Raw genomic sequence first — 63,758 nt, 5'->3', positions numbered from 1 at the left:
TTTGTTTTACTATGGTTGCAAATATCAAAAAATTTCTATATGTGACACGGCACCAGAGTTAAGTTAGGGTTTTTCAAAATGCTGACATGCCGAGCTCAAAAGGTTCGCCATCCCTGCAGGCTAGGTCATCCCCTGGGGCTGGGGCTGGGGCTGGGGCTGGTAAAAGCCTGCCTGGTGCACAGCCCCGGCCCTTCCTGTGCACACCCATGTCCAGGAGAGGCAACCACAAACTCTGGATCTCTTGCAGCTCCAACCAGATTGCCCAGGGGCACTCACGGGTGGTGTCTGACATTGGCCTGCACCAGAGTCCCTCCCAAGGGGCCCCAGAAACACCTAGGATAGTTTCAGGGACCTTTCAAACAAAATGAAGCACAACATCTGCCATCATGGCGGTGGGAGAAGAAGAGGGAGAACTAGGGATGAAGAACCTATCTGAAGAAATAACAACAACAAAAGTCCACAATGTGGTGAAGAAAAAAGACACACAAGGCCAGGAAGAAATTCCCAAACAAGATGAACACAGAGGCCCACATCAAGACACATCATAATAAGACAAAGAGGCAAGTGTGTGTGTGTGTGTAATTGATTGATTGATTTCATGGAGAGAGAGAAACATCATTGCTGAGAATCATTGATTGGCTGCCTCCTGCACGCCCCACCCTGGGAATGGAGACTGAAACCCAAGCATGTGCCCTGACCGGGAACCTAACTGTGATCTCCTTGTTCATAGACAGACACTTAACCACTGAGCCACTCTGGCTGGGCAAGAGGCAATCTTTTTTTTTTTTTTTTAAATATATTTTATTGATTTTTTACAGAGAGGAAGGGAGAGAGATAGAGAGCTAGAAACATCGATGAGAGAGAAACATCAATCAGCTGCCTCCTGCACATCTCCCACTGGGGATGTGCCCGCAACCCAGGTACATGCCCTTGACCGGAATCGAACCCGGGACCCTTCAGTCCCCAGGCCGACGCTCTATCCACTGAGCCAAACCGGTTTCGGCGGCAAGAGGCAATCTTAACAGCCAGAGGAAGACAGTTACCTACAAAGGAGCTCCAATAAGACTGTCAGGTGATGTCTATCTCCACAGAAATATTTCAGGCCAGAAGGGATTAGTTTGAAATATTCAAAGTCATGAAAAGTGAGGACCTAGAACCAAGATTACTTTACCCAATGATGCTATCATTTTAAAATTGAAGAAGCTTTGCGCAGTGGCAGTATCTTAGCCAATGAGGTTTATTCAAGGCATGATTATTGCTAATTGAAAAAATAATAATTAAAATAAAATCGAGACATAAAGATCTTGCCAGACAAGTGAAAGCTAAAGGATTTCATTACCACTAAGGTAGTACTACAAGAACTGTTATAAGATCTTCTTGAAGATGCAAGAGGAGAAAAGAAGAAAGAGAAGAGGAAAAGAAGGTAAAGAAAGCAGGTGGAAAAATAAAATGGCAAAATATATGTACCTATCAGTAATCACTTTAAATGTAAATGGCTTAAATGCACCAATCAAAAAAACATATATATATAGTAGCTGAATGGATGAGAAAACAAGAACCATACATATACTGCCTACAATAGACCCACCTCAGAAGTCAAGATACACCCAGACTAAAAGTAAAGGGATAGAAAAAAGTATTTCATGCAAATGAAAAAAAGCTGGGGTAGCAATAGTGTGGTGAGGTCCCATGGTGGGGTGGGAACAGGGTGGTAGGGGATAAAGGGCGGGGGACATCTGTAATACCCTCAACATAACAAATTTGAAAAGACACGGAAAAATAAGTGTTGGCAAGAATGTGGAGAAATTGGAACCCTCATACACTGTGACTGAAAATGCAAAATGGTGCAGCCACTTTGGAAAACAGTCTGGCAGTTTTTTAAAAGGTTAAAGATATGATCTAGCAATTCTGTTTATAAATACATTACCAAGAGAATGAAAACATATGTTTACTTGGATGTGAATGTTCATTATAGCATCGTCAATGCCAAAAGTGGAAACAACCCAGTGATGACTAGATTAAAAAATGTGATCACTCCATACAATGAAATGTTACTCAGGAATAAACAGAAATGAAGTACTTACGATACATGCTACAGAATATTATGTACCTTGAAAACATCTTGCTAAATAAAAAAGGCAGTCACATATGATTCCATTGATATGAAATGTCCAGAATAGACAAATCTATAGAGACCAAGAGTACAGTAGTGGTTCCCTAGGGCTTGGAATGGTGGGGAAGTAGAAACTGGCACAGAATAGTTGCTAAAGGGCACAGGGTTACTTTATAGGGCGATGAAAATGGATTGTGATGATGACTATAATTTTAAATATAGAAAAAGCCATGAATTGTACACTTTAAATGAGTGAACTGCATGGTGTGTTCATTATATCTTAATAAAGCTGTTACCTATATATATATAGAGAGAGAGAGACTGAAGATTTGACTTTGGATGGTGAACACACAATGCAGTGTACAGATTATATATTATAGGGTTGTATACTTGAAATCTATATAATTTCATTAACCAGTATCAGCTCAATTAAGAAGTTGTGGTACATATATACAATGGAATATTATTCAGCCATAAAAAAGAATGAAATCGTACCATTTGCAACAACATGGTTGGACCTAAAGGCTTTTATAGTAGGTGAAATAAGACAAAGACAAACATATAATTTCATCTATTTGTGGAATATAAAAAACAAAATAAATGTACAAACAAAACAGAAATAAACTCATAAGTACAGAGAACAAACATGGGTTGCCAGATGGGAGGGGGACTGGGAGACTGTGTGGGGAAAATTGGAGGGATTAAGAAATACAAATTTGCAGTTACAAAATAGTCATGGCGATATAAAGTACAGTTTAAGGAATATAGTCAAAGATGTTGTCATAACTATATGTATGATGTCAGGTGGATGCAAGACTTATTGGGGGCATCATTTCACAAGTTATATAAAGGTTTAACCATTATGTTGTACACCTCAAACTAATATAGTATTGAATGTCAACTATAATTGAAAAAGAAAAAATTTCTTTAAAAAGAGAAAAATATTTGGATAACTGATTTATGACACTAATTTAAAAAATCCCATGAATATTCTATAAAAGGATGATAAAAGAAAACACCAAATAAAACTTCTTAAATAGTTTAGGAATGCTAAAAAATAAAGAATTTTTTTTTAGCTTATTAAAATTGCATAGCGAGAGCTTTTCTCATGCTCGGTTCTATTCCATTTCTCTCTAAATGTATATTCTTGTGATTACATTGACATTTTCCACCTTTTCATTATAGACCGTCATTCCAAAGCAAACCCAAATGTTAAAAGCAATCTTCAAAAAAGCAGTCACAGAAAAGTGAGAATTACATTTTATTTCACATTAATAGAAAGTGGAAAAATTTATTTTTCCCACATTACAGCACATTTCAACAGAATATCTCTTACTATAAATCATATCTTGCTGATCTGTATAACTGAAACAAATTTATATTTTTCAAGGTAAATCAAAAAGACTTATTAAATGATTGTTTAAAAATTTTAAATCCAGACATAAACATATGGCTTCATTATTAACATTCTACATAGTCCATTACTAAATTATAATAAAGGTGCATTCCTAACATTGTTTTAGTCCGTTGGAATACAGAAGAAAAATGATAACAGTTCAGAAATACAAAGCGTACATTTTTGTTACACATTAAACTGTGTGGTAACCATATGCATTGAGTTCTGACTAACCTTCATTGCCGATAAATTTGTTTTCAAATAGTTTTTACCAATAATCTAAAAATTCCAACTATTTAAAATCAAGTAATTGCTTCTTTTATATTTGCACAAAGGTTTTTTTTTTAAACCATCTGATTAAAGTGAAAATTTCAAATAAATTCATTGGCAGATGAAAGTAAAGCAAATTCTTCTAATGGACTGTTCATTTCCTACAGTAGCTGACTTCAAACATATGTATAAAATATGCAAACTAAAATTCTCTGCTACAAGGAGAATCATCTTAGAGCAAATCATCTTAGAAATACAGTTTTTAAGATCGGTCTTAAATCTTCCAGAACATTCTGGACTATGACCTAATAATTATTTGAGTTAATTACAGAAAAATACAACCACAGAATTATTCCTTACCTAGACTGAAGATTCTATTAACTATATAGGTATAACTTTGGACTAGGTACAGTTTAAAAAATAAGTAATGTAGGAAGTCTGAAGTGATGTTTGGTTTCTTTATATAAGTGTAAATACATTTTAAATACCATCATGTTTGTGATTCAGAATGTCAAATTACAGCATATACTGACAGCAGATGTCTATGGCAAGGAGGCAATATTTGGTCTGTTATGAAGGATAAAAGGAAAGAATACATTTGTTTTCTAGACAGGAAAATAGAATATTAAGAAATTGTGCTCTGCCTGGGTAACTCAGTGGGTGAGAGCGTCGTCCCGATATGCCAAGGTTGTGGTTTCGATCCCATCAGGGCACATACAAGAATCAACCAATGAATGTATAAATAAATGGAACAACAAATCAATGTTTCTCTCTCTCTCTCTCTCTTTCTCCCTACCTCTCTCTCTCTAAATTCAATAAATAAATACAATTTTAAAGAAATTGTAATGGGGAAAGAAAAGCCTGGTCCCCAAAATAAAAGGCCCATTCATTGAAGAGAGCAATGTTACTCTTTATTGACACTTAGAAGCAATATTCCTATTATTAGGAATAATGTAGTTACACCTCATTCTTTTTATGTATTATAATCATTAAGTATATCTGAATACAAATATAAAAAATACACATACTGCATGGTGACTAAGTAATTTTGGAGTAAGTCCACAGACTAAGTCACAGCATTCATAAATAGTTTATATCTTAACTGCTCATTTATCCCCAAACAAGTTTTCATTAAGCAGACTAATAATTTTCAAATGATGTTAATAGAAATATCTGATGTAATATTTTATTATTTTGCCGAATTACATTTGTGGGGAAAGAAGCTAGCTGCTTCACCTATGCTAATGCTAGTATATTCTGGATCATGTTAACACAAATTCATGTACTGAAACCTTCAAGATCATAAATTTTCACAAGGAGATGTTATTTAGACTGTGTCATTGGTGTGTAATTGCAAAAGATTTTAACATTGCAAACATTATAACTTTCAAGATCCGGCACAGGAAGAGGTTTATACTCTACTACAACGATGCTGGTGTGTACTTCTACACAAAGGCGCCTTAGTGATGTCAATCAACTGGAGGTAGGATTTTATCGATGAATTGCCTGATATCCACCATTTCCTGTTTGGAATAAAGTGATTTAATAAGCAGTTACACAAATCAGAGATTAAATCCCCACTGAAATACCACTAACTAAATCCATGGTGTGTGTACATAATGTGAAACAACATTTTTACTACTACGATGAAATAAAAAGTTGTAACAGAGGAAGGAGGCTCCAATAGAAATTTCAGATCATTTTCTCTGATTATTATTGTACATTCAATATGGCTCACATCTAGTATCTACTCCCATGAAAATGGACTGCATTTTGCTATACTTGAACAAATAAAACATGGGGGTGCAGAGGGATGAAGGGGGCTTAGAAGTGACAATAATGAGAAGTATTAAGAAGTATACAATGACTGCCAACTACATATATGTGGAAGGCCTAGCTTTTAACATTCTCTCATGAGAATGAAATGCTAAATCCACAGCATAAAATATTTTTGGCCTTGCATCAGGATTTTGATATAATCAACCATTAGAAAGATAGCAAGCACCTAAGATAAGCCTGGAAAGATATGAAAATTAATATAACCAAATATTTATGACAGCAAAACCTTTCCTAAAAGACCCCTGCATCTGTCTCACAGTTGTCTCACTTCCCCCAAACACATTTCATTTCCTCCAATCAACTCTAGTATTTCAAGGCTTAGCCCCCACAAGTCAGCAATGCAGAGAGCCTCCAACCTTACTTTACTCAGAAAAAAAAGCCACAGCACAAAAGTGATCTATTTTACAACACTCTAAAGTCCTTTAAAAGTTTCCTGTGACACCATCTCCTACTTTTCTACCTCTTCTCACTTTCTGCTCCTAATTATTCATCCAGTGTCCACCAATGTGATGGCATAAAATATCATTTAAGGAGCTTTTATTTTAAAAAAAAATCCCCATACAAACACAGATGCCTGAGTTCAACCCCAAACCCCCAATGTGCTGAATCAGAATCACTGCATTTGGAGTTTGGGAGTCTGTATGTTTATTAAGCTCTGGAGTCCTTGTGATACAAAGTGGTTGGAAAACCACTGCTCTAGACCCTCTTTCCTCCCAACCTATCAGGGTCTCTTTCTCCCATCCTGTTAAATAAAGAAACTTTCTACTCTTTTCCCATTTTACCAAAACCTTTTTTTAACAAGGTTTATACAGGTTGCCTCTACTTCCTCATTTCCCGACTTTCTATTGTAGTTTGGCTCTATCTCCCCAAACATCTGAGGTGCCTTCTTACTGGATAGTTTCTTCCTGGCCTATTTCTCCTTAATCAGTCTCTGAATCATCAGTTATTGTTCCCACCCACTCAGAAATTCTCTCTTCCTGTACTCTCACTCAACACTTAACTCCTTTGAACTCCTCCAAAGTTCTATCCCTTGGATTTTTTTCTCATGATATCCCTGTGATTCTTCATTGATCAATAATATTGATAATTATTCTAAACCTCGATTAAAGGCTTGAGCTTCAGACAAGTATTTCCAATATCCATCCTGATATACTGTAATGGGAGTATACCAATTCCCTTATGGTCATTAAACTTAGTAAGTATATCTCCTTCCTGTTACCCTAAAACTTTTCCTTGTACTACATACTTTATGAGTGGCATCATCTTAATCATCTGAGCTAGAAATATAAGGCCTCATTGATCCTTTCCTATTCCATAGAATTAATCACTAAATCCTAGTGGATTCTGCTTCACTTGTTTCCAGAATATACATTACATTTTGCTTTGATTAAAAAAAAAAAAAAAAAGTCAGTGGCTTTCTGCTGTTTAGAGAACAAGTCCATTCTCAACACAGCATAAAAGCTCTGTACAATCGAATCTTTCCTCTCTGTCTCTATTCTATGACACCTAGCTTTTCATAAGACTACAGCCTAATGGGACAGCTTGCTTCTCCTGTCCTACAGTCCTTTCTCTGCACACTTACTACCTAAATCCTACCCTGTGTTCAAAATCTAACTCTTTCATCATGACCCAGTGTCTCCTAAGATAAAATTAATCTCACTCTCCTCAGTTTTCCAAGTAACTTTTTAAAACTTCCAATAGAACACATATCACATCTGTTTTCTATACAGTTACTTGGATATATATCCTCCCCATATCCTTCTCCCCTATTAAATTTTTAATGTTAATGAATCCTGTCTAAATTTTAATAAAAGGAAATGGGTTTTTTTTGGTCTTAGAATTATGTACAATGCTTACATGTAATAGGAAATCAGTGAATGTTTGTTGAATTAAATTGAAGAAGCTTTGATCTAAGTCCTGCTAACCTATGACTCAGAGTGAATTCATTAACTCCTTTAAAGCCCCAAATGGTCAAATATTATTTATCTTGAAATATCACATGGAAAAAGCAGCAAATTACGTCTCTATAATCACTGTTTCCAAACATTTACCTGTGGACATGAACTGTGCATCATGCCTTCATAGACTTTGAAGGTTACATTGGCTGGATTTACCAATGTTTTTAGCTTTTCAGCAGTAAGAGAACCAAACATTAGAGGAACTAAAGGATCAGAATCTCCATGGCACTGAAGAATAGAAATATCTCTATTAACACCACTGATAGGACCCTGCAAAAACAACAAAACAAAATAAAACTAGTATTATTTATTCAAATATATAGAACATTAAGCCAGGCATTTAAAACTATAGATATGTGCATACGACATGTTATTACTTATTTTATAGGTTATATTTGACCATAGAAATAAAATTCCTGCCATCCTTATAATCTCCATATATTTTTATTTAAACTGTTATAGGACATATGGATTACCCTGTCATATATTTTATGTTTTCCCAATAAATTGGTTCCTTGAAGGAGATTCTATTCTTTATCTGTTCACACTGTCCTGACATGAGAGGTATGTTTTAGCTGACCCATGTTGTTCTCAGTTCTTATTGAATTGACTTAAGTAAGATGGTTAAGCCCTGGCCAGGTAGCTCAGTTGGTTAGAGCATCATCCCAATAAGCCAAGATTGCCGAACGGATCCCAGGTCAGAGCACACACAAGAATCAACCAATGAACGCATAAGTAAGTAGAACAACAAATCAATGTTTCTTTCTCTCTTTCTCTCTCTCCCTTCCAATAAATAAACAAATAAAATAAACAAAGTAAATAAATAGCACTTACTATGTAACCAAAGAGATACTATAGAATGACAAGAAAAAACCCTAGATTTAAAGACAAATTTGAAAATAAAGTCTACACCTCTCATGTATACTATATACTGCTCTACCTTGTTGGGTATTTAGAAATTATATTTTATTTTACAAAATCTGCTATCAGCATACTGAACATTCAAAAATATTTCTATATGTAAAAAATAGCCCTAATTTTTATATATCTTAAAATGTATCAACCTCTTTAAATATAAGATTTATGACAACAGGACTTATTTCTTATTCCATTCTATGTAATCTACAATGAAGACAATGTAGTGAACTCATAAAGCCTAGTAATACATCACAAAAGTCTAAGAAAATTCTGCCTGGCCAGCATGGCTCAGTGGTTGAACATTGACCTATGAACCAGGAGGTCACAGTTTGATTTCTAGTCAGGGCACATGCCCAGGTTGCAGCTCAATCCCCAGTAGGGGGCAAGCAGGAGGCAGTTGATCAAGTATTCTCCCTCATCATTGATGTTTCTATCTCTCTCCCTCTCCCTTCCTCTCTGAAATCAATAAAAAAAATATATTACTAAAAGTTTTACAAAATTCTTTTCAAAAAAGTATGATAATATAAACTCTGGGTTTTGAGTGATTATGTATCAATGTAGGTTCATTGATTGTAATCAATGTGTCACAGTGCTGCAGAATGTCAACGGGACGGGGGGGAGGCTGTGCATGTATGTGGGAACTTTCTGTACTTTCCACTCCATTTTGCTGTGAACCTAACACTGCTCTAAAAAAATAAAGTTGATTAAAAAAAATGACCCTCTCCCCAACGCTATCTGCTGTCTCTTAGCTCAGTAATGTAATGTGGCATGAAGCAATCAGACTACCTGTGGAAATGAAGACCGAAGTGGAAGCCAGCAACTGAGCGCAGTGACACCTGCCAGTTTCTGCTGTGTGGTCAGAGCAGTGTATAAAGATAAAGCTCCTCCCTAGAAAGACAAGCAGGGAGAGTCAATGGAACAACACATCCTTTGTTAACAGCAACTTAAGAAGTTTCCTATTATTAATAATGTCGATCAAAAAATCAAACTGGGTGGCTGATGTCAAATCAAATCAGGCAAACAAGTAGAATTACATGCACACCCCACTGTGTCCTAAAGCACATGATTCTCTACACTGAAGACCACTGTGAGAACTTAGCAACCACCCAGTCAGTCAAGACACAGTTAATCCGAGTTAACTGCTGCACTTACAACTGCCTTAAAAGCATTATAGATTCATAGTTACTATTTTCTCCTCTGAAAAGTCTTCGTATAAAATCAAAACTCGTCTTAAACTGGTATTATTTTCCAAAACAGTAATTCAAGATAATGAAGACTATGTAGCAGACACCTTTAGAGTATGCCTACCCAGCTCACACCACCCTGCATCCTGGGAACTGCATACCCATCAGTCATCTAGATGCCATGTCACTGGCCACGCCCACAAGTCACTAGGTCACATGAAAACGTGAGATCCTTTCTCAACTGAGGTATTTATGTTCCTTCTCCCAAGATTCTGAAATTGGGACTCAGTGACTGTCAGTCTGTTTCTTTGTGTGGCTGGAATTGAAATATGCAAACTCAAAAACTCCACAGTAATTGCAGGAGAATCTGCAGGGCTTAACCAATGGGAATCTGTGACAAAAAGAGGGAAGAAATTCTCTTGTCTTCTACCTTCCTGTTCCTATCAGTAGTCTCTCCTCCTATTCATGGGCTTTATACCTCTATTTAGAGTTTTGTTTAAAGAGCTATAGAGTGTTAACATATCAGATTCCAATCAATTTACTTAATAAATCTATTTTCAAGATATACTCTATGCCAGCAGTTGCCAACCTTTCAGACCTCACGGACCACCAGTGGTCCACAGACCGCTGCATACAGTAAAGCTGCTGAAAAGAGAAAACTAGAAAAGCAAAAGAGTATAAGTATTCTCTCAATTAATAGTTATTTCTAATCCATTCGAACTTAATCCAGCGTTAAAGGTAAGTAGTACATCAGTTTCTATAACATCTTCTAAAAAGAGGAGATCTTATAGAAAAGGATTGAATTGAAGCCACTGACTTCTAGATAAATATACTGATGGCACTGGCATACCACCCAAACTTTATCTTACCTGAGAAAATCCTCCCAAAACAATTCTGTCTGAAGGAATGCCATTCTTCACCTCTTGGTCTATCAAAGTTTTTACTAAAAACAACATGAAAGTGATATTACTAATACTTTCACAGTTAAGGTCATTGATACAATTTAAATAGAAAAAATATTTAATGACAGTAAAATACAAAGTATATTAAAGGTCAAAACAAAGTATATTAAAGTGAAAAACTTGAAGCATTCTATTAAAATAGAAAATTAGAATGCATTTTCATGATAAAACTCAGATTTTGCATGTGGTGCTTACACTTCAATTGTTTCTTATTACATAATTTGTAAAACAGTTATTTCATCAATATATGAATATTCTTTTATGCATGGCCAATTCTGCTCATATACATTTTATATTTCTCTCTTCAAGGGACCAAAGGCATTTGTACCTAAAAGTTATAATTTAAAATTTTAAGTAAGCAGATTGCATGGTTTGTGATTTACAGTGTTTAAACAGTTCATTCTATTATTTTTTTAAAAGCACAGTATTATATTTTCCTATAGCCAGTAAAAGAAACAAATGAGTTATTTTCTTTCTGCAAAATACATTTGTGTTGGCACACATCACTAAATATATGACTTGATACCTCCTCAAATGTCCATTTCTTTATAATCAGTTCTGAATTTTGGGAATAAATGCACCTTTAACAAATTTATTTTCTTTCATTTTTTACATATATGTAAGACTTTAATTTTTTAAGACTAAAATTTCCACCTTTACATTTCCTTTTTATTTAAAAAACACACAAAAATATGCTTTTATTACATCACTGCAAAAACCCAAATGCCCAAATTAAAAGTTATTTTGTTTTTGTATATATTTTAGTTCTTCATTAGAATTAGTATGAAAAGCTAGAGGTGCCTTGACTAAGGCCTGGGATAATGGGCTAGAGAACAATTAAGAAGATTTAAGGAATGAAAGAACTGTGGAAAAGTCTGAGGGATTTACTTAGGGGAGACTGCACAGCCTCTGACAGATGCACAAGTGGCAGAAACAGCCCATGTGTGAGGCGGGAAGGCTGTGGTTGGTTGGGGCTTGGTGAATGTTAGCTGCTAGCTAGTCGGGTGCTGTTGGGAGTATTCTCCCTCAGTTTCGCAGTTTTACATGCCATGGGTACACCAACTGCTGAGATAAAGTTAACAAACTCTAATGGCAGCAGTCAGTTGTGGAGTAGTGGGTTCTAATTTCTGCAGCAGGGCCAGAGAACCACTGTGCTCCCTGGACCTAACCTGACTGAGCACTCTTCTTTATTCTGTAGCACAGACTCTCAGCCCTCAACTAGAGACTCCTTTCTTTTCCAGCTCTGAGCCTGAGCCTAATGCTCTCCAATATTACATTACCTCGGAGAGGAAAGAAATCTCAAGTATGTCCTAGGCCAATCCTATCACGAGGACAGAATGTTTTCCCCTCTGGACTCACCAGGCCCACCTGTTTTCACAAAGCCAAGCTCCCATCTTCCACAGGGTCTCACAACTCATTCCCATACCCAACACATGTTTTTGTCATCTATTATTGTTTGACAAATACCTAGCTATAGGATTATAGTTTTTATCTTTTTTTCTTTCTTTTTAAATCCTTACCTGAGGATATTTTTTCCATTGATCTTTATTTTTTTAAAATATATTTTTATTGATTTCAGAGAGGAAGGGAGAGGGAGAGAGAGAAACAACAATGATGAGAGAGAATCATTATCGGCTGCCTCCTGCACTCCCCACACTGGGGATCGAGCCTGAAATTCAGGCATGTTCCCTGACAGAGAATCAACTGTGACTTCCTGGTTCATGGGTTGATAATCAATCACTGAGCCACACTAGCTGGGCAGTCTGTCTTCTTTATGTTTTCACACAAAAATAAGCAAAATTAAGACATTCATAAGGCAGCATGGAATACTAACCAGAGAACAGACTTTGGAGATTCTATAAAGTAGAGCTAACGCTTATTTCATAGGAATGTTAAATGAGATGATTTATAAGAATTATCTAACTTTTTAAATATTACCACACTAAAATTAACCATTATTTAATGTTCACATCATTATATCATTATTTTCATCCTTATTTCAAGTCTCCTTAATGAAGATAACTGGCAACAGATATTAAACATTTTGTTATTTTCTCCATTTGATATGTAATCCAAAGCAAAATGAATTATCCAACAGTTAAAGTGTAATAACTGCCATTCCTCTCTGTCCACCTCACCTTCACTGAGCATAGTTAAGTGAGTCCATGTGGCAAACAAGTTAGAGAGTGATCAGAAAGAAAGGAAACAGCACCACCTCCCAAGTTCACATAATTGTGTAATATTTCATCAACATCAATAAAATTATTGAGTCTACTAAAAAGTATAAGAATGATTTGGTTTATAAAACTACTCTGTACTTACCATATTCTGCTGCATGTTTAATTCCAGGTTCATCCTCCTGTGAATCTGGTGAAAGCCCAATAATATCAAACCTGGAAAATAAGGCAAAATCTTAAAAGAATATCTACTCATGGTAGGTATGTTTTACTAAACTCGTGGTAGTTGGGATAAAAAGGACTGGCAAACGTATTCTCTAGAACATGAAATTCAAAATGTCTTCAGAGTTGAAACAATTAAATGCATGACTGACATTCTATACGTTCCTTTCATCCCAACTAGATATGGATTCTAATGTTAAGTCACAGTGCTACATAATTTTAGGATAAGCATAACTAGGAGATAATCTAGTCCAATCTTGCACCCAAGCAGGAATCTCAACCCATACTCCTAAGAAGTTTGCAATAAATTTCAGCCACTCATTTCCTCTTCTATTGTATAAGTCAACCCCATGGAATAGAGCTACTTTATTATGTCATTTTTGCATGCACTACTCATACCTTTTGAACATAGTTATTTATACTGATCTTTATCCATACTCTGCAAAACTTTTTCATTACGTATTGTAGACACTTCAAACCAGAGACCAAGAGAAGCTTTCCTTTGGCCCTTTCTACTTCTCTATCAGATTATGTTCTTTTATTCTGATCTCTAGAGACATTAGGTAGAAATTCTGGTTCTGGACAGGAATTTTGCCAGAGAGAGAAGATTTAAAAAACCAAAAGCCAAGGTAGGCAGGAACCTATAAAAGTCACCAAGGAATCTAAAGTTCATAAAAAAGAAAGAGCAGGGATGGGTTAGAGATGGGTGGGAACAAGCAGGAGGACAGCAGACTGGAAGTCCTGATGAGGTCTAAGAAAAAATGGTGTGGAAACAGGGAAGCAAACTCAAGAGATGAGTAATTATTCTTAATATCAGGTTTGAATTAAGTGACTTCAGAGATGGCACAGTTCCAGATGACAAGGCCCAAGGATGACTGTGGATGACCACGGTGAGGAAGAAAATGTCACTGTAGAAGAGAAGAGCCAAGGAAGTAAGTAACAAGCCAGTCAAGGTTGTGAACGAGTCATTTACATTGGATCCTCTAGTCACTCAAAAGATAAAATGGTGGCATGAAATAGAGTGGAAAGGAGAATACTAATCGGGTGTCAAAATCATCATTTTTTAAAAGACCTGTGGCAGAAGTCTCAGAGAACTGCAGGAAACAAAATCAAAGTTTAGAAGTGGTTCAAAGAAATGAAGAACTGACTCTATCTACTTGCTACATGGGGAATAGCAAAAATATCTTCAGAGGGCCCAAGAGGAAATGGTTTCCTAAAAAAATTGATCAATCTTCCCCAAAAGGGAAGAAATAGAAGTGTAAAGAAGCCGTTGCTTAACCAGAGTAATTGCTACCTGGGGTCATTCAATGTTTGCTTACTGAAATCAACAGTTTGGTTACTGTTTATCAAGCAGTATTTCTATTCACCCAATTCTCTCCTGTTTCTCTATCTATTGGTGCAGTCTCTGAGGTTTACCCCTGAATCTAAAATATAAAAACTTAAATAATTAAATAAAGGTGGAATTTAAAGTGAATTATATAACTTTGCCACTTAAATGAGCTAATTAAACATTGCTATACACAAAAGTACCTCTGATCAAGAAAACTAAATATAAATAAAAAGTTCTTATTGAATAAGTAAGTTCTTACTTACCAAGAAGTCATGGCCATGTTCATATTTAATGTCACAGGCATAACTGGTCTACATGGAAAGAAAAAAAATAGCAAAATCAGAACAACTTAACAAAGCATAAAACCTCACAAAATTCCATCAATTAAAGATAATTACTTGAGGCTTATGCAAAACTGCTACGATTTTAACGTCTGAGGTGTTTTCACTGCGTCCCCACCTGTACGGGTCGGTTCTGCATACTCTTCAAGTGTGTTCTGAAAACAGAGCAGCAGCTAGAAAGATCTAAGTTTGACAAATAAAAAAACGTTTTCCTTTCTCAACACCCTCACTTAGTACTTTCAAACCAAACATGAGAAGGAAAACCAGTCGCCAGGACAGTTGGAAATGAATAAAATATGAAACTCTGGCTAAGGGGCTAAAGATATGAGCAATCTGTTAAACAGGTAGATTCTAGTAACTAGGGCATCAATTCCCATATGCTCAGATTACATTTTTGCTTGTTTTCTAGTTCTTAGCTATATATACCTGCTTGTTTAAGAGATCATTAAATAAGAGATATATAAGTTTTGCCTAAGTGTTCTTTACACCCAATTCAAGTTTGTGATGAAAAACTTGCTGGACAACCTGAATGTAACTAGGTACAAAAGAAAAAGAAAAAGAAATACGCTAGGACTACATCTCACCACGATTTTCCTGAGTCGTGAAACAAGTATACCTTAGAGGTTATAAACTCTCAAGAAAATTTCTTTGAGAAATAACATTTTCCTAGGTTGGGAAACAGCCTTAAACCAAATTCAATTCTGGGGCCAGTAACAACATAGCAAAAATTCCAATATAATCAACAGTTCTGTTTCTTGGAAACCGGACTGTTTTCTTACCTAATCTCAGGTATATTTCCTCTTTCCATTTCCACTTTTATATTTATCACCTCAACTGCTACTACTACTTCTGAGGATGAATTACTAAGCTACTGGCATGTATATAATCCCATTTGTCTTCTTAGCAGCCTTTGATGTACAGACTTGCCCCACTGGTATGGCTCAGTGGTTGAGCTTCAACCCATTAACCAGGAGGTCACCGTTCCATTCCCAGTCAGGGCACATGCCCAGATTATGGACTTGATCAACTCTGGAACCTAAGTATGTGCCCTGACCAGGAATAAAAAACGCAACCTTTTTGGTGTACAGTGCTCTATCCAAGCCACCCCAGCCGGGCATTAATCTTTATTTTTTTACTATTTTTAAATTTTATTTTTCAATTATAGTTTACATTCAATATTACTTTGTATTAAGTTCAGGTGTACTCTAATCATTATTTTTAAACTGAATATTTAAAAGATAAAAATTAATTATATTCAAATGCTTTTCTAGAAAAGTAAAGCTATTACAATTATTCCTCTCCAGATTCCGAATCACAAGCCTAAAGATTAAAAATACTTACGCATGCGGGCAGATATATTTGATATGTGATCTTCTGATACGTGCAAAGGCTTCTTCCCATCCATGCCTGGTAGAGAAATTATTTTAACAATGCCATTAGATATTGTTTTTGTTAATGCTCAGTAAACTCGTATCAGAATAGTATTACTAAAAAGTTTGTGAAAATAAATGTTAACCCCTTAAAATACCTTAAAAGTGTGGGCCATCGATGCTATTAAAATACCAGCACCAATCTAGAAACAGCCCAAAGACTATTGTTTCAACTTTATCTATGGATAAAGGTAATTTCTTGTGATGTCTGAAAAGAATTGTTTTCTTTCATGTATTTCCACAGGTCTTTAGAATTTACAAAATATATCTTTATCTCTTTATAACTTTATAATGTGCCTAACAAATTAGGCAAGACATAATTCACATTTTATATTTTTAAAAAACCTCATAGGAGTAAAGTAAATCAGCTGTCTGGTATCTCTTTATGGTTACTACACTATTAAAAATAAACTTAATTAGCTTTGCAAATAGTATACTTGCATTTTAATGTACAAAAGAAGCAATATTATGCAGCAGTGATAAATACCTGGTTTATGAGCTGCCACTACCAGATTCTGGTCCCAGACCAGAAATTTACCACACTTTGTGCCACTCAGAGACCTCTCAACATGGTACTCCAAGCATTTAAAATACAAAAACCTATCTCTACCCCTGCAAAAGATAACAGTATAGCACATTATAAAATGTGCCATCCATGGTCACTGCCAATACTAATTTTATGTATGCTGTTTCAATTTCTCTTTTTTGTTTTTGTTTATTGTGTTTTCTATTTTAGGCTTGGTGCCAATCATTGGGGGAAACTAAATAAGTCCTAAACGTCATTTTATTATTTTAGCTCATTACAGCTTTGAAAATGTGTAGTCACTAAAAATAACACTTGTAAAACACAATTTCCCACCTGTTAAAGTCCAAACTGGAATAGTTTCAATTATGTACCTCAAAGCATTACTCCATATAATAAAAGCTTGACTTAACGAGGCTGACATCCTCACACATTTATATTTTATAAAGTAAAGCCACTTTAAAAGTTTATTAGGATGTAAAGACAAGTTAATGATGACTACAGAAACAGAATAAAATAAAATTTTAAATTTTGTATGTTAATTTTAGAATTGTTCTTAAAACAGTAAAACCTCAGCTATTTTTTCCACACCAAAGGGTTCTTAAGGATGACTTTTTATTTTTATTTTTTATTTTTTTTTAAATTTTTAATTAAATCTTTATTGTTCAGATTACATTTGTTCCTCTCCCCCCCCCCCCCCAATAACTCCCCTCCTCCCAGTAAGGATGACTTTTTAAATATTCATGCCATTACGTAGCTCTCATATGTATATACACATACATTTGGCTAAAAATAAAAAAGCTAGAGTCCAGTGTGGTAAAGTACAAGAGCTTTAAGATATAGACTCTACAGTTCAAAGGTCTTCAGGTTTATTCACTAACTAGAAACCCAGTGCACAAAATTTCTGCCCTGGTAGGGTCCCTAGGGGCTGCTGGCCAGGGTCTCCCTTCATTCCGCACCACCCCCTGGTGGTCAGCTCACGTCATAGCGAGCGATCAAACTCCCAGTCAGTTGAACTCCCGAGGAGACACTTTGCATATTAGGTATATATATATATATATATATATATGACCCAGTGCATGAACTTGTGCATGGGTGGGGTCCCTCGGCCTGACCAGTGATTGGGGCCGATTGGGGTGTCTCGCCCAGTCCCAATCGAGGCCACAGGAAGTTGGCTGGCAGGGGGAAGGGAGGGGGAGGGACTGTGTGAGGTTGGTTGGCCAAAGGAGGTTGGCTGTGGGAGCACACTGACCACCAGGGGGCAGGCAGCTCCTGCGTTGAGTGTCCCCTGGTGATCAGTGTGCATCTTAGCAACTGGTTGACCAGTTGTTCCGATAACGGTCACTTAGGCTTTTATATATATAGAATATCACCATAATCAATTTTAGAGCATTTTTATCACATAAAAAAACAAACTTGTACCCCTTAACAGTCACTCCCCTTTTGCTCCCCTAATCCCCCTGCTCTAGTAGTAGGCTGGAACAGCAGCACACTAATCTACTTTCTGTCTCTCTACATTTGCCTCCTCTGGACATTTCATATAGATGGAATCATGCTTTGTGACTGGCTTTTTTCACTTAGCATATTGTTTTCATTCATCCACATTGTAAGAGTACTTAATTACTTTTTTATGGCCAAATAAAATCCTGTTGCATGGCTATACCATTATTTAACTATTCATCAGCTGATGGACATTTGGGTTGTTTATACTGTTTTGCTATTATGACTATTGCTGAGGTGGACATTTGTGTACATGTTTTTGTGTAGATATGTTTTTAATTCTCTTGGGTATATATCTAGGAGTGGAATTTCTGGGTTGTGTGGTAACTTTGTTTCAGTTTGAGAAACTGTCAGAATGTTTTCCAAAGCATTTTATATTCTCAAAAGCAGTATAGAAAGATACCAATTTCCCCATATCCTTGTCAACACTTGTTATTATCTGTCTTTTTTATTACAGACATCCTAGTAGGTGTGAAGAGGTAACTCATTGTGGGTCTTTTAAATTCATTTTTCTTATGTGATATAACTGACATATAGCATTGTATTAACCTTAGGTGTACAACACAAATTATTTGATACATGTATATATTTCAAAATGATTACCTCAATAAGTTTAGTTAACATCCATCAAAAACAAAGTTACACATTTTTCTTATAAGAACTTATGGTTTACTCTCTTAGCACCTTTCAAATGTATCATACAATACTGTTAATATATAGTCCATTACATCTCCAGGACTTTTTTATCTTATAACTGGAAGCTTGTATCTTTTGACTACCTTCTCCTATTTCACACATACCCCCAACAGCTGCCTGTGGCAACCACAATTCTGTTTTCTTAGATTCCACATGTGAGATAATGTAGTATTTGTCTTTCCTGTCTTTTTCCAAATGGCAGGGTTTCCCATGTTGTTCCAAATGGCAGGATTTCCTTCTTTTTTACGGCAGAATAATATTCCATGTGTGTGCCATTTCTTTATTCCTTCATCCACTGATGGACAATTAGGTGGTTTCCATGTCTTGGTAATCTATATATACAAAAGCCTAAGCGACTGTTCAACCGTTCGACTGGTAACTATGACACACACAGACCACCAGAGGGCAGACGCTCAACACACAGTTAAGGAAACGTGGAACAGACTGATGAATCTCAGAGGAAAGTGGGGAGGCAGAGGGCGGGAAGAAATTAACCAAAGATCTTATATGCATACTGTAGGCCCAATGCATGGATTCATCCACTGGTGGGGTCCCTCGGCCTGGCCTGCGGGGATCGGGCCAAATCTGTGCACTGGGCTTCCAACATCCCTCAAGGGGTCCCGGATTGTGAGAGGGCACAGGCCAGTATGCAAGGGTTCCCCTTTTCCATATCCTTACCAACACTTGTTGGTGGATTTGATTGGCATTGATAGGTGTGAGGTGATATCTCATTGCAGTTTTAATTTGCAATTCTCTGATGATTACTGACATTGATCTTTTCATATGTCTATTGGCCATTTGTATGTTCTTTGGAGAAATACCATTCAGATCCTCTGCCCAATTTTTATTTGGATTGTTTTTTTAGTGTTGAGTTATATGAGTACTTTAGAAATTTTGGATATTAAACCCTTATTAGCTGTATCATTGGTGAATATCTTCTTCCATTTGGGAGGTTGTCTTTCTATTTTGTTGATTGTTGGCTGTGTAAAACCTTTTTAGTTTGATGTGGTCCCATTTTTAAAAAATTTCTTTTGTTTCCCTTGCCCTAGGTCGGCAAACTTGTGGCTCGGCAAACCGCAGCTCGTGAGCCACATGCAGCTCTTTGGCCCCTTGAGTGTGGCGGTATGTTGTGGAAGACCCACACTCAAGGGGCCAAAGGGCCGCATGTGGCTCGCAAGCCGTGGTTTGCCGACCACGGCCCTAGGTGATATATAAAAAACAATATTGCTAAGAGAAATGTCTGAGATTTTACTGCCTGTTTTCTTCTAGGAGTTTTATGGTATCAAGTCTTACATTTAAGTCTTTAATCCATTTTGAGTTTGTTCTTGTATAATAAATTCAACATGAATATCAAAATTTAGTGTAAAAAGGTGGACTAGTGTTTTGTTTTTTTCTCATGTATCTGTCCAATTTTCCCAATACCACTTAATGAATAGACTGTCTTTACCCCCTTGTACATTCTTGCCTCCTTTGTCAAATATTAATTGCCCATATAGGAATGGGTTTATTTCTGGGCTATCTATTTTTTTTTTTAATATTTTTTATTGATTTTTTTTTTTTAGAGAGAAGAAGGGAGAGGGATAGAGTTAGAAACATCGATGAGAGAGATCGATCAGCTGCCTCCTGCACGCCCCCTACTGGGGATGTGCCTGCAACCAAGGTACATGCCCTTGACCGGAATCGAACCTGGGACCCTTCAGTCGGCAGGCTGACGCTCTATCCACTGAGCCAAACCGGTTCGGCTGGGCTATCTATTCTGATCCATTGACCTATATGTCTGTTTTTATGCCAGCACCATGCTGTTTTGATTACTATAGCCTCATTATATAGTTTCATATCAGGTACTGTGATACCTCCAACTTTGTTTTTTCTCAAGAATGCGGTGGCTATTCGAGGTCTTTTGTGGTTCCATATAAATGTTTGGATTATTTATTCTAATTCTGTGAAATACGCCAATTATATTTTGATAGGAACTACATTACATCTATAAATTGTTTTGGGTCATCTGGATATTTTAACAATGTTAATTCTTCCTACACGAGCAAGTGCACAGTATATGCTTTCAGTTATTTGTATCTTCTTCAATTGCTTTCTCAGTGTCATAAATTTCTGAGTATAGGTCTTTTACCTCCTTGGTTAAATTTATTCCTAAGTATGGGAGAGGGAAAGAAACACCAATGTGCAAGAGAAACATCACTCGGCTGCCTCCCATAAGCACCCCAACTTGGGATCAAACCCACAACCAAACTATGTGCCCTAACCTGGAATTGAACCCGCAACCTTTTTGGTGTTTGGATGATGCTCAAGTAACTGAGCCACCTAGCTGGACTTTTAATTTTTGATATAGTTGTAAATGGGATTATTTTCTCAGTTTGCCTAATAGTTCATTATTGGTTTATAAAAATGTAACCAATTTCTGAATATTTAGTTTGTATCCTGCTAATTTACTGAGTTTATTAGATCTAGTAGGTTTTTTGTGGAATCTTTAGGGTTCTCTATATAGTTTTGTCATCTGCAAATAATGACAGTTTTACTTCTATTCCAATTTGAATGCCTTTTATTTCTTCTTGTCTGATTATTGTGGCTAGGACTTCCAGTACTATGTTGAATAAGAGTGGTGAAAGCAGACCTCCTAGTCTTGTTCCCGATCTCAAGGGAAATGCTTTTAGTTTGTCCCCTTTGAGTATGATATTAGCTGTGGGTTCATCATATATAGCCTGTATTATGTGGAGGTATATTCTCTCTATTCCCACTATGCTGAGTTTTTATCATAAATAGGTGTTGGGCTTTGTCAAGTGTTTTTCTGCATCTACTGACACGATCACGTGGTTTATATCCTTCATTTTGTATTATGTTAATTGGTTTGCAGATATTTACCAACCTTATACCCCAATAATAAATCTTATTTGATCATGGTGTGTGATCTTTTTAATATATTGCTGGATTAGGTTTGCTAATATTTTGTTGAGGATTTTTGCATCTATGTTTATCAGGGATATAGGCCTATAATTCTTTTATTTGTAGTGTTTTTATCTGGTTGTGAAATTAGGATAATGCTGGCCTCATAAAATATGCTTGGGAGTCTTCCCACCTCTTGAATTTTTTGCAATAATTTGAGAAAAATAGGTGTTAGTTCTTGGAATGTTTGGTAAAATTCACCTGTGAAGCCATCTGGTCCAGGACTTTTATTTGTTGGGAGTTTTTCCTTTTTATTACCACTTTGATTTCATTAGTTGTAACCAGTGTGTTCAGATTTTCTTGATTCCATTTTAGAAGACTTTATGTTTGTAGGTGTTCATCCATTTCTTCCAGATTGTCCAATTTGTTGGCATATAGTTGTTTGTAATATTTTTTTACAATTCTTTGTATTTCTGTGTTGCAGTTGTTACTTCATTTTTTTTAATTAAAAAGAAATATCTCAAACTAATAATTTAAAATTTACAACTTAAGGAAATAGAAAAAAACAAAAACCTAAATCCAAAGCTAAGCAGAAGGAAGGAAATACTTTAAAATTAGGGCTGAGATAATAGAAAACAGAGAATAGAAAAACAATAGAGAAAATGAATGAAACCAAAAGTTGGTTCTTCAAAAATATCAATAAAATTGACAAACTTTTAATTAGATGGACAAAATAATGAGAAGACTCAAGTTACAAAAATCATTAATAACAGAGTACATTTTTACTGGTCAAGAGAAATAAAAATGATTATAAGAGTATTATGAACAATTGTGTGCCAAAAAAACTGGATAGATAAAACAAACAAAATCTAATAAACACAAAACCTACTGAGACTAAATCATGAAAAAATATAAAATCTGAAGACCTATAACCATTAAGGAAATTGAATCAGTAATCAAAACTCTCCCCCAAAAGAAAAGGGCTCTGATGGCTTCACTTGTGAATTCTACCAAACTTTAAAGAATACCATCCTTCTGAAACTTTTCCAAAAAAATTTGAGAGGAAGGAACACTAACTCATTCTTTGAGGCCAGCATTACTCTTGTACCAAAGCCAGCCAAAGACATTACAAGGAAAGAAAATTACAGACCTTAAAAATGTGTGTCAGGAGAGAAAGTTGTGCAAATAATACAGAAAGAAGGAAAAGTGAGAAACTAGAAGGCCACAGAAGTGAGAATACCTTAGTATAGTTGGTTGAACAATAACTCCAAAATTCATATTCACCGGGAACCTCAGAATATGACCTTATTCGGAAAACAGGCTGTTTACACAGGTAATTTGATTAATATGAGATCATAGTGAGGTAAGGCGGGCTCTAAATCTAGTAAACAGTGTCCTTATCAAGAAGAGAGAACACAAAAACAGCATTTGAAAAGCTGATGTAAGAGGGAGGTGGAAATTAGAAGTATGTTGCTACAAACCAAGAAATGCCAGGAGCGATCACAAACGATAAGGCAAAAGATTCTTCCAGAGTTCTCGGAGGGAGTGTATATAGTCCTTCTGATACTTCGACTTTGAACTTCTAGCCTCTTAAACTATCAGAATACATTTCTATTGTTTTAAACCATCTATTTTGTAGTTTTGTTATGGCCCCAGGCAGTGGCTGACTTTGCACCTGGGGGGGGAGGGGGGGCTCCAGAGCCAGTGCACCTGATGGACAGCTTCAGACCATACCAGATTACAACTCTCCATATCCACAAGTGACACACGCAAGGGGTAGACTCAGTGAGCACTGAAGTCCCACTGAAGTAACTTCTGCTCCACAGTAGCTCTTCCCCTGTAGGTGCAGCTGGTCCTCACAGTGACGCTAACAGCAGTCAAGGCTCAACTACAACAAGACTGTGCATACAGCCCACCCAGCCCACACAGGGGCGCACCTAGAGTGTCCAGTTCAAGTGACTGGGAAGGCTGAGCCACTGGGCCCTACAGGACACCTACTACACAAGGCCACTCTACCAATTCCAAGAGACATAGCAGCCCTACCTAATACATAAACAAACACAGGGAAGCAGTCAAAATATGGAGACAAAGAAACATGTTACAAATGAAACAAATGAAGAAATCTCCAGAAAAAGAATTAAATGAAATGGAAGCAAGCAAACTACAGTGGAACTACAGTTCCACCTCGTTTCTCAAACTTAATTCGTTCCAGAAGGCTGTTCAAAAACCGAATCATTTTTTCCCATTAGAAACAATGTAAATTGAATTAATCTGTTCCAGACCCCCAAATGATTCCCTGTTTTATCCTTTCTTATATATAGTATATGTCTAATGTACTGCCTAATCTATAAACACTTTAAAAACAAAAAGGACATGAAATGTAAATGAAAATTTAACAAAAAGGAAAGAAAATGTACAATAAAAAACAAAAATAATAACAATTAGCAACAACAAAAGCAGAAAAACACGAAAGTATTCACAGTACAATATCCTGAGATTTTAACAGTGGTTAACTGATTCATACTCGCACATTCTCTTCCTTGTCGCCTGAGAGACTTGTGACTGATCATATAACTATCAGCATGAAAGGGTTGTCAGGTTGAGAAGCGAGTTGCTCGAGATGGGAGACATCCGAGAATCGAGGTTTGACTACTGGATACAGATTTCAAAACAAAGGTTATAAAGTTGCTCAAGGATCTTGAGAGCTTCAAGAGACTCAATGAGAGCTTCAAGGGACTTAGTGAGAATGTCAAAGACATGAAAAAGCATACACTAACTGAAATGAAGAATAATTTACAGAAGTTCAACAGTAGAATAGAGGATTCCGAGAATCAAATCAATGATTTAGAATATGAGGAAGCAAAAAACACCCAATCAGAAGAACAAAAAGAAAAAAGAATCCAAAGGTATAAAGATAATGTAAAGATTCTCTGGGACAACTTCAAGGATACCAACATTTGAGAGACAGCAAGATACTGAAAACCTATTTGAAGAAATAATGACAGAAAACTTCCACCTGGCGAAAGAAATAGACTTCTAAGTCCAGGAAGCGCAGAGTCCCAAACAAGAGGAACCCAAAGAGCCCCACACCAAGACACATCTTAGTTGAAATGCCAAGGGTTAAAGACAAAGAGAATCTTAAAAGCAGCAAGAGAAAAGCAGTTAGTTACCTACAAGGGAGCACCCATACGACTGTCAGCTGATTTCTCAACAGAAACTTTGCAGGCGGAAAGGGAGTGGTAAGAAATATTCAAAGTGATGATTAGCAAAGACCTACAACCAAGATTACTCATTTAGAATTAAAGGTCAGATAAAGAGCTTCCCAGACAAGAAAAAGTTAAAGGAGTTCACTACCACCAAACCAGCATTACATGAAATACTTTAAGAGGAAAAAGAAGAAGAAAAGTACCAAAAATATGAACAATACATATCTATCAACAATTGAATCTAAAAATCAAAATAAACAAACAAGGAATCTAATGCACAAAATAAACTGATAAATAAGTCAGAACCAGAGACATGGAAACATGAAACAGACTGACGAATCTCTGAGGGAAGGCTGGGAGGGGGTGGGAAGAGATTAACCAAAGATCTTATATGCATATATGCATTACCTATGGACACAGACAATAGAGTGGTGAAGGTCTGGTGGAGCGTGAACCAGTTGGAGGGGGCCAATGGGGGGAAAAAAGAAGGACATCTGTAATAATCTCAACAATAAACATTTTCTTAAAAATGAGAGAGAATAATATACACCAAAAAAAAGGTGACATATTTTCAAAAGAAATTTTTTTAAAAATTCTCTACACCTCTTTTTAGTAAAATAAATCTGTCATTTTCATAGGACTACCTGGTTGCCAGAACATAGTCCTACAACCTTTTCTGTTACTCCATACAAAGTATGTGTCATGTTACCTCTCCTTAGTAAGCATACAAGAATATTAGGCAGAGGGAAGGCAAAGGGAGGGTGGGGGGAAGGGGGAGAGATCAACCAAAGGACTTGTATGCATGCATATAAGCCTAACCAATGGACACAGATACTGGGGGGGGGGTGTGAGGGAATGGGGGGGGGGGGCAATGGGGGATAAGGTCACATATGTAATACCTTAATCAATAAAGAAAAATAAATAAATAAAATAAAAATTTTTTAAAAGATTAGAAATAACATTTAAAATTTAATCTAAAAATAAGAAAAATTATTTTAACCCAACACCTCTCTGTAAAGAAGATTTAAGTGTTTTAGCTACTTTATCAAAATTTATCTATTTTCAGTTTTTTTGCCAATTCTACAATACTGTAACAACTCTACCTAAGTTTCACTGATTTAAATTGAAAACAAAATCTTTCAATGTAGAAGAAGCCTCAGTGAAAGATAAATCATTTATCTAAAGTTAGCACAGCAAAATTTGTTTGATAAGCCTCCAAATAAATCATTGCGTTGCCTCCCTGGCCCTTCACCTGATTTTTTTTCTCTTAAGGGAACATCTAAGCTCTCATTCAGAATGCTGCAGACTGCACATTGCTATTGTCTCTCTTATCAAAATCAACCAGTTCTTCTCAACCTGCCCTGAAATGTTAACCCTCTGGAAAGCTCAAACATTCCATCCTTCTCTGCTACCCAATACCCACAGCAACTCAAGGAGGAGTTTGCAATTTTAATATGTTCCAAAAACAAGAGTTGAAAAATGACAAATTCAAGATGATGAAGGGAAATTTTGGAGGGTTTTCAAAAATGAACAGACTGTCTTATTCCTGGGCTGTGAGAAATACAGTGCTACTAGCAATCTTCTTTTACACAATCTTAAGAGTTCATAAATGTGAAACCTTTGATCGCTTAGGGTGGATTGCATGACCCCCACTTTATTACTGTTGCTAAAATAATGGTACCTACCCCGTATCTCCCAATCCATGAAGGAAAATCACCTGGAGGAAAAGAGGAAAAATTAATCAGCAATGCCTAGGTCAATCCACACGCCATTGTTACACGCTGCCGCTTTGGTTAAGGGAGAAGCCAGAATTACAGAACACCTCCTTCAGCAAGTTAACGCATCTCGACAGACCTTTCTCCCATGGCAAAAGGACTTCACCTCCCTCCTTGTCCTTCCTAAGATCATTCAAGTGGGGCTTCGGCACAGAAAGAGGTCCCACCTTTTTAAGTGCAAAGGATCACATTCTAAGACAAAGTCTCTTTCAAGTCAAACCATGAAAGGTCTCTTTTATACTGTAGAACTTTTCCATCACAAAAATCAACTTCCGGAGGTAAAAACAAGTTTGAGATCCTTAAGTACAGTTTCCTAAAAAAACAGCACCTCTGATCTTATAAGACAAGAAACCTCCGAACTTCTTTAATTTAGGATGAGAATGCAAGGTTAAGAAAGCAAAGTCTTCCGCGTCCACAAACAAGACAGAAACATGCCAAAAAGCCACCTCGAGTGGGAGCGCCTCTGCACTAACGCAGGTCATTCCCAGCTGGGCCAGCGGGGGTCCCGGGGGTCTGGGGTCCCAGGGGTCCCGCGCGCCGCACGCGCCACGCAACGCGGAGGGCTCGGGCTCGGGGCTGGGAAGGGGTGTCGGGCTGACCCCCCCCCGGCCCGGGCCGCGAACCCAGTGCTCTCCCCGCACAGCCGGGGCCCGGGACGTGCCGACCATGCCACCTCCTCCCGTCAGGGCGGAGCGTCCCCACGCCGGGTCGCTAACCCGCCGGCGAGGTCACCGGGCCAGAGGGGCGGCCACCGACCGCGGGCCGAGCGGGACCCTCCGAGCTCCGGCCGCCGCCACTCACCGCAGCGGTGGCCTTCCGGGCGGCGGGAGCCGAGGCAGACATGTTATTGCCGCACATCCACCGGCTCGGCTCCGCTCCACGACGAAGCGCGGGTCGGAAGCGGAATATAAAGCCAGCGCCCGGGAGCGGCCCAAGGGCGTGAGAGAGGCGAGTCCCGCCCGCCCCACCGAGCGCGCTCAGGCGCGTGCGCGCCCCCGAGGCGCCGCGCCGCCCTCCGCCAGCTCCGCGCCCCCGGGTCCGAGTGACCGGTCGTCCTGCCCCGCCCCCGCCGCTCTCCCCGCCTCGGCGCGTCACAATGTCCTGCTTCTCTGTCCGCCCGATTGGCTGTGACGGCACCGGTGCCTGAACTGACCTTCTCATCCCGCCCCCCCTACCCCCTCCACTCCCCGCGCGCACACGCTCCGTGCGCCCGGCCCCGGGGCGCTTCTTCCCGCGGGGCGTCCCGGGCACCTCGGGGAAGACGCTCGCGGCCCCGGCTGGCAGCATGGTCCCTGGAGCCTGGCTTTGCCTTCCTCTCTTGGGGCGCTGTAGTGAACTGAAAGGAATGAGCCCCAAAGCCACCCCGACTCCACCGCAGATACGCCTTTTGTTTCTTAGAGCCAGGGTGCACTCATTTGTAAAAGTGAGATTGGTGGAACTTCTGCTGTATTTCCATTGGGGGCTACACCATGTGCAGTTTTGAAGTTGACTGGCCGCCTCTTTTAAAAGCTGCAGCCCAGGCCAGTGCGGCGCAGTTGGTTGAGCACTGTCCTGTGCACCAAAAGATTGCCAGTTTGATTCCGGATCAGGGCATATTTCCAGGATGTGGGTTTGGTCTAGGTCTGCAGGCAAGCAATCCGTGTTTCCTTCTCTCTCTCTCTCTCTCTCTCTCTCTCCCTCCCTCCCTCCCTCCTCCTCTCCCTTCCGAGCTCTAAAATCAAGAAAAACATTTTTTCTTGCCCTGGCTGGTTTGCCCAGTGGATAGAGCATTGGCCTGCCGATGGAAGGGTCTTGGGTTCGATTCCAGCCAAGGGCACATACCTGGGTTGCAGGCTCTATCCCCCAGTGTGGTGCGTGCTGGAGGCAGCCAATCAATGATTCTCTCTTATCATGGACGTTTCTCTCTCTCTCTCTCTCTCTCTCTCTCTCTCTCTCTCTCCCTCTCCCTCTCCCTCTCCCTCTCCCTCTCCCTTCCTCTCTGAAATCAATCAAGATATATTTAAAAAACAAAAACATAGCTACTGTAAAAAAATAAGTACATAAAAACATTTTTTTAAAAAAACTAACTGAAGCTGGAAAGGAAAACATTCCGTTGTCACTGAGAATGCAAAACTTATCGGTGGATAATGAGATAGTGCTTATTTAAGTGTGAGACTAGATGTCCCTTTTCTGCAGGGGTATCTCAATGCATATCAAATACATGGTAGGCTAGGATCTGAGATAGAAACACCTAAAGGCAAATGCTCTTGTTAACGGAAGGAAGAGGGCCTCTCCCTGGTTGCTAGTGGGAGTGGAATTCTTGCGATATCCCAAGAAAAAGAATTTTCTGAGACTCGTGGGAGAACAAGTGATTTTTATTTCCCTGAAATTAAATCCCTGAGTTTCCAAAGTCCCATTTCCCTCATAGAAGATGTGTAGCTGGGGCTTCAGTAGAGCTGACATCAGAGCCAGTGTCCAGAGTTTCCTTTCCACGTTGGAGCTGAGTCTAGTCCATCATCAGACTAGTTTAGCTTGTGCTTCCTGCTGCAATCCATTAGTCCATTGCGTGTGAGGTCCACATTGCGTGGGCCATATGGGCAAATGCAAGGAATCTAAGAGCGAGCCAAGAGCACCAGAACAACAAGAGAGCCAAGCGCACAGAGAGAGCCAGGAGAGTGAACTCCTTGTTTAGGAGATTATGTCTTCCCAAGTTTCTGTGCACTTGCCGTGGCCACACTCATTCTGGCAAAATGATCTTTGTTCCCAGGTGTGACTGACAGACAAGTACCTTTCCTATGCCACCCCAACTTTACTGGGCATGATGTAGTATAATATAGTATCTTCCCTTTGTTAGATCCCTTCCCCCAGTGTTTTGCAAGGAATAGGCCCGTGGTTCCCCGGGGAGTGCAAAGTTGCAGCTTCCTGGTGAAGCTGCCCAAATGACATGCCCATAATGTCTGGAATTCCCTTTGCTCCTTTCCCATTATTAATAACTTGCTCATTATGATGGTATCACTCTGACCTTTAGGAGTTTACAATTCACTGGAGAAACTTAAAGGATATATACAATCCTTAGGTAGTACAGTGTAAGATAGGAAAGGAAGCTGGTGAACATAAAAAAAACAACACAAAAACCACTTCACTTTAATTCCCATGATGACCAGAGAGCTGGAGAGTTGAGGGTGAGGGGAAGGGTGTCTCATTCATGTCGTATTATTCTTGTCTTGGATTTGAGTGCTTAGATTTGAGAATTTTGTGGACTCTCAGAGATTTTAAGTTTATACTGATTTATTGACAATAATAATGTGACTCACATTTCACATCCAAGTGTATATTTAGACTTTTAAGTATTTGGTTGTGTTGACCCTCAGAATGAATGGTGGATAATGAGATAGTGCTGATTAGTAAGTGTGGGACTAGATGTCCCTTTTCTGCATATAGCACAGCTGTGATGTTCCCTGGCTGTGATGTCTCACAATTGAGCTGTTTGCACCAGAGTAAGTCTCTCTCCCCTCAGTGCATCCCAGATTGGGGACTCCAGGCATTGAATTTTGGTGATGACAGTCTTCAGGTGACAGTTGTGATGTTAATAGAGAAAATAATATTATCTTTAACTCTTACTATGAACATAGGACATTCCAAATCACTAGAATGTGAATTTTTCTATAATGTAATATCAGGAGCCACCGATTGGTTCTATCAATTAACTTCCATTAACGGGAAGTAGGACAGCTCATGTTGAAGTATTTCAGTCATCCTCCCCTCTATCCAAGTCCAAATACTACTATTCCTACAAGGTTCATCTAAGTTCTACATTCTTTAAGCAACCTTAGTGTTCTAATTACAGTTGACCATTGAACAACACAGGTTTGATCTGGTGGGTGTACTTATCACAGATTTTTTCCCAATAAACATAGTATTGGCTCTCTGTGTTTTCAGGGTTAGCACCTGGGGATTCAACTAGCTAGGGATGGAAAATACTGTTCAGGAAACTACATATGAGGCGCCCTGACCTTATGCATTGATCTACACTATCTACACTAATAAAAGAGAAACATGGTAATTAGCGTACCACCGCTACCCTTCCCATTGGCTAATCAGCATATCCTTATGCAAATTAACTGTCAGCCAAGATGGCGGCCGGCAGCCAGGCAGCTGGAAGCGAACATGAGGCTTGCTTGCTCCAGTGAAGGAGGACTCCAACGTTCCCCGCCTGCCGCTGCCGGCCTCTGAACTGCAACTCTAAGCAACTATGTACTATGTTCCAAATAAGAAGCTAAACAAAACCCCAGAAACCGGCTTTCAGTCAGCCAGGTTCAGCCAGCCAGACCGAAACATTGTATCAAATACAGAAGGAAAAACAAAGGCCAGAAACCGGCTTTCAGCAGCGAGGCCTCAGAGCTAAAGCTGGCCCAGAATAAAAAAAGAAAAAAGAAAAAAGGAGCAGTTGGGAGCTTTTAGTCACCCACCAGCCGGAAAACGTCCCTCAGCCCTTCACCCAGACTGGCCAGGCACCCCAGTGGGGACCCCCACCCTGATCCAGGACACCCTTCAGGGCAAACCAGCCAGCCCCCACCCATGCACCAGGCCTCTATTCTATATAGTAAAAGGGTAATATGCCTCCCAGCACTGGGATCAGCGGAGCAGCGAGGCTCCCTGCAACGGGATCAGCGTGACAGGGGGCAGTGCCCAAACCCCCTGATCGCCCTGCGGCTCTGTGAGTGACGGGGCGGGGCCACAACCTCCCTATCCGCCCTGCTCTGTTCGTGACAGGGGAAGGCGCCCCAATCCCCTGATCAGCCCTGCTCTGTGCCTGATAGGTTGGAGCTCCCCAATCCCCTGATCGCCCTACAGCTCTGTGTGTGACACGGGGGAGCTCCTCAACCCCCTGATTGCCCTGCGGCTCTGTGTGTGACAGGGTGCGGCGCCCCAACTGCCCCCCCCCCCCCACGGGCCTTGCTCTGTGTGTGACAGGGTAGAGCCATAACCTCCCCATTGGCCCTGCCCTGAGTGTGACAGGGTGCAGCGCCCCAACCCCCTGATCCGCCCTGCTCTGTGTGTGACAGGGGGCGGTGCCCCAGCTCCCCTATCGGCCCTACTCTGTGAGTGACAGAGGGGAGCTCCTCAACCCCCTGATCGGCCCTGCTCTGTGCGTGACAGGGGGGAGCTCCCCAACCCCCTGATCGACCCTGCTCTGTGTGTGACAGGGTACGGAGCCCCAACCCCCCTGATGGGCCCTGCTCTGTGAGTGACCGGGGGCAGCGCCCCAACCCCCTGATCGGCCCTGCTCTGAGCCCGACCAGGGGCTGCACCTAGGGATTGGGCCTGCCCTCTGCCACCTGGGAGCAGGCCTAAGCCAGCAGGTCGTTATCTCCCAAGGGGTCCCACACTGCGAGAGGGCACAGGCCTGGCTGGGGGACCCCCCTCCCCTCCCGAGTGCACAAATTTTTGTGCACCGGGCCTCTAGTTCTATATAATAAAGAGGTAATTCGCAAATTGACCATCACACTCTCACACAAGATGGCTGCCCCATGTGGTCACAAGATGGCCACCACAAGATAGCAGGCAGGGGAGGGCAGTTAGGGGCAACCAGGCCAGCAGGGTAGGGGAGTTGGGGGCGACTGGGCCTGCAGGGGAGGGAGGGCAGTTGGGGGGGACCAGGCCTGCAGGGGAGAGCAGTTGGGGGCAACCAGGTCTGGAGGGGAGGGCAGTTGGGGGCAATTGGGCCGGCAGGGGAGCAGTTAGGCATCAATCAGGCTGGCAGGGGAGTGGTTAGGGGGTGATCAGGCTGGCAGGCAGGCGAGTGGTTGGGAGCCAGCAGTCCCAGATTGTGAGAGGGATGTCCGACTGCTGGTTTAGGCCCACAGGGATCGGGCCTAAACTGGCAGTCAGACATCCCCTGAGGGGTCCCAGATTGGAGAGGTGCAAGCTGGGCTGAGGGACACCCCACCAGTGCACGAATTTCATGCACCGGGCCTCTAGTCTTATATAAAGAACTTGAGGGTTGGAATTTTGGTATCCACAGGGGTTCTGGAACTAATCCCCTTGGATACTGACGGATGAGGGACTTTTGTTAAATTTTGGGGGAGTCAATTGTTATATGTGGATTTTCTACTGTGGGGGAGGGGGATGCCCCCAACCTCTGTGTTGTTTAAGGGTTAACTATAATTTATTTCTCTCTTTCCCAAGTAAGAGAATGAAATAAATATAATAATTGAAAAAATACAAAATTATCATTATTTTCAGATGACTATACAAAGGGAAAGTTTAATCAAAGTAATTTTAAAATTACTAACAAGAAAATTCAGAAAAATAGCCCATTACTAAATCAATATACAAAAAAAAAATGTTTTTTTTCTAGCTACAAATAAAGGCTGGTTAGACTATCTGATGGAAGAAAAAAATACTCACAGTAGAAATTTTAAAATATATATTTTGGCAAAACCTAAGAATGTACCAGACACATATCAGGAAAAGTATGAAGCTGCCAAGATAAAGAAAAGACAAGTAATTGGATAGGAAGATGCAATATTATAAGGTTATCAGTACTCAGAACTAATTGGCCAATACAATTTTCTCCCAATTAAAATCTCAATAACTTATACTTTAATAAAAAGTGTTTTGAATATCCTAATAAAATTTTTTAATTTTATAAAATAACTCTAGCCCTAGCTGGTTTGGCTCAGTGGATAGAGTATGGGCTTGCGGACTGAAAGGTCCTGGGCACATGCCCGGGTTGTGGGCTCGATCCCCAGTAGCGGGCATTCAGGAAGCAGCCGATCAATGATTGTCTCTCATCCTTGATGTTTCTATCTCTCTCCTTCCCTCTCCCTTCATCTCTGAAGTAAATAAAAATATATTTTAAAAATAAAATAAAATAATTATAAACTTTAAAAACATGGGAGAATTAGAAGCTAAAAACCCTTTTCTTTTGTCTTGTCATTTCTCTGTAAATGTATTTCCCTTTGTTGAAATGGTACATAAGTGTCTGTGTCTGACTTGCTTTTCATGTCATTTCTGTGAGGGCCTCCCATATGTATCTGAAGTAAACTTTTTTCTCCTATTAATCTGTCTTGTGTCAGTTTAATTTGCAGGGCCCCAGTCACTGCACCTAAGAGAGCAGAGAAAAAAGATTTTTCCCTTCCATCAACGTCATCTAGAATTACAAAAGTTAATTACCAATGCAAGAAAGGACAAGCAGAATATTTACTGAATGCCCTTAGTCACTTGGATTTATTTCCAAACAGATCTAAAGCACAAAATAAAGAAATATATACATAGAAAATAAATAACCACACAGAATAAACAGGTACATGTTAAGGCATTTCAAATCAGTGGGGAAATGGTAATTTTCCAGCAACTGATATTGGAATAACTGGAGAATATTCAGATGGTTCCTCCATTTTTCCTCCCACCAAATTTTAGGTAATATCCAGAAGTGGAAATTCAAGTGATTAACACTTAAAAGGAAGTACCTAATTATCCAAATAATTTTAAAAAGCAAGTTAAAACAATTTACTACTTTAGACCTGTTATAGACAGTTAGACAAACATGAGCAGGGCAAAGATGATGGGCCAGGTACAGAGGTCACCAGAGTGGAAAGACCTGAATGCCTAGCAAGGGGCAGAAATGGAAAAACAAAGACCTTGACCCCAGGGTAACCTTTCCTCCCCTAGCATATCACTTGGTCATCAGTTTAAACTCTCTGACCTTTTCTTCCCTAAAGATAACATCTAGGCCTCAATTGTTTTTCAGCTCTTAGCCCAAAAAAGGAGCAAAACCAGACAAGTGACGCATTGGCTGATGCAGGACCAAGGGCATTGACTAATGACCCCATGCCCTGGCACTGACCAATCACTGGAGAGCACGGCCCTGAAAGAGCACTCCTGGAAAGCTGATGAATATTCTACTGAGACCCTCCCCTGAAACTTCCCCTAAAATGTCTACCTGCAAGAGAGAGATAAATACCCTTAACACAGATAAGGACCCCGTTTCTTTCCCTCCCCCCTTCTTCCCTTGGAGGGACCCCAGGAGACTTGCAACCAGGGGAGCAATGGGCAGTAGCAGCTCATCCTGGGCTAACCCCTGGACCTGTCTCCAAGGCCCCCTTTTCTCTAACTGTCCAGTGAGCAAAGAAGCCCAGCCTAGGCTCTCCTGTTGTTTCTTCTACGTCATTCCTTGTATCACTGTCCCGAGTGTGTTTTTGCTAAGGCCAATAAATTCTTGCTTGTTTTATTGTGCTTTGTCTCTTTTTCCCCCCCTCCCATTAATTTTATCTTTTTGAGAGAGACGCGTGTTGCCGGTCACGGGCACTTTGTCTCCTGATTGAAATCTTTCCTTTAAGAAGATAAGAATCTAGGTCTCATCATCTCATCAGTATCAGGCACATGACATTGGACAGAGCAAAACAAGGTTAAATTGCAGACACTGCTAAAGGGAGTACAAAACTGAATGACTCTGAAAGAACAATTGGGGAAGTTCTAGTAAAGTTGCAGGGTTGTGTAGCTATGACCCAACAACTCTACTCTGGGGGTCGACTTTGGAAACCCTCCCCTATGTGTGCACAGGGAAACATATAGGTATATTAACAGCAGCACTCTTTGTAAAGTGAAAAACCAAGAGCAACCTAAACATTCATCAACAGGAAAATGGATAAACTCACTGTGTCACAGTCATATGATGAGTTATTATACAAAGGTGAATATGTATAAACATATTACAAAAACACCTTTACAAGAAGTTTAAAAACATTATTATATATTTTAGCTCTTTCTGCAGTTTTATTTAGGTCCATGACATACAATGAACCGCAAAGTGTAAAGTATACAATTTGATAAGTTTTGTTATACTATATACTCCTAAAACTATCACCACAGTCAAAATAATGAACATCACACACACACGTTTTCTTGGGCTCCTTTGTTATCTATCCTTGCTTCTTTCCTCTGTGGGGAAGAGACACATCCTTAGGAAACCTCTGATTATTTTGTCATAATAGATTCATTTGTGTTTTCTAGCAGTTCTTTCATTCAGCATCATTGTTTAGAGATTCATCCACATTGTTGTATCAGTTGTTCATTCATTATTGCTAAGTAGCATTCCATTATGTATATTTTGTCGACCTGTTTACCTGCTCCTGGACTTTATAGTTATTTCCAGTTTGGGGCTATTATGAAGAAAGCTACTATAGCGAAAGCTAGTATATCTGATCAAATCTTCTGTCTATGTTTTAAGTGGGCTGTCATTATTATTGAGTTATAAAAATTTTTTATTTTTTTTTATTTTTTTTTAAGAGTTATAAAAATTTTATATTTATTCTACATATGAGTGCTTTGTCAAATACATATTTTGAGAACACTTTCTCCCCACCTGTGACTGGACTTTTTTTCATTATCTTAAAGCTTTTAAAGAGCAAAAGCTTTTGAGGGAGACCACCAAGATGGCGGCATAGGTAAACACCGGAGACTGCTGCCACAAACAACCATTTCAAAAATACAACTAAAAGATGGAATGGACATCACCCAGAACCACAGGAAGGCTGGCTGAGGAGACACTCTTCAACTAGAAGGAAAGACAACAGCATACCTAGGCTCAGAGGAGGCACAGTGTGGAAAATTTAAAGGTGCGGAGGTGCACGTGCAGAGCGGGCTGGTGGCTGAGGGTGCGGTTGTCGTTTTCAATCAGGAGGGAGTCTCAGACTCTGAGCTCCAGATCCGGGTGAGTCTCTAGGGAGAAGCGGGATTGTCTAGCATCAGTTGGAACGAGAGGGCAGCTTTCTCTCCGAGGTTTGCAGCGGTTGCTGGGGTTCTGAGAAGCAGAGCCTCTGGGAACGGGACTGAGAGAAGCCATAACTGCTCCCTCGGCCCGCCCTGTTGAGCCCACCCCGCCCAAGCGCAGCACAGAGCCATTTGCCGGATCGCCTCAGGCAAAGGCTAGATTAGCACCTCCCCAGAGGACAGAAGTTTCCCTCTAGTATTAACTACAACAATCAAGGCTTAACTAGAACAAGACTGCGCACAAAGACCACAAGGGGGTGCACCAAGAAAGCATAAAAAATGTGGAGACAAAAAAACATGACAGAAATGGAGGATATGGAGCTAAAAAATGCAATTTTGAGGGCTTGCAATAAACTTGATGAGAGCCTCACGAAAACTAATGAGACCCTCGATGCTATGATAAAGAAACAACTAGAAATTAAGCATACACGGACTGAAATAAAGAATGTTATACCCAATAGCAGACCAGAGGAGCGCAAGAATCAAGTTAAAGATTTGAAATGTGAAGAAGCAAAAAACACCCAACCGGAAAAGCAAAATGAAAAAAGAATCCGAAAATACGAAGATAGTGTAAGGAGCCTCTGGGACAGCTTCAAGCGCACTAATATCAGAATTATAGGGGTGCCAGAAGATGAGAGACAGCAAGATATTGAAAACCTATTTCAAGAAATAATGGCAGAAAACTTCCCCCACCTGGTGAAAGAAATGGACTTACAGGTCCAAGAAGCGCAGAGAACCCCAAACAAAAGGAATCCAAAGAGGACCACACCAAGACACATCATCATTAAAATGCCAAGAGCAAAAGACAAAGAGAAAATCTTAAAAGCAGCAAGAGAAAGAGACTCAATTACCTACAAGGGAATACCCATACGACTGTCAGCTGATTTCTCAACAGAAACTTTGCAGGCCAGAAGGGAGTGGCAAGAAATATTCAAAGTGATGAATACCAAGAACCTACAACCAAGATTACTTTATCCAGCAAAGCTATCATTCAGAATTGAAGGTCAGATAAAGAGCTTCACAGATAAGGAAAAGCTAAAGGAGTTCATCACCACTAAACCAGTATTATACGAAATGCTGAAAGGTATCCTTTAAGAAGAGGAAGAAGAAAAAGGTAAAGATACAAATTGTGAACAACAAACATGCATCTATCAACAAGTGAATCTAAGAATCAAGTGAATAAATAATCTGATGTACAGAATGAACTGGTGATTACAATGAATCAGGGACATAGAAAGGGAATGGACTGACTATTCTTGGGGGGAAGGGGTGTGGGAGATGCGGGAAGAGACTGGACAAAAATCGTGCACCTATGGATGAGGACAGTAGGTGGGGAGTGAGGGTGGAGGGTGGGGGGGGGGAACTGGGAGGAGGGGAGTTATGGGGGGGAAAAAAAGAGGAACAAATGTAATCTGAACAATAAAGATTTAATAAAAAAAAAGAGCAAAAGCTTTTAATTTTAATAAAGTCAAATTTATTGGTTTTTCTTTTTATAGTTTATATCTTTTATTTCAGTTTATGCTTTAAGAAATTTTTGTTTATCTCAACATAACTAATACTTTCTGCTAGGCTTTCTTATAAAATATTTATAATTTACAAAAAATAAAAAATTTTTTTTTTAAAAAATGAAAGATTTATAATTTTAGTTGTGTGAAAATGAATAAAGGAAAACTTGTTTCAAAATGGAGTCAGGAATCACAAAAGGAGTGATTTCATGGACATACCATTCATGGCACCTAATTTAACACACCCCAGCAGGAAGAAGCTTTCTTTACATACACCAGAAGGTAGAACAATGATTTTTTTTTTTAAATATATTTTATTGATTTTTTACAGAGAGGAAGGGAGAGAGGTAGAGAGTTAGAAACATCCATGAGAGAGAAACATTGACCAGCTGCCTCCTGCACATCTCCTACTGGGGATGTGCCCGCAACCCAGGTACATGCCCTTGACCAGAATCGAACCTGGGACCTTTCAGTCCGCAGGCCGATGCTCTATCTACTGAGCCAAACCAGTTCCGGCGAACAATGATTTTTTTTCTTTGCCCAACAACCACTCAGCCAATGAGGAACTGCCACATCCGAATTCTCACTCTCCTGCAATAAACTTCTTTTCAAAACTCCCTCTTTCAACTTCCTCCCTTCCTGTATCAAAATCACATTCACCTCCTTTGTTCTCTGGACTTCCCTATGATTCGCCATAGTTTGCATGTTCCAAATTGTAATTCCTCTGCTATACGGGAAACTCAAGTTCCCTGGCTAAACCATTTACTTTTTTGTTTTTAAAGGTTGGCAGCTTTTATATTTAATACATTTATTATGACCCATTTTGAACTAATATTTGCATATGGCATAAAATAATAATTGAGATGGATATTCCAGTTTTATTTTACATATGGCCATCCAATTTTCTATCATCATTTATTGAAAAGATTATCATTTCCTTTTGAATTTCCTTGGAATTTTTGTCAAAAATCAGTTGTCCACTGGATATCCACACACAAAAGAATGGAGGTGGACAGCTTTCTCACACCACATACAAAATTTACACACATGGATCAAAGACCTAAATATGAGTTAAAACTATAAACACTTTGAAGAATAATACAAAGGTTAAAATCTTTGTGGCCTTGGAATAGACAATGGTTTCCCAGATTTAGATAAAAATTTCTCCAGAGGAGATATACAAATGGCCAACAAACATAAAAAAAACGCTCATTGCCGAAACCGGTTTGGCTCAGTGGATAGAGCGTCGGCCTGCGGACTGAAGGGTCCCAGGTTTGATTCCGGTCAAGGGCATGTACCTGGGTTGCGGGCACATCCCCAGTAGGAGATGTGCAGGAGGCAGCTGATCGATGTCTCTCTCATCGATGTTTCTAACTCTCTATCTCTCTCCCTTCCTCTCTGTAAAAAATCAATAAAATATATTTAAAAAAACAACAACAACAAAAAAACCGCTCATATTGAGCAACTGTTGAAATTCAAATTAAAACTAAATGAAATACCACTTCACATTTACTAGAATGACTATAATAAAAAAGGTAGATAACAAATGTTGGCCAGGGGTATTAGGTTATGGGTTTGTTTGTTTATTTCTTGTAATGTTTTTATCTGGTTTTGGTATCAGGATAGTGCTGGCTTGCCTGGCCAGAGTGGCTCAGTAGGTTAAGTGTTGTCCTGTGAGCGAAAAGGTTGCTGGTTTGATTCCTGGTCAGGGCACAAACCTGGATTGTGGGTTTGATCCCCGGTTGGGGCACTGGGGCACTGGGACACGTACTGGAAGCAACCAATAATGTTTCTCTCTCACATCAATGTCTAATCTACTTTCTGTCTGTATATATTTGCCTATTTTAGGAACTTCATGTAAGTGGACACATACAATATTTGTCCTTTTGTATCTGGTTTATTTCATTTAGCTTGTTTTCAAGATTCATCCACGCTGTAGCATGTAGCAGATCTTCATTTCCTCTTAGGATTACATTTGTATTATACACTACATTTTGTTTATTCATTCATCTCTTGATGGACACGGGTTATTTCAGTGGTTCTCACCCTTCTGGCCCTTGAAATACAGTTCCTCATGTTGTGACCCAACCATAAAATTATTTTCGTTGCTACTTCATAACTGTAATGTTGCTACTGTTATGAATCATAATGTAAATATCTAATATGCAGGATGGTCTTAGGCAACCCCTTTGAAAGGGTCGTCCGACCGCCAAAGGGGTTGCGACCCACAGGTTGAGAACCTCTGGGTTATCTTAACCTTTTGGTTTTTGTGAACAATGCTGCAATGAACACTGGCATACAATTATTGAGTCCCTGCTTTTAATTCCTTTTGATATAAACCTTGAGCTTTCAATACTTGATTTTTTTTTTTAAATATATTTTATTGATTTTTTACAGAGAGGAAGGGAGAGAGATAGTTAGAAACATCGATGAGAGAGAAACATCGATCAGCTGCCTCCTGCACATCTCCCACTGGGGATGTGCCCGCAACCCAGGTACATGCCCTTGACCGGAATCGAACCTGGGACCTTTCAGTCCGCAGGCCGACGCTCTATCCACTGAGCCAAACCGGTTTTGGCAATACTTGATTTTGATGTGTCTGGGTGTAGACTTCCTTTAATTTATCCCACTTAGATTTTATGAAACTTCTTGTATATGTAATGATTTCATCATATTTCAGAACTTTTCAGTCAGTATGTAGTCAGTAGTTCTCTGCTTTTTTCCCTCCTCTCCTTCTGTTACTTCCATTACACATATGTTTTCATGCCTAATGGCGTCCCTCAACTCTCTAAGGCTCTGTTCAGATTTATTCATTCTTTTTTCTCTCCATTCCCCATATTTCATAATCTCTATCAATCTACATTTACTATTTTCTGATTCTTCCATCTTTCAGTTCAAATTTATTGTTGGGCTCCCCTTGTGAATGATTATCCAGCCATATCCTTGATGTTCTTTCCAGAACATGCTTTCTCAAATTTTTGCAATATGGATATGCTGAGAATTTTCCAAACTTTAGTTTTGGTTTCTTTTTCTAATTCATTACCCAGTTCTGCAATTTCAGGAATTTTTTACAGCAACACCCTACTTCCTGGTACCAAAATCTGTATTCGTTTTCTGGGGCTGCCATAACAAAGTACCACAGACTGGGTGGCTTAAACAACATAAATTATTTTTCCCAAAATTCTGACAGTGAGAAGTCTGAGAACAGGGTGTTGGCAGGGTTGGTTTCTTCTAAGGCCTTTCGTCTCGGCTTGTGGATGACTATCTTCTTCCTGTGTTTTCACAATGTCTTTCCTTTATCCAGGTTTTTGTTCAAATATCATTTTCTTATCAGGACATGAGTAATTGTGCATTATGGCCCACCCAAATGCCCCCATTTTAACTTACCTTATGAAAGACACTTTCTCCAAATACCTTATGAAAGACACTTTCTCCATTATGAGGTACTGGGAGTTAAGATTTCAACATACGAAAATTTTGCAGGACACAATTCAGCCCATACATCCTTCTTGGCATGAAACCTGCATCCTATGAGCAAGCTGGGGTGTAGGCTCTCCGGGCCCAATATTTTCAACCTGGCACCAACCATGGTATAGCTTCCACTCTAAGAGTAAGGGCGAATTGGGGTAAAAGGGCTTCAGCTCTTTTGGCTGCACTTGCCTGGAATAGAGCTTCTGTAACCCAAAGCTGTGAGTATTAGAGATGCCAGTAGCCTACTCTCCCAGGGAAAAACTGTCACCCTAGTCTGGGAGCTAAGAGGAGGGAGGAAACCCCATCTTCTTGTTCATAGCTGCCAAAAGTAGAGTTCTATCTTTCCAAGCTGGGGGAGGGCTGGTGGTGTTAGGAGTGGGACATGGCTCAACTGGCACAGACTCTTGCTGTTCTTACCAAGACTTATTAGGTTTTCTTGAATAAATGTTTCTTCGTTTGCTCTATGTCAGAACAATTTACAAAGAAATTAAATATTAAAAAAGATTAATTTTCACCACGGAAGTGATTGTTTCACTGGTGGAATGTTCTGCCAAATCCTTACACCACCATTCCAGAAGTCCTGTCTCTTGCTTCTTGAATCAGCTAGGATAGTTTGTGGCTTTCAAAGAATTTGCTTATTTTATTGAAGTTGCTGAATTTATTGGCATAAATGTGTCCACTATATTCGCACATCTCTTTCAATGTTTAAAGGATCTGTAGTGATGCTTCCTCTCTTTCCTGATATTAGCAGTTTGTTTTTTCTCTTTTTATCCTGGTTGGCCTTGCTTGAGCTTTATCATTTACCTTGACCTCAAACCAAACATTTTTTTTGTTTAATAGATTTTCTCTTTTTTGTTATTTTCATTGATTTGTCATCTTTCACCTTTTTTCTGCTTATTTGGATTTATTTTGTTCTTTTTCTAGCTTCTTAGAAAACCATTGATTTGAGATTTTTCTCCCCCCCCATGAGTGTTTATGCTATAAATTTCCCTCTAAGACCTATTTAGCTCCATGTCACAAATTTTGATGTCATGCTTTCATTTTTATTCTGTTCAAAATATTTTAAAATTTCTTCTTTGATTTCTTGTTTGATCCATGAGTTATTTAGTAATATGTTTAGATCCCATGTATATGGGGATTTTTCAGATATCTTCCTGTTATTCTTTTTAAATTTAATTCCATTGTGATCAGACATTATAGTTTGTATGATTTGACATGGACAACAGTGTGGTGATTGGGGGGGACGGGTGGAGGTGGAAGAGTGCATAGACGTTAAGTGGTGATGGAAAAAATACAAAAAATTTAAACAAAGTTGAAAAACCCTATAAATCAGAGGTTCTCAACCTATGGGTCGCGACCCCTTTGGGGGTTGAACGACCCTTTCACAGGGGTCGCCTAAGACCATCGGAAAACACATATATAATTACATATTGTTTTTGTGATTAATCACTATGCTTTAATTATGTTCTATTTGTAACAATGAAATTGGGGGTCACCACAACATGAGGAACCGTATTAAAGGGTTGCGGCACTAGGAAGGTTGAGAACCACTGCTATAAATGGATATTTAAAGTACTTACTGTTATGCCCAGATTTCAAGATTCCCAAGAGACCACATCAGGGAGCCAGCCAATCCAATGCAAAAGCATAAGAATCTGTATTTCAAGCTAGCTTGAGCTCCCCATCCACCAGACTCACCGACATCACGGAAAACCGAGTGGCTGAGAGAAAGAACCCCGCCTAGAAATGGGTTTTAAAGCGGGGGTTGGAGTAAGGGGAGGAGAAAGGACTGTGCTCTGCCGATTGGCCAGGCGCAAGTCGATGTCTTGTTCCTGGGTGTGGCTAGCAGAGTCTTAGACTTCCGGGAAGAACCTTCTTACCAAGCACTGGCCAAGGTAAGATGGAGGGTGTAGCCTTTACCCTGGGGCAAGGTGGAGGGCCTAGCCCTCGCCCTTTCACTTACATCATTTAAATTGCATTGTTTACCATGAGAGAACTAAAATACTGGAATAAATAGTTCAAATTATCTAAATCTTCATCTATCATAAGATAAATGAATAAATGTCAAAAATTGATAAAACAATTAGCCCCAGCCAGTGAGGCTCAGTTGGTTGGAGTGTTGTCTCATGCACCGAAGGGTCTCAGATTCAATTCCCAGACAGGGCCCATACCCAGGCTGAAGGTACAATCCTGGCCTTGACAAAGGCCAATCTTTACCTTAAAAAGCCTTTCTATTTTATTGTCCTTTTTCATCTAAGATAACATACCCTTGGAATTCAGAGAAATGTTTTCAAGATGCCTCAGGGCACACCCACACACCAGGGCCCAAGACCACAGAATCCTTCATTGTTATCTTGTTCCCGGAATACCTTGTCTACGTGCTGTAAATTAGCGTAAAAATTGTTAACTATCCATCAATGTAAAAGAAGTATCTATCTCTGTGTTTTACTCTTTATCCAAAGTCGGAGATTCCCCCCCACTTTGCTTTCTCCTGCCTTCCTAATCTACCACCAATGAATTTTATGTAACCCTCCTTATGTTTCTTCCCTTGAGTCTAATGTATAAAATAAGCTGTAAAACTGCCATTCTCTGAGAATTTTCTCAATCCCTTGAAATTTTGCTTCCTGGCAATAGTCACCAGTTTGGCTTAAACTTACACAAATTCTCTATAGGGTTGGATGTTTCTTCTGTCAACACTGCCCTCCAAAAATTTATTTCTCACTTTTACTATTTGTGATCACTAATAGGGATCAGCAGGAAAAACTCCCCAGAAGACGGTGAAATATAAAAAGAACAACAAAAAAGAAGAAAAAGGTGGTCTTCTGTATTACCCTGTGGACGAAAGGGGCCACATGCTGACCTGACAAGCTCAGGAGAGGCCTGCATGGCAGTTTTGCAGACTCGGAGACCTAAAGTAACCACAAAGGATGGTCTGAAATTAAACATTAACTAAAAGCAGTGATGGTGGGCAGTTACGTCCTAAGCCGACATCTTCACTGATAAGGTCAACCTTTACCGTAACTGAGCATATCTGTCTTTTTGCATCTAAGATAACATATCCTTGGGATGTCTGGGTAACTTGTGACTTCCCTTTTTATGGAGCCCCTGGGGCACAGCCAGGTGTGCTGGGTCCCAGGACAGATACCACAAATTCCTTCATCATCATGTTAATTGTTCCTGCACCCACCTAAGTATGTGTCCATCATTTTACCTTTTGTCCTATCCCAGAGGTTTCCCCGCTTTGCTTTATTCCTCCTCCTTAATCTATCACCAATGAATTTCATGTAACTCACTTATGTCCCTCCTTTGATTGGAATGTATAAATACAATTGTAACCCCGCCATTCTCTGGAGCACTATCTCAATTCGTTGAGGTTCTGCTTCCCGGCATATGTCGACAGTTTGGCTCAAATAAACTCACAAAAATTCTTTACAGGTTTCAATGGGTTTTTTTACATTAACAACCCTTACCTAAGACAAACATTGAGAAGCTGACATTTTTAAAGTAAAAATGTTAGGAATTTTGTGCCACATATATTCAATTTTTATATTATAAAAAATACTAGTTGTATGATAGGAGGCAGTGGACATTTGAATCCTGGCTCTGCTGATGGTTGTGAGGCTTTGGTCAAGCTACCCAACCAACCTTTCCAAGCCTTAAAGGGTATTAGCACCTACCTTTACTATTAGACTTGAGGCACCTCTCACTGACACCAGAGAGGTGTTACCAGATAGCCCTGAGTCAGTGGGAGAAGGCTGTTCCCAATCTCAATCCTTGCCTTCTCATATAAATGAATTTATGCGAGAGATCTTGGCTGTGTTGTGAAAAACCAGTTTATTAAAGCATGCACCTTTATTGAAAAAGCAATGCAAGCAAACCTATACACCTGGTTTATGAAGCACTGATAGGCTCTCAGCTAATTTGAAGAGCGAGTTGGGTGGGGGTCAGAGGTGTTATATACCCTCCTGTCTATCTGTTAGGTTACTGCTTTTTCAGGGATATACGTTTCAACATTCCTTTGCTGAATATTTTGGTACAGATTAATTCTCAAGGTCCCTTTTTACTTTGTTGCGGCCCTCCCAGAATTCGGGAGAAGCACCTGGCAACCTTATCTTGACAAGCCTGAGACTGCTGGCTTCTCTGCTGAGGGAGTAAAACTGCCTTTTTTTCTTTTCTCCTTTCCCCCTCCCTTTCTGCATTCTCGTTAGGGAGGTTTTTAACTATTTGCCCTCAGGTGTCCTTGGCTGGGGAAAATAATGGCTTGTTAGTTATAAATTGCTGGAAATTGCCCACACTGTCTGGCCTTGTTTTAACTTTCCCGTCTCAGTTTCTCTATTCCTCCTGCCCTGGAATCCTGCGACATTTACCAATGGTTGTGTAGTCAGATAATCGAATAAGACCAATTTAACACAGTGCCCTACATTTACTTACCAAGCCTCGGCATGCTCCTATCATTGTTACCTGTAAGTGAAGCCAGTATCCCCGTGTCTCAGTCAAAGCCATGGAGATGCATACGGAAGAGGACGCTTCGTTTGAATCTTACTCACAGGCTGGTATTAGCCAGGCATTTCATAGCCGGACCCCAATCTTTCATTTAAATTAAAAAAACAATATTAAAAACATATAAAAATGACCAAAAATATTAAAACCATACAATTGTCCGTACCTATTTGCACATATTCAGTTTTATTTTCTGATCTCACCATATGCGATGACCCAAGCTCAAAGCTAATCGTTTAGAAGAGCGTTATTTTATTCCGGGCTCCAGGTTGAGCTTAGAGAAGACTCCCTCTAAAAACTCTAAAGATTCCCTAACGGCAGCGTATTTAGTGGGGGCGCAAGAGGACGTCAGTTAAAAGTCCGACCTCAAGGATCGAACTCTCCACAGAAGATCACATGCCCACGCTCCCCCCTCCTCCTCCAAAAGCCGGCCTCCAGGTTCCAGGCGCGACGGGGGCAGACCGCGCCGCGGACGCTGCAGTACGACAGGGGCGGGGCCGCGGCCGTAAAGCAGCGCCCCGAGATCACGTGGGCTCGGAGGTGGCGGAGGGCACCTGCGCTGGTTCCCGGCCGGCGGGTCATGGCGGCTCCCGCGGGAGGCGGTGGGGCCAGGGGTCTGGACTTGATCCGGGCCCTGCCCCGCGTGAGCCTGGCCAACCTAAGGCCGAATCCAGGCTCCAAGAGACCGGTAAATGGCTGGTGACGGTGCGGGGCAGCGCTGCGGCGGGGCGAGGCGAGCGGCCTTTCCCGCCTTCCCGAAGGGCGGTGGGGTGAGCAAAGGGTTCCGAGCCCCTGGAGCCTTCGTTGCTCAGAGTCTTCCCACGTGGTCCCGACTCTTCATAAGGTTTACATTTAAAAGCATAGTTAAGTGAATTAGGGAGGGGCGAAGTCGCAAGAACTGCAAAAATGATGGCTTTTCTCAGAATTGGATTTAAAATGAAGTGCTTTCCCAATATATTTTGGCCTTCATGGGGAAGATTTGAATTGATTTGTTACATTAAATGTCTTTTTTTGAAAACCACTGAATACAGCTCTGAATAGTTCTTAGTTGACGCTGTCATTTCGAAAACCAATCCTTGCTTTTGTGAGGTGCCAGGAAATAGTATTTTCTTTATAAGTTAATCTTTAAAATAATGTAGGTAACAATGATATATTTACAATTAATTACAAAATGAATTTTATTTTTTTTAAATAGATTTTATTGATTTTTTTACAGAGAGGAAGGGAGAGTGATAGAGAGAAACATCGATCAGCTGCCTCCTGCACACTCCCCACTGGGGATATGCCCGCAACCAAGGTCCATGCCCTTGACCAGAATCGAACCTGGGACCCTTGAGTCTGCAGGCCGACGCTCTATCCAGTGAGCCAAACCAACTAGGGCACAAAATGAATTTTCTTGATTATCCTCTATCCTTATTTGTTGTGGATGTTTAATTCTAGGCTTTTTTCAATGCCAGATTGTCATAGAATCCCTGTCCCCGTTCCATCCTGGGGTGGAAACACAACTTGGACTTTAGAAGAATCAGCTGCACTTCAGAGGCAAAGATACTGCTTTAGAGTGTGTAGACATTAGAGCAGCTAGAATTGTAGCTAGTGCTGGTTGGCTGGATGAATAAATGACATCCAAAATATACAGTGAAAAGGTAAAATAAATTTTTAAAAATGCATCTGTGGATTATAAAACTATGTTTTCGTTTTAGGAAAGACGACCAAGAGGTCGGAGAAGAGGTAGAAAATGTGGCCGAGGCCATAAAGGAGAACGGCAGAGGGGAACCCGGCCCCGACTGGGCTTTGAGGGAGGCCAGACCCCGTTTTACATCCGAATCCCTAAATATGGGTTTAATGAAGGACATAGGTAAGGTTCCTTTTGGTTTGTAAAGTAAAAATCCCTAATTTTCACTGAGAATCACCAAAAAAAAAATAGCTTGGTAGAAATGTAAATTCACTTTGAAACCAATTTTTGCTACTGTTTCTCTGAACCATTTTTGGTAATGAAATTTAGCCGGATTAGTAGGGAAAAAAAAAACCCAGATGTTGCACTCAGACCTGCAAAATGAAGATGAAAATGCCTGCTTTCGTGACTGTTCAGAGGCTTAGCAAAATATATATAAAAATGTGGCCCATAGTAGTCATCCAATAATTAATGCGTAATTCAGATAATGGGTTACATTTTCCACAGTTGTTTATTTGTATAAATGAGTGGAATAAATGTTTAGAGAGGTAAATTATTTTTAGTGAAACAAAGAAAGTGCTGGTTTTGTCTCATTATCAAAAATCAAGCAATATTACGTATTTTTGTTGTATTCAGGAGGGATTTATTTTGTTAAGCCATCTGAATTGATGGAGGAAAACACAGGACAGAGCTTTGAGTTGATATGGTGAACTTACAAAAGATAAGTTTGACTGAGTTTTTCAACCTTTACTTTCTTGTTTTGTAGCTTCAGACGTCAATATCAGCCTTTGAGCCTCAACAGACTGCAGTATCTTATTGATTTGGGTCGAGTTGATCCTACTCAGCCTATTGACTTAACCCAGCTAGTCAATGGAAGAGGTGTGACCATTCAACCATTTAAAAGGGATTATGGTGTCCAGCTGGTAGAGGAGGTAAATCTGGATTCGATTTATTTTGGAGTTACATAGAAGACTATTTCTGATTTCCATTTAATCAACACTTTGCCTTCTTTTATTTTTATCTTTTTCAGTTGTCATAACCAGTATGTAGTAGTGATTGTGTTTTAGAAAGCCAGCATTTTTTATTGAGGGACCCCTGTTCTTGGGATGTTCTTCTGTGTATCCATTCATTCAGCTTGCTCTGTCACTTCTTTTTCTCTGTTCAGATGTCATCATACCAGGATGATCTTTCTTTCACGAGGGAGCACTTACACATCCCACCTCACCCCCTTGTACATTATTAATCAACTACTCCTGTTTCTTATATATATGTCAGTAACATAGCTGTGTCCACTAGAGGGAAGCATATGTTTATGGAAAAACCTTTTAAGATTCCTTTGAAAAGTAAACCTTATGGATAAAAGTATCCTATATAATAAAAGGCTAATATGCAAATTGACCAAATGGCAGAATGACCGATCACTGTGATGTGCACTGACCACCAGTTGTTGATAGTCTGTCAAAGCTGAGGTATCTAAAGTAGGAATGACTAAAAAAATAAAATTAAAAAATAGGAAATGGCCTGGCAGGTGTGGCTCAGTTGATTAAGTATCATCCCATGCACCAAGAGGTTACTGGTTCAATACCTGGTCAGGACACATGCCTGGGTTGCAGGCTGGATCCCTGATGGGGGCCGTGCAGGAGGCCGTGCAGGAGGCAGCCCATTGATGTTTCTCTCCCTGTCTCTAAAATCAATAAAAACATTTTTTAAAAAAAGTAGGAATGACTGTTACATTGTAGGCACTTTGGAGGAGAAAATACTATAAAAAGGAAGCTTGCCATATTAACTTTTATTCAAAATATCTACTAACAGACTTTGTTTTGACATGTTATAGGGTGCTGACATCTTTAAGGCAAAAATTAATATTGAAGTACAGTTGGCTTCAGAACTAGCCATTGCTGCAATTGAAAAAAATGGTGGTGTTGTTACTACAGCCTTCTATGATCCAAGGAGTCTAGGTAAGCTTGTTCTGCAGTCATTTTCTTCTCTCCCTCTTTGTCTAATCCTGGCTGCCATATGAGGATTTTAAAGATCCTCATGGTTATTTGACTTGCAGCTCAGGCACCTTGGATTTCTTATTAGTGGTGTGGCTAGTGGGGCTCCATCTTCTTTTAATTACTTGAGCCAGTATATCATAAAGAGGTTTAGTTTTTGTTTTTAAACATGAGGCTTAAATATGATGTTGCCTATGTGTAAGAAATTCATTATTTGTTGATAACACAGGAATGACTTTGATTTTTAAGATGCAAACTTTTGAAAATGAAGTGTTTCAATTTGCTTACTACTTAAGACAAGCACATTTATAAAACAAGTTCTTAGAATTAAGTCCTGATCTTAGTAATATTTAAAATTTAATAATGAAAATAATTATTAAAGAAGATTATCATGCATATAACCAATATTTGCATTTTTCTTTTTTTTATTTAAAATTTTTTTTTAGACATTCTGTGCAAACCTGTTCCATTCTTTCTGCGGGGACAACCCATCCCAAAAAGAATGCTTCCACCCGAAGCCTTGGTCCCGTATTACACCGATGCAAAGAATCGTGGTTACCTGGCGGATCCTGCCAAATTTCCCAAAGCAAGACTGGAACTTGCCAAGAAGTATGGTTATATTTTACCTGATATCACTAAAGATGAACTCTTCAAAATGCTTAGTACTCGAAAGGATCCAAGGCAGATTTTCTTTGGTCTTGCTCCTGGATGGGTGGTGAATATGGCAGATAAGAAAATTCTAAAACCTACAGATGAGAATCTGCTCAAGTATTATAGTTCATGAATTCCCTTCCAAGAAAGCAGAGTTGTCAGAGAGTACTGGAAAGGGGAATAAAACATACGTATTTCTCCTCGCATTTTCTTATTTTGTGATTCTCCAGATGCCCTTTTTTTTAATTGTTTTTGGCGTGATCATACCTTTTTTTTTTTAATCTAAACTTAAAATGTTCTAAACTAGGACTGCATAGAGGAACTGAAATGACATGGGTTCTGTCTCAAAGATACAAACGCCCTGGTGGTTTGCCAAAGGAAGATTATAACATTTAGAATATTTCTAGATTTTTTTTCATGATCTTTTCATCTAGGTCTTACCTTATTATTATTGTAAATCAGAATGAACTTGCAAGTGGGATGGAATTGATTTGCAGACCTGCTCAGTCACGGTTAGAATTAGTGAGCTGGTGCCCCCTCTTAATCAGTAGCCCCGAAGAAGCCCTGCTACCCAGGGTTAAAATGGTAAGCCTCCAACTCAAGGAGATTACGGTATGGGTTGTGAGTTTAAGGTTTAAGGCTGGTGAATGGCTTCTAAGTAGTATGATATTTGCTATCAAAATTGAAACAAAAATTCCAAGTGAATTTTCTTAAGTGATGCATAGACAATTCAGGAATAAGTTACTAATGTTTTTTTCTTGAAGAAAGTAAGTGTTCTAAATCTTATTAATATGCATTTACTTATTTCATAAATATTGGAAATATTTGTCTTTCAGTCATTTTAAATGATGTTGAAAAATTGTTCAGTGAGAATAAAAGCCATAAAAACAATTGGTAATGTGAAAATTAAGCACAGTTAATTAATGTGAAAGATTCAGCAGTCAGTAAGCTTATTTAGGTTTTCAAAGATGTGCTATATCTACCACAGTAGAAGTGAAATGATTACCAGCTCTATATTTTCTTAAAATAAAAAATTTAAAAATCTAAATGATGCAATATTTTGTTTTGTTAACTTATTTACATCATATACTATTGACCTGAGATTCAATTTATAAAGTAATTTATGTACCAATAATATATCTCAGTTTTTATTTGAGATTATATAGTTTGGCTTGTTATTAAACTACTCCTTAATACAGAACTTGGGAGAATCACTATTAGGACCATCTTCTATGATAGCCACCTAGAAAATTTAAAAAACCTGTTTTTATTTTTCAGATACCCAAGTGACAGAGTTGGGGTGTTTGAAATTAGTTTTGGCTCCATTGGTAGGAACCTCAAATCACAGTTGCTTGAATGAGATAAAGTACAGAGACCAGTTCAGGGCTGATTGCTGGCTCTGCTCCACAAAGTCTCAGAGCCTGTGGCTTCTCCCTGCTTAGCTTTCTTATCTCTAGAGTGAGATGCATATCTTCATGATCCAAATAGAAATCAACAAGGAGTCAGCTTTTCCTAAGGAAGATGATAAAGATGCTAGCTTGGACTGAGGAAAACATCAACATCAATCTATTTGCATAGAAATGAACTGCCTTAAATGTAAACACATCTTGTTCTGTATTCCGGCATAAAGTAGCTTAACTGAAAACCCAAGTTTGGCCGCCTGCCACAATGAAAGCCTATTCGTGAAATAGGTGCTGGTGAGAAAGGAAAGAGGTTTATTCAAGTGACAGCAACCTGAGAAGATGGGGGACTCTTGTCCCAAAGTCCATCTCCCTACGTCAGTGCAGGCAGAGGTTTTTATAGGGAAGGAGAGAGAAAGCAGAAAAAGAATTCAAGGGGAGAGGGTTGAAAAGTTCTCTTATGCGCAGGCCAGCACAGTCTGTTCTGATAAGGATGGTATAGTGTGCATCCTCCTGTTTTTTGTTTGAAGGTCAGCAAATCTTCCAGAGCTGGAAAGCCTGAAGGTCGGCATCTGTATCTTCTGAAGTTAGTCCCTAAGATTCTTATACAAACATGCTATTTATCTATAAGTTACATAAAAGAGTCAGCAGTTACAGAAATAATTTCAAAAGAATGGTGGGGTTGGTTACAGTCCCCCACTGTTACAGGTAAGTTATTGCCTTTACTTACTTTTGCTGCTGGAGGTTTTCCTTTTGTGATTCAGTTTACAGTTGTCGTTTTGGAGGGGCTGGTATTGCCTCAACACGAAAGTTCTTAATTGGAAATGAGGGAGGACGTTAGGTCAAGATAGATTACATGGGCAATAGTCCTCCAGTCTCAGAATGTACTTTTGAGAGACCTTAGGTTGCCTTCCCCCTGCCCCTCCAAGCAGAATGATTAAGCTACCCTGAGCAACAGTTAAAGATGGGAAAGGAGACAGGCAAACACCAGAGTTGCTTAATTGCTGTCTTAGGTGGTCTATAGGTGCAAGGAAATTGTGATAGAATGATAAAGGGAAGAAGGAAAACAGGAAACAAATGTCTGGTGACTTGGAATGCTCGATAGCACTTACTCACTGAGCATGGGCTTAGTCACAAACAGCTGTATCCTGGCCTTAATATTATAATTGTGCAGGCAATGCTCAGCCAAAAAAGGCACATTCCACAGAATTTGTCCATTTTGTTTTAGAAAGGCAATCCTTAAGTTGCTGTATAGCAGGGAGATTCAAGTTTGTTTTAATTATGTAACAACACTGGACCCTAAGGTGCTGCTTGTACTGCTGGTCATTTACAAGGATAACAAAGGAGAGAACACAAGGGTAGACAGTAGCTCTAATTTGTTCACATCACTTGAAAATCAAGTATAAAAGCAAGAAACCTTCAATTTAGATCGAAGTCCTTTCCTGATGTGTGGCTTCAGTCTGTTTTCAATGTACATGGTCTGTTTGTGTCCAAAACCAGAAAAGTTTGAGCTGCTGATACACATTTAAAAAGATGCTTTAACACCTGAGAAATAATTACTAGGGACTTCCTGTTTATTGAGTTCCTGGGTTTATTTAATGTTACTCTATTCTTTGGAAAATGGAGTGACTATTCAATAGTAGAGAAAATATCAGATAACAACAGTGCAACCAAATTTAGGTTGTGTCAGAGAACATGTGCTCTCTAAAGTTAGTATAAATCCCAGAATGGCTGTGTCTCTAGATCAGCGGTTCTCAACCTGTGGGTCGCGACCCCTGTGGCCGTCGAACAACCCTTTCACCAGGGTCGCCTAAGACCATCCTGCATATCAGATATTTACATTACAATTCATAACAGTAGCAACATTATAGTTATGAAGTAGCAACGAAAATAATTTTATGGTTGGGTCACAACATGAGGAACTGTATTTAAAGGTCCAGAAGGTTGAGAACCACTGCTCTAGATGCTTTGCTGGAGAAACAGTATGATGGAAGTAGCTCAGCCTTATATGTCATAAACCTGGATTTTATCCAGGCTATGAAAGTAGGTGAATGACCTTGGGCATTTACCCACTGCGCTCAGTTGTCTCCTGTGAGTGAGGTGGATAATACCCGCGTCCTTCTGTAGTTGGGGACCCAGCGATGCCTGTGGAGAGGCATCAAGCATAGAGAACCAGTGTGCAGAGCTGTCCAGAGTGGTTTACTTGGGCTTAGGTCAGTGATGGCGACACGCGATCTCATTTTTTTGGTTGATTTTTCTTTGTTAAATGGCATTTAAATATATAAAATAAATATCAAAAATATAAATCTTTGTTTTACTATGGTTGCAAATATCAAAAATTTTCTATATGTGACATGGCACCAGAGTTAAATTAGGGTTTTTCAAAATGGTGACACGCCGAGCTCAAAAGGTTCGCCATCACTGGCTTAGGTCCTAGTACTAGCCGTGTAATTTTGGCACATTATTTAAACTCTCTGTGCCTCAGGTTTCACCATTTGAAAAATTAGGGATAATGATAGATCCTAATGCATATGGTTTTGATGAGGATTGAAAAAAGTCAGGTTTTATAAGCACTCACCAGAACACCTGGCACATAACAGTGCCTGTGTAAGTGTGTGTCTTTTTAATTGTTGAGTTGTAATAGCTCCTTACATGTTCAAGATTCTAACCTTTACAACATATATGATTTGCAAGCGTTTCCTTACATTCTGTGGGTTGTCTTTTTCACTTTTTTTGATGGTGTCCTTTGATGCAAGAAAGTTTTAATTTATATGGAACCCCAAAAGACCCTGAATAGCCACAGCAATCTTGAGAAAGGACAGAGTGGGAGATATCATATGCCCCAAAACAGCCAATCCAATTTCAAACTATACTATAAAGCTGCAGTAACTAAAACAGTATGGTACTGGTATAAAAACAGATTAATTGATCAGTAGAATAAGACAGAGCACCCAGAAAAATTCTTTTAAAAAAAATATTTTATTCATTTTTTACAGAGAGGAAGGGAGAGGGATAAAGAGTTAGAAACATCAATGAGAGGGAAACATCGATCAGCTGCCTGCTGCACACCCCCCACCGGGGATGTGCCTGCAACCAAGGTACATGCCCTTGACTGGAATCGAGCCTGGGACTCTTCAGTCCCCAGACTGACGCTCTATCCAGTGAGCCAAACCAGCTAGGGCAAGAAAGAAATTCTTGCTTACAATTAATCTACGATGAAGGAGACAATAATATACAATATAGTAAAGGCGATCTCTTTAATAAGTCCCTAGCCTCTTTGACTCAGTGGTTAGAGCATCATCCCATGGACTGAAGGGTCAGGTTTGATTCCAGTCAAGGGCATGTACCTCGATTGCAGGTTCAATCCCCAGCCCTGGTTTTGGGCAACCAATCGATGTGACTTTATCACATCGATATTTCTCTCTCTGTGTCTTTTCCATTCTCTAAAAAAATCTGGAAAAATACTCTCCAGTGAGGATTAACAACAAAAAACAAAAAAAATGTGGTGATGGGAAACGGGACAGATAATGCAAAAAAAAGAAATTGCCCTCTTTCTTAGACCATATACAAAGATAAACTCAAAGACTTAACTAAGACTCTAAATCATAAAACTCCTACAAGGAAAATATAGGCAATAAACTCTGGCATTGCTCTTAGAAATCTTTTTGGATGTATCTCCTTGGGTATGGGAAACAAAGGAAAAATTACATAAATGGGACTACATTAAACTAAAAAGCTTCTGCATAGTGAAGAAAACCATCAACAAAATTAAAGACAACCTCCTATATGGGAGAAGATATTCTCAAATGATACTTCACATAAGGTGCTAATATCCAAAATATATAAGGAATTCATACAACCTAATACCCAAAAAACAACCAATCCAATTTAAAAATTGGGCAGAAGAAAAGGACCTGAATAGATGTTTGTTTCTCCAAAGAGGACATACAGATGGCCAATAGATATACAAAAAGGTGCTCAAAATCACAAATCACGAGGGGAATGCAAATTAAACAATAAAGAAATATCACTTCACACCTGTCAGAGTGGCTATTAAATAAAAAGTGCTGGTGAGGATATGGAGAAAAGGGAACCCTCATACACTGGTTGGTAGGATTATGAATTGGTGCAACCGCCAAGAAAAACAGTATAGAAATTCCGCAAAAAAATTAAAAGTAGAGCTACCATATGACCTAGAATTTTCACTTCTGTGTATTTAAAAGTCAAAAAGATATATGCACCCCAATGTTCATTGCAGTAATATTTACAATAGTCAAGGCATGTGCTCCCTAGCCATCTAAAATTAGGCAAGACCGCCACCTAGTGACCAAATGTGCAAATTTAGGAAATTTCTAGGTTTGATCTTAGTCTGACTTAATTAGGGTTATTAATTATTCATGATTTATACATTCAACAAACATGAAGTGCTTATTACACCAGATACAATGCTGGGTAATGGAGATACTAAAAATCAGAGAGGCAGAGTTCTGCCCTACAGGTGCACACACCCAGTAGATGGAATCAGATAACTAACTAAAGGAATAATTAAATTACCCTGTGGTAAATACTATATGTAACCTACTCCCAACACAGATCTACCTTTAATTTTAAGGGCATTGGAACAGGAGTTGAGCATTGCAAACCCAAGTCCTTCATTGGCTGTAGTTGGTGACAAAAAGAATAATAATAAAGAAAATCAAATCCAAAGAAGCAACATGACTTTTACATTTATTTTCACTTAACTCTCAGAAACACTATAAAGTTGTTTAGAAGTCAACTTTACTAAGTTTCTTAAACTTACATTTGCAGTATCTCCTTGCATCTTAAAGCATATATAAACAAACTCTTTTTGAGAGTATATATTCTACATACACATTTGAAAGTTATCTGCAAACTGTTTAAGAAAGAGACGTCCCAAAAGCTAGTACACTCACAAGCTAGTGTTAAATGTGGTGGCAAAGTGGTCTACAGCTCAGTGTGGGTTTTTGGATAGATGGTCCTGTACTTCTGGAGCCAGCTGCTTTCCCAGGAAGGCTGTTAAAGCTCTAAGCATCAACAGCTTTCCCTGCACAATTTCAAGAACAGTAATACCTTCTTCATTGGGCTGTGGTGCTGAGTATGAGAAAGATAGAGAATTCATTTAGCAAGTGCTAGGTGGAGTGAAGGACCAATAAGCAAGAACACTCTTTTTTATATATATATTGATTTCAGAGAGGAAGGGAGAGGGAGAGAGAGAGAAACATCAATGATGAGAGAGAATCATTGATCGGCTGCCTCCTGCATGTCCCCTACTGGGGATTGAGCCACAACTCAGGCATGTGCCCTTGACCGGAATCGAACCCAGGACCCTTCAGTCCCCAGGCCAATGCTCTATCCACTGAGCCAAACCAGCTAGGGCAACACTATTCTTATGAGGAAACTAGAGGTCCGGTGCACGGGATTCGTGCTCTGATGAGAGGCGTGGCCTGTGTGGATCCATTGAAGGAGCATTGCTCATTCAGGTCAGCTGAGCGGCTGTGGACCCGCCCTTTGAGCAGCTGCTTCCGCTGTGGGAATGCAGCTCATCCCAGTCAGCCAAGTGGCGCTCCCACTGTGGGAGCACACTGACCACCAGGGGCAGCTCCTGCATTGAGCGTCTGCCCCCTGGTGGTCAGTGCGCATCATAGCGACTGTCGTTCTGGTCATTCCACCATTCGATCGCTGGGTGATCGCTGGGTTTTTATTATATAGAATTATATGGACCACTTCAGGAGAGACAGTCTCTAATGACACAGACTTCTTTCCTTATGCATCAGGATCTTGGAGTAAACACTTCTTGGGTTTGTATCCCTGCCACTGTTATGACCAAAGTCATTTCATACCCACCTGCTTTCTCTCACCTGGAAGATTCATCTCTCCAAAACAATAGGCTAAATTATACCTGCTATCATTTAGCCTGTGCCAGCCACTAGGGAGACAAAAATAGAACAGGGAAATGTTGCTCATAGAATTGCATTAACAGTAAGGCAGTGGGCAAAAAAGTAAGTGGGCATATTTTTGGATGTTGCAGTTATAAAAGTTAAGGGGTGAGCATTAAAGGAAATTTATTTAGGGCAATTTGTTTTTCTGCAATTAGTCATTTAACATCATTCGTTTGTTTCAACTAAGATATTGCCCCTTGTAGAAAAGGAATTTGACTTACGAATTTTTAACATTTAAAAAGATCTGTACATATAATTACAACTTACTAATTCTGTTTGGACAACCGTACTTGTAGGTAAACTCATTGAAATTCCATGAACCCATGGATTTGGGAGTTTGTTAGTAATGCAGAATCAGCTTTTGAATAAGAATCTGCATTTTGACAAGAATCCCAGATAATCTCTGTGCACATTCAAGTTTGAAGCCTGAAGACAAGTTACAGTGCTTGCATACTGCAGTACCAAACTCAGAACACTAAGAGGAGCCATTTCATCAAATTTCCTATAGTACTTTTTAAGGGTGCATTTTGAAGCACTGCTGTTAAATCATTTTTTTTGCAATCACATTTTCTTTTTCATTGGAATAACATTTTCTTCTTTGAGTGAAGAGAAAATAAAGGTAATACAAAAATGTTATGTTTGATACACAAGTTGTAGTTAATGGTTGTGGAAAAGAAATGTTTTTAAATTTCTCTTTTAAAGTCTAAAACATTTTAGAAAGGCTAAAACAATTATTATTTTAAAAATCCAGGTAAATATTTGAAAATGACATGATATTTGTATTATAGGTTGGGATGGAGCTACAATAAAAATAATTAAATGGAAAATTTTTGCTTTAAACCATGGATGTGTGTGTGCGTAATTTTTTAAATTTTATTTTAAGAAGTACACTCATTAAAGACATATGAAAGAATATAAAAACAAGGATGGCGTCATTTCATAATGATATAAATAAACTACGCTGAACCTTAATCCATTAAACCTCATCATCAAAGACATCTAGTCAAGGCCATCTGCTAAGAATGAACTTCCTGCTTCTTTCCTTTAGAATAAACAAAGAAATATATAAATTGCGACTTCAGGCTTACCAGCTACAGGGAACTCCAAGGCTCCGCCAAATGACAAAAGAGAGAACTTACAACATCTTGTTGCTCTTCACTCCTGGGCCACACAGCCTTTCCCACAGGCCACACTTCTCTGGCTTCTCAAGTCTCCAATCTTTTTATGTAGTAGCTCCTTGTAGCACTTTTATCTTCTCCACCTCCAGGTTTTAGGATCTGGAGAGAGTTTTCCAGCATGTGTTGGGCCTAAATGTACTTGGAGAACAAAGGAATCTTTTCTATGGCACCGGTTTATCAGCTCATGGTCCTCCATCACTTAGGTTTCGGTTGTAAGATGCACATGGCTATAGATGGATGAAACAACCCCATAGAGAAATGAGAAATTCAGAGAAATAGGTCATAGTGTACAGAATCTGCACAACTTTACCGGTGGCGAAATAATAATGAAAGAATTCAGTGTTGGCGAGAAGGTGTAGAACTGGGTTCTCTGGGACACCATTGTTGGGAATGTATTTTGGTTCAGCCTTTTAGAGTTCAGCTTGGTAGTAGTTGCCCAAATAAAAAATACTCATATTTTTTGGCTCAAAGCCATATTCTAAGCTAGAAGTGGTGTTCTAACCCTAGAAACCCGACAAACTGGCCTGCAAATGCAGAGAGAAGGCCAGTAGCCACATCGTTTCGTTTTCCTGTGTGCCTGCCACTTGGGTCTATGGTATTTATTCTCATAGATCAAACCAAGGAGAACAAAACTTTGGTCCATGTAGCCAATGAGTTGTCAAATCAAGATTTCAAAATATTCTTCATATATCTCCATTAGAAATATTAAATTGCACCAAAGGCAAATGTGACAGAAAGGGACTGATAGTATTTAAAGGTTAAAAATGTCTTACAGTTTTTGAAAAGGATTGTGAAATAGAGGTTTTTCCAGTTGGGCAGAGTGCCCCGTCAGCCAGCTGGCCCACATGGCCTCCTGCCTGCTCTCTGGTTACTCCCGCAGGTGGGACTGGAAAAGGGTGTCCTGGTCCTCGTTCCACCCCCTATTCTGGGAGCTCCTCCACAGCGAGAACCTTTCCTGTCTCCCACGGAGCTCTCACAGGGAGAGGAAGGTGTGTTCGGTGTCATGGTCCGAAATAGAATTCAGTGCTCCAGGTCCTATCATAACACAAAAGAAAACCAATGAGGCTGCTTGGGGTCCCCAAGTACACTACATAGTAACTGAGCCAAGTTGAAGTAATTAGAGATTGGAAAAAAAGGGGGAAATTTTTTTTTAGACACTTGCACTAAGCCATAAAGAATGCCCCCACTTACTGCGACTCCTTTGGCTCATCTGAAGCCTAGCTGTGCGGTTATGTATGTTAAGTGTCATCAGGATCTCAGGCTTCCAGGCAGAACTAAAGAAAAATTGTTTCGCTTATCCTCCTGGATACCCTCCTAAATTACAAATGTCTTTGCAAAGCCTGCAAATGGTAGAGTAGTTCAGCTCTTTTTACCTTGTTTTCCAGGTACCTGCTCAGTCTACAAAATGAATCTAAAAAGGCACAACTTTAGGAAACACATAATTCACTACAGTATTTCTTAAAAGCAAAACCAAATGACCGATATTTATTGAGTGCTGACAATGTGCAGGCCTAGGTCTAAGTTCTTTATAGTGTAAGTCAACGCAAGCCTCACTGCAACCTCGTGGGGGCTGATAGAAACGACCTTCGTGGCTTCTGAGGCACTGCTCTCCCGGGTGCATCTTGAATGCACGATGACTGCCTGCCGGAGTCATCATCCCCGTCTTCCTGACGGCATAAGTTGTCTTCCTGACGTCATAAGAGGATACCCACACGCCTTCCTGTTTCAGGCCACAAACCCCTTGAGGATCATCTGGAAAGGACTATGGCTGTGTTCTGAAAGCTTCTTGATACCTCTGATAAGACCAAGAAAGCAGAAGCACCAGAGCTTGGAGAAGGGGTGTCCAAAGTTTGATGAAAGTCCAGGAGAAAGGAGTGGAGCCATCTTTGAGGAAACGCTGCCCAGTGACTACGATAGTTCAGGGAACAGCAGCCACTGTGTGTTCATGTGGACAACAATGACCCGGCTGACGAGCCAGTAGGGAGGGTTGGGCTCTGAATTGAGAAAGATCTGGAAGTATCGTAACTAATTTATTTGTATGAGTGACACCATAAAACCTGTATTTAACTAGATCTAATAAGGATTTTTTTATGGCATATAAAATAAAACGTTGAAGTGATAGGACTGTGTCATAGTTTAATTGGCAGGGTTTTTTTCTTTTTCCTAGTGGCTCATAAAATATCTCTATCTTTCAACTGAGAACATTTTAGACTTGTTTTGAAATATGGCATTTAAAAAGTATTTTTACTGATTTCAGAGAGGAAAGGAAAAGGAGAGAGAGATAGAAACATCAACGATGAGAGAGAATTATTGATCGGCTGCCTCCTGCACGTCCCACATTGGGAATCTAGCCTGCAACCCGGGCATGTGCCCTGACTGGGAATCGAACTGTGAAGTCCTGGTTCATAGATCGACGTTCAACAACTGAGCCATGCTGGCTGGGCAAAATATGGCATTTTTAAAGGCTGATTTTTTTTTTTTTAAAGGAGGCAATCTTTTTTTTAAAAAAAATATATATTTTATTGATTTTTTACAGAGAGGAAGGGAGAGGGATAAAGAGTTAGAAACATCGATGAGAGAGAAACATCGATGAGCTGCCTCCTGCACACCCCCTACTGGGGATGTGCCCGCAACCAAGGTACATGCCCTTGACCGGAATCGAACCTGGGACCCTTCAGTCCGCAGGCCAACGCTCTGTCCACTGAGCCAAACCGGTTAGGGCTTAAAGGTTGATTTTACAGATGAGGAATTGAAGCACAGAGAGGTTAAACAACTTGCTCAAGGTTGCACAGCTAGTTGGTGATAGGATATCAACCAAACAGGCTGTTTTGAGGGCATGTACTCCGAAATCCTGAGGCGTGTGCTCATTATCTACCTTGGTCTTCTGTGCTGTGATTTTGGCTGGCCTTCTCCCTGCCTAGCCTTTGTTCCCATTTTCTGAACCCAGTTTCCAGCTTCCCCAGATAGCCTGAGAAGTTTAGTGCAGGCTGTTTGAATCAGCCAGGTCAGTTTCTTTTGCTGATGAAACCATCAAATGCTTGTTGCCATAGATTTCACCAGGAGTGACTGCCCATGAGGGGTCTTTGGTTGGTTGTGAATGAATGAGCTCTGTGGGCATGGGCAGTAAGAACCTGGCAGGGGCCAACATGGGATCCTATGCTTTAGTTTTCTTTTTCTCAAGCTCTGCAATCTTGATGACACCATTGCGCCTTCCATATTTGCCACTGAAATCCATGCCTTTTCTGTACCTTTTCTTCCAATGTATGTTGATACCATTTCCTTAAACAAGCGAGTGCTGTGGGGTAGTTGTAGAATTTAATGCCATCACAATACTTGGACGGGATTACTTGCCTTTAGAGCACTTTGAGTTTTCCTCTGTAGTAATCTAGACACTTCTAAGTTTATTGTTTATAATTATTTGTGTGATATCTGCCTTCCCCATTATGCTATGTTTATGGGGCAGGGATCTGGCTGTTTTATGGCTGGTCCTAGATAAGTGCTCAGAAATCATTGTAATGCCTTCACATTTTTAGAGCCTGGGGGCTCAGAGGTCCTCTGATTATATCTTGTTTGCTTACAAATGAGGGAGCAGGCAGAGGTCTGGTGAGATGCTGTACCTTGTTCTTTGTCACAGAGGAGAGGCGATTGGCTCTGGGATCCAGATTACTTCACTCTCAGGTCTTAGTTCTGTCCTTCAGGCCTTGGTTTCTGTTTGGGTCCCATTGTATATATTCTTCCTGAATATTCTATAGAGAAGAAGTCAGTGCCAGTTTATTACACCCAAACAAATGTGTTTGTAAATGTTAATTTGTAATGGTTCAGTCATGGGTTAGGAGATTGACTGACTAGGAGGAAGCTAAACAATGGATGAAAGTCAAGGTTGAACCCAGAATCCTGGGAAAGGAGAAATAGTGGGTAACAAGAAAACGGAGCTGCAGCCCAAGAGTGGGGCCTCCCCCCAGAATGGGAGGGGTGGGCTTGTGAGAAGTGAGGAGACTGGCCTGCCTCTTTGCCCTCTTCCCCAAACCTTTTGAGACAGAGTTCTGCCTGGGTGGGGGGAGTGCTAGGCTGGTTACTGAGTGGAGGGCTCAAACATGAAGACATCTCTGAAGATTTAAGCTGCTGTTCCGATAAGAATGGAGTCTGAGGTCCTGTCATGTGAGGGATTAATTCCCTTTTCTAGACCATGCCCCTAGAGTCACCACCCTTGGGCAATGTGCCACACTGTAAATGATGACAGGCTTGACAAGAGTGTCCTGGAATGGGAGGAGGGTGGCAGAGAGCCTGGGTCACCCATACCATAGTCTAGAAAGGAGTCACTGGCAAATCCTCAGATAGAGACAGTAGAAGTGACATCAGAGGCAAACTGTATTTTGCCTCAGAAAAGGTGTAAGAGGTGCCAACATGTAGCTACAAAGTTCTGCCTGTAATCCCTATTCATAGAGAAACGGATAGAGGCTAGAGATGGTTGAGGTGCTTCTCTTACACTTGGAGCCCTTCAGGAGAACTCTGATTGCTCTAGCTCCATGAAGATAAAGGAACTGAACTGAAGAGGCTTAGAACTCTGCTGCTGTCCTACTGACCTTCTGTGTGACCCTAAGGTAGATAGGGTCTGGGGGATGTGCGAAGACAGCTGCCCGCTCCACCTGCAACTCAACCCAGCTGCTATCACTTTTTTACAGAAAACCTGGTAAGGAGCTTAGGCCTCCTGCAGGGTCGTGTGTGTGTGTGTGTGTGTGTGTGTGTGTGTGTGTGTGTGTGTGAGAGAGAGAGAGAGAGAGAGAGAGATCTTGAGTCACAAGAGCCTAGGAAAATGTGGGCCTAATCAAACAATTAGGTCATATTTTACAAAAAGGAGAGAGGAGCTTATTAACCACCCAAGGAGACTAAGCCTACTAATGAGAAACATTAACCAATGGAAACAAGGAACGTT

The 63,758-nt window shown here is 39.7% G+C and overlaps 2 protein-coding genes, 1 long non-coding RNA gene and 1 pseudogene across 5 annotated transcripts; 3 read left to right on the top strand and 1 right to left on the bottom strand.

The window, feature by feature from the left end:
* Nucleotides 1-1,201: 1,201 nt before the first annotated feature.
* Nucleotides 1,202-1,283, top strand: LOC138993581 (U4 spliceosomal RNA; annotated as a pseudogene).
* Nucleotides 1,284-3,356: 2,073 nt separating this feature from the next.
* LYPLA1 (lysophospholipase 1) lies at nt 3,357-27,690 on the bottom strand. Of its 3 annotated transcripts, XM_070392342.1 has the most exons (9): nt 27,540-27,690; nt 26,649-26,680; nt 16,052-16,117; nt 14,633-14,680; nt 12,963-13,033; nt 10,548-10,621; nt 9,281-9,382; nt 7,670-7,846; nt 3,357-5,302 (listed from the first exon to the last, which is right to left on the bottom strand). In XM_070392342.1, the coding sequence occupies exons 1-9, from the start codon at nt 27,594-27,596 to the stop codon at nt 5,249-5,251; spliced, it is 681 nt and encodes a 226-aa protein (XP_070248443.1). In that variant the 5' UTR covers nt 27,597-27,690; the 3' UTR covers nt 3,357-5,248. The 3 variants fall into 3 exon arrangements, with proteins under 3 accessions (XP_070248443.1, XP_070248445.1, XP_070248444.1); XM_070392344.1 differs by lacking the exons at nt 26,649-26,680; nt 27,540-27,690 and adding an exon at nt 22,019-22,279; XM_070392343.1 differs by lacking the exons at nt 16,052-16,117; nt 26,649-26,680; nt 27,540-27,690 and adding an exon at nt 14,768-15,106.
* LOC138993232 (uncharacterized) lies at nt 12,994-44,880 on the top strand. Its single transcript, XR_011468253.1, has 3 exons — nt 12,994-13,074; nt 13,857-13,971; nt 44,218-44,880. It is a non-coding gene; the product is annotated as an uncharacterized lncRNA (long non-coding RNA).
* A 1,614-nt stretch (nt 44,881-46,494) lies between these two features.
* MRPL15 (mitochondrial ribosomal protein L15) lies at nt 46,495-50,493 on the top strand. The gene is made up of 5 exons (XM_070392129.1): nt 46,495-46,658; nt 47,671-47,825; nt 48,409-48,574; nt 49,477-49,600; nt 50,083-50,493. Exons 1-5 carry the CDS (start codon nt 46,551-46,553, stop codon nt 50,418-50,420), a joined length of 891 nt encoding a protein of 296 aa, XP_070248230.1. The 5' UTR covers nt 46,495-46,550; the 3' UTR covers nt 50,421-50,493.
* Nucleotides 50,494-63,758: the final 13,265 nt, after the last annotated feature.

This window comes from Myotis yumanensis, unplaced genomic scaffold (assembly GCF_028538775.1).
Source record: "Myotis yumanensis isolate MYYU_CA2020_CCGP unplaced genomic scaffold, mMyoYum1.0.hap1 SCAF_15, whole genome shotgun sequence".
Taxonomy (NCBI): Eukaryota; Metazoa; Chordata; class Mammalia; order Chiroptera; family Vespertilionidae; genus Myotis; species Myotis yumanensis.
This window is presented reverse-complemented; position numbering and strand designations above follow the sequence as displayed.

Excerpts from the sequence above, each read along its gene's own strand:
- LYPLA1 (XM_070392342.1), bottom strand. The coding sequence starts at position 27,596 with ATGTGCGGCAATAACATGTCTGCCTCGGCTCCCGCCGCCCGGAAGGCC. Across the intron at positions 13,034-14,632 it reads AACATGGCCATGACTTCTTG|GTTTGATATTATTGGGCTTT; the intron begins GTAAGTAAGAAC and ends CTTATTTTCCAG. Across the intron at positions 9,383-10,547 it reads TTTTGGGAGGATTTTCTCAG|GGAGGAGCTTTATCTTTATA; the intron begins GTAAGATAAAGT and ends TTGTCTTTCTAG.
- MRPL15 (XM_070392129.1), top strand. The coding sequence starts at position 46,551 with ATGGCGGCTCCCGCGGGAGGCGGTGGGGCCAGGGGTCTGGACTTGATC. Across the intron at positions 47,826-48,408 it reads GGGTTTAATGAAGGACATAG|CTTCAGACGTCAATATCAGC; the intron begins GTAAGGTTCCTT and ends CTTGTTTTGTAG. Across the intron at positions 48,575-49,476 it reads GTGTCCAGCTGGTAGAGGAG|GGTGCTGACATCTTTAAGGC; the intron begins GTAAATCTGGAT and ends GACATGTTATAG.